Here is a 72,089-nt window from a genome sequence, read left to right as displayed (position 1 = left end):
AGTTCTACAACGCATCATTATATGTGCTAATTTTTGTCCGTTTAGTTTGTTCGCGAATGGGTGCACCCGCACGCCCGATACGGCGATACCGCATGTCCCCGGGGGCCTGTTTTTGCCAGATGGCAGTATGAACGAAGTCAAAAAATCCCACGGAGCCGCGTGGCGTCATTTTTTATGTCATAGTAACTATTCCGTTTGTCAAAACTAGGATATGGCAATTATTTTGAAAAACCCTTCACGAAAAGAGCTATCACGTCCGAAGTTCTATGGATTTCAGGGGAAATGAGGTGGGAAACGGTCTCGGCATGGCATAGTTTGCCGAAACGAGGTCATATTTGGCACGTGTGTGGGCCCTAGGATGGTAAGCAATACCCCGGACACGGATTTCTAATCCGACCCACGAGCGACCATTTTTTCATTTTTGGCGTGTGTGAAAGCCATGAAACCTCGAACATTATAGCTCATTTCTAAGAAAATTATTTAGGTATTTGAAATATTCCATTTTTGATATTTTTCTATGATTGATCTTGGTTTTCTGCAAAATTTAATATATTATACTTATTTTTCTCAGTTAGAATGATTTAGTTATGCTTTTTTGAAGACTGCCGTGGAGAAATAGGAAAAAGCTATGCCGACGGTATAACCGTCGGCACAGGTCTGTAGTGGAAAAAAAAATAAAAAAAATGTTGTGCCGACGGCCAGACTGGTCCTGTGCCGACGGCCAGAACTGTGCCCGTCGGCACCTCCAGCCTGTACCGACGGCCAATTTAACGCCGACGGCCATCCTTGTCGCCGCGCTCCGGAGGCTCCTGTGCCGACGGCCCCGACATTTGGCCGTCGGCACATCGCCTAGCCGTCGGCGTACGGCAATTCTCCCGTAGTGAGACATGATACAAGCTGCCAATAAAGTTATACTGTTTTTACTACTTTTCTATACAATGTAAACAAGTGATTTCTGCATCAAACATGGTGACTTGTGTACTTTTCGAAAATTTCTTACCCAAAAATTGGTGATCACAGCATTCGCACAGGTCCCGAAGCTCTCATCATGAGCATCCTCATAGTCCTCCCACTTAAGGGCTAGCTTCTTGTCCCGGCATGTTTCATCTAGCGGCTTCAACCTGTAGAGGCCCGGCCAATACTTCTTCAGCAAGACTCCAAGCACACCATTTGGAAGGCGGCCCCGTGTACCAACAAATGACCAATTGCTGCACAAGAGTCAGAATATTAGTATGTGCTATATTAGTATTACCAAAATGAAATCATTTGTTCAAATGACCACTTACTCTTTGTTATTCGGCTTAATGAGGGTTTTCTCATCATCATTAGCTGGTACTTTTGAGAGACCCGCTATTCCCCGAGTCCAGATCGACTTCGAGCTCCCCTGTGGCTCGAACTCCTCCTCCTCCTCGTCCTCCGCCTCCGCCTCTGCCTCCTCCTCCTCCTCAATCTCCTCCTGTGGCACCTCACTGTCCAGAGAAACCCTCCGAGGTGCGGCATCCAGAGAAACCCTAATCCGTTGACCGCGCGGTCTACACCATTGACTACACCCCAGCGGCGGTGCCCCGGTGGCATTATGCCTTCATTTGGGCTTGGTTAGATCATAGGGACATTTGGTGTCAAGGATATGGATCCATACTATCTCAAGATTACCTCGGTTCACCCCATCGGGGAGTTCCCCCTATACGTCCTGGAGCTGCCTAAGTGCCGTCAGCGCATGTGCGTGAAGCCGGACAAATCCAGGGGTCCATTATTGGATCCAGCAACATCCCGCCACACTTGTGTACACACCATGTGGACACACACAAGTTTTGGGGGCATTCCCACCCTCCGAGGTGCGGCATCCAGAGAAACCCTAATCCGTTGACCGCGCGGTCTACACCATTGACTACATCCCAGCGGCGGTGCCCCGGTGGCATTATGCCTTCATTTGGGCTTGGTTAGGTCATAGGGACATGTGGTGTCAAGGATATGGATCCATACTATCTCAAGATTACCTCGGTTCACCCCATCGGGGAGTCCCCCCTATACGTCCTAGAACTACCTAAGTGCCGTCAGCGCATGTGCGTGAAGCCGGACAAACCCAGGGGTCCATTATTGGATCCAGCAACATCCCACCACACTTGTGTACACACCATGTGGACACACACAAGTTTTGGGTCATTCCCACCCTCCGAGGTGCGGTATCCAGAGAAACCCTAATCCGTTGACCGCGCGGTCTACACCATTGACTACACCCCAGCGGCGGTGCCCCGGTGGCATTATGCCTTCATTTGAGCTTGGTTAGGTCATAGGGACATGTGGTGTCAAGGATATGGATCCATACTATCTCAAGATTACCTCGGTTCACCCCATCGGGGAGTTCCCCCGATACGTCCTGGAACTGCCTAAGTGCCGTCAGCGCATGTGCGTGAAGCCGGAAAAACCCAGGGGTCCATTATTGGATCCAGCGCATATCTCATATCATTTAATATAAGAATAATAACAAGATTAATCCGCATTCTCACAAATATAAGATGAATATTTAACGTCTATAGGAGTACATGCACTTTACTTTTTTGTTTACTTGTGCATTTAGTAAAATGTCGATAAATAATAATGCTAGATGAGTTACATGTTATAGTACTTGTAGATGATCTTTTTTGTCAATGGAATGTAGCTTTTAAAAACTGGGAAAAGATAAGTGAGATATGCCGACGGCCCTGGCCGTCGGCACAACTAACACCGTCTACGGACCCGTAACGGGGGAAACCACAGCTTCCCATGTTCTGTACCTGTGCCGACGGCTAGTATACACCGACGGCAGCCGTCGGCACCTCTGGATCTACGCCGACGGCCATATTACGCCGACGGTGGCCGTCGACATATCTGTAGCTACGCCGACGGCCTAGCTACACCGACGGTTTCTTCAGTGGGCGCATGGTTCCAGGCTATGTGCCGACGGCCCCGATAAATGGCCGTCGGCGTATCTTTTGGCCGTCGGCACCTAATCGTTTTCCTGTAGTGCATAGAATAAAAATATTTTCCGTCGAGTTATTTATCCACCTTTTGTCGTTTGCACGCCTGTGTAACTCTTGTGGTTAACAGCGGAGGGAGGGTTCTTATTTAAACACGGTGAATAAATATTGCAATATACTGTGTGTCAGGATGCAGAAAAAGTATGCCCGTGAATTTCGTTTTTTACCCCCTACTTTGTCAATTTTAACACTAATTATCCCATTTGAGAATTTTTCATCCTAATTACTCCATTTGATGAAAAAGTTTTGCCAAATTTTATAGGGGACACCGTACAATGTCTTTAGCCGTATGATCGAGGTGGGTCCATGCTGTATTTTTCTGAATTAGAGCATTTTGACAGTTGAATCCGCGCCATCTCATCCTTCATATGGCAAGATTCCTTCTTATGGGGCAGAGGGAATACTAGATGCGACGAGATCCATAAGAGAACTTTGCATGGTTTTCAATCTTGCATTGAAACGAGCTCATTTTAAAGAAACATCTCGAGAACATAATATTTCAAAGTCGTGGTCTGGAATCTAATACCGCTAGTCAAGACTTTATTTTGTCTCGTGTTTATTTTGGCAGCCTGTTTAAATATGCAATACGCTGGTATTGCTTAACTATCTAAGGTTACTAAGGTTTAATTATTCTGATTAAAAAATAGTTAGTCACCGAACTTTATTCATTATTATTTTTTGGGAAAGTAGTCAAATGTCCTCTTATTTTTCAAGGTTGGCCTTAGGTATTTTTACATTTCAATGAAAATAGTTCTTACGAAGCTAATGATCATGTACTTAGTATGGCTATTGAGTAAAATATACATGCACATGATTTCTATCCAATGTTCAAGAAGTGAGCCCAGGTCACTTGGTTAGGGAGGTGGATGAACAACCCAACCACCTAGGTCCATGTCCCCACGTATGCATATTTAGGTGTTGTTCCCAGGAAACGGGGGCACACAGTCCTCCTGGCACCTAAAAAGAACCAGAGAGAAGACCGGGAGCTAGCCACCTCGGGGGTGGCCCGGGGCCCCATGATAGCCTCCCGCGGCCCCGGGGACCACCGAACAATTACACCGGACACGGTCGGCCTTGGGCGAGAAGTCCTTTAGCGGAGACATTCCGGGGGCTTCCCTTGGTGCCCTCGAGACGCGGCTTGGAAAGACCTTGGACAGCTGGCAGCCAATGCATGACCTGATTTTGACTGGAGAGGACATGCCTAACCAGGCTCTGCAACATGTTTGGTCGAGCCACGTAACAAGTTGGCCACATTGAGAGCAAGCACACCGTGCCTCGATAGATGGGACTGGCACCTGTGGTAGCCTTTCACCATTATAAGAGGAGGGCCACGTTGGTCAAAGAGAGGGTAAACCTCATGTCTCTCTGTGTGTTTGTGTTCTTCGTTCACACCAATCGAGCTTGCTTTGCTTCACGCCCTTTGCCAAACTAAAAAGGGGATCTCCTATCCCCGGTGTCGAAATCTTTGACACGACATTAGATTCTTATTATTTCGAAAAAAACCAATGTAGGGGTTTTCCCTACTGCACTCCTTTCAAAAATATTCTATTCAAAATTGAATTGACATTGCATATTTACATTACCATGACCAATATTTCTTGTTTGATTAAGTGATTTGCCATGTAAAATACTTGAAGATAAACAAATTATTTGGAACTAGATGCAAAGTATGCATAAGAGAACTACGTACGGCAAGCTCATCTTAAAGAAACATCTAGAGAACATAATATTTTGAAGTCGAACTTAATTCTGCTAGTCAAGACAAATTCTTTGGATCGAATTAGAAGCTATCTTTGGATGTGTAGATATGGAATTCCTTTATATTTTTAAGCCAACTCCGGTGCTAACATAACGAAGATAAACAAAGAAGAAGCTATCTTTGGTTGTGTAGCTATTGATCGCTTGGCCCTCACATTAAAGATACAAAAAAGTATGGCCCAGCAAACCTTAGCCAGTAAAGGTATTAGGCAAGGTTGACCAAGTCACCTTCACTGAGATTAACGTAAAACCAGTCTTTATTTCTTGCATATCATGCCCATGGGGTTTCTGCTTGAAGGAACACCAATATTGGTCGGGAGTGGACGATAGCGTGCCTACCTTGAACTTCAAATCAAAAAACGAACCGCTCGCTACAGCAACCACATGCCTCTTTAAGCCGCGCGACTCGGTAATGGAACCATCAAAAAGGCTGATTTCGTGATCAACCCCGCTGGTGAAGCATCCAAGAGACAAACTGAATTTGGCACGAACTTCCGCTATGTGAATATCTACGGTCGCCTCAGCCGCAGTGCCAAGACGTAATAAACTTATGTCAATCGCGCCACATTCTCCAGGGGTGTCTAATTTGAATGGCCGATTCCACGTGCCCTCGTGGCTGAGGTATGTTGCACCGTCGAGCAGCTGCAGGTCATCATTCTCTTGCTCGCCTCTCTTGATCCTCATGTCGTATTCGATGAGAGTGTGGTCGAACATCTCTATCCCTCGCTTGGGGCCTGTCATGTTAATGAGTGAAATGCACCCAGTCCTGGAAGTTACTGGCGATGTCCAAAACGGTCCTGGAATTCAGTAAATGCATCAAAACAGTCCTGAAACTTGTTCTTGATGTCTATATACGGTCCAAGATACGTACAGAGGTAACGTGCTAAATAAGTGGACCTAGTGAGGCAGTCCTAGATGGCCCACGGTGGCCGCGAGAGATGCCCCAACCTTCATGTTCAAATTTTATGTTCTCTCTGCTCGACAATTGCCCCACACGTTCTGTGTTGCTCCGCTTCTAGCCGTGTCGCTCACCACGCATGGAGAGCTCCCGTACCCAGCTCGACAATTTCCGTCGGGTGATCGATGCTCGCGTGCCAGTCCCATCTATCCCGCCCACGAGACCGGTTGCCGCGTAATGACTGACTGACGATGGCCATGCTCCGACGTCCATGAGGTATTTGGGTAACGGTCGGACTGGAACACACCGCCACGGACGGGAAAGCTCGTTGACGATATGCCAAGAAAACAGAGAGGAGAGGTTGCCAGGGAGATGAGAGGCGGTGCATTGGAGGGATAGGAGAGGCAGCGTCCGGGAAGATTGTGGAATGGATCGATCAGACGATTTGCATCTGAGGCGGCGGCGCCGGGGTAGGAGAATAGAGAATAGTACGCGCTGGACCTGGGCCTGATTTAAGACTCCTGGTGTCATTCTTGTGCGTCGATCTTGGGCAGTGTCCGTCCCGTGCGTCAGCTACTACTGGACGATGAAGGTGTACCGTATGCTGGGCACGCTAATTCTGGACGCCAGGCATGCGAGAAAGGAAAAAAATGTGCTTTTAGGTGGCCCTCCCAATCAGTCAGTTTAATTAAGGCCTTTTCTGGTTCGCATAATTCATAAACGGCAACATATAGAAACACATAGATTATATTTACTGATATGCTAAATCATAAAAATAATCAAAACAAGCATATAATTAGATAATGACGAATTAGAGAACTTTGTACTCCACAATGGCTTGATTCAACACCATACAAAGCAGGAAATTGCTTGATTGGTTAAGTCATTGCCTTATAAATCGCCAAACATATACAATTTCTTTGGATATAAAAGAAAAATGATGAGTTATATTTTCAAATTTTGAATTCAAACAAGCCCTATCCGGGGAAAAAAATCTAGAGACGACAACTTTTCAAAAAAAGTATGAAGTTTATTTCGATGTCATGTGCTTGAGCTTAATTTTGCTAGTGAAGTTTTTTCTGGTTTTTATTTTACGATTACAAAAAGATGCAATAGGTTTGTTAGCATTGCTTATTTATATACAATTACTAAGGATTGGCTCTTTTATAGGATAAAAGGTAGTGAGATAATAAGCATAGTAATTATATAAAATAGATTACTATTATTCGATAGGTCAGTTAAAAAGAGGTCAATTTTCTTCTTTTTTATGATTGGACTTAAGGTCTTTTACATTCAAACACAAAATAGTTCATATACAAATCGGTTAAGATATATGGCGTACAATTTCTGAATAGCATATTGGTGAACAGTGTGCATGATTTCTATGCAAGGTTAATATTAAATTTCATACGGAACACATATTTTAATATTCGTACATAGCATGGAACATGGTTTTCATTGATTTAATTAATTATTCAAATTTTCAAATACAATTAAGGATATATGGATGAAGATACAAAAAAGCCTTTGTTTCCAGTCATACCTAATCATTTTTACTAAATAAGTCAAAGAAATTCATGAACATAGATGCCTGCGTGTCTCCTAATAACATGATCGAAGGACGACCACGAGGTGAATCCTTATTCCTTACTAGAATTTTTTGGGGACACTACATGTGTGTGAAGCGGGCACACTGCACATGTATAGGTGCTACTCCACCATGCTCATGTTTTGACAAATAGTAACCAAAAGTAACATTGCGAATGTGCAAATAAGGATGTGCATACCCAAAAACAAGACATATTAGTTGAGCTGTTTTTTGCATCTTCCAGAAAAAAGAACTGAACATAAAGTCAGAAACTTGAGCCATGACATTATGTCAATCCTCCCTTCTTGTTTCCCCACTTTTCCCACATATAATCCGTCAAAATATCAATAGAGAAGGCACTCCGCGGATGTCACTGGTAGAAAAAGGGCCAATAGTCACGGTTCGTAAGGGCCATTAATACCGGTTGCGCAACCGGTATTAAATATGCGCGACTAAAGCCCCCCCCCCCCCCCCCTTTAGTCGCGGTTGCTTACGAACCGCGACTAAAGGCCCGTCCACGTGGGCGGCAGGCGAGCCCCAGGGCGGAGGACCTTTAGTCGCGGTTCTCCTGGCCAACCGCGACTAAAGCCCCCCCCTAAATCTGGTTTTCTTTTTAATTTGTATTGTTTTATTTCGTTTATATTTTATTTTGTGTTTTGTTTTAATTTTGAAGAAGTTTCAGTACACATATTCTACGGTACTATATACATGCATATGAATGTACAATATATTTCAAACAAATTTGAAATTAGAACCAAAAAGAATTCAAGAGGAATATACAATATATATTCAATATCGGATGACCATATACAATTTTGAACAAGTTTCCATACATAATTTAGTGCATATGAAGTTCTACGTCCTCTACATAGTGTTCTCCTTTAGGATCGATGACTTCCCTCACGAACCATCCAGCTAGTTCCTCTTGAAGTGGTCGGAAGCGAGCTTCTGGACTAAGCATCTTCCGGAGGTTATTCCTCTTGATATTGTTCTCACACGAAACCCGCTCAGAGGTGTATCTCCGGATCATCTCACAAACATAGTATCCACATAGATTGGTCCCCGGTGGCTGAATATCCCCAGTCCCAGACACTGACCTTTTAAATTGTAGCTCTTTTTTGAATTCACCGACCTTTTCATCTACGAACCGTCTCCAAACCCTATGAGGCAAAGAAAATTAAATGAACAAGAGAGTTATTAATTAGTTACTTGATATTAGGAAATGAACGAAATAGGCCGATCGATATAGAGCGCAAATGAATGAAAATAATTACTTCTGCATCATTTTTCTCATGTCGGCCCAAAGCTTCGATTCCAGATTCAGAGAGTCGTGGACGAGAACTGTGGAGTCGTTAATTTGAATTACTAGCAGAATCCAGTGGAACCTGCGGACACGATACATGCACAGTCATGCATAACTCATCGATTAGCCACATACTATGCATGGAGTAAACAAAAGAGAATGTGCTCAAGACAGAAACACTCACCCAAAATGGTAAGGAAATAGAATATCACTTTTGAGTTCCTGCTTTGAAAGAAACCGCCACAAGTCTTCCTCCACGTCGGCGGGGTGATTTTTTAACACATATCCATTAACGATTTGTGGGTCAATGAACCCAACATCATGGATGTTCCTTATTCTGCATTCCCTAACCTTCATTCTGCATAATAGCGTACACAACAAGATAGTTAGGACAATATAGTGCAGGCAATGAACGAGATGAGGTAGAAATAAATCACTTACAGAACGTAGCAACTGATGATAGATTTGTCGAGCTCGCGTAGATTGAACAGCTGGAACAATTCATTCCGATGAACTGTTACATAGTAATGTTTGAAGTGATACTCATGTCTAACTTCCGCATAAATATAATCTTTGGCGTTTTTATTTTTTATGTAACCCTTGTACCAAATTAGCAGATTTTTCATTTGTGGAGGTAGATCATTTTCCTGCGCAGGCTCGACGAGAGGCCCATTCGGCGCATATGTAATTACTACCTCACTCACTGGCGCCTCATCAAGGCCTAACACTGCACGAAGAGTCATACCCATCTGGGCCGCTTGTTCTCTGGCAGCCGTTACAGTCAATCCCTGTGCTGCCGCAGCTGCTATGATTGTGGGGTCCATTAGTTCAGCATCCGGACCGGCGGCTTTCACTATGAGCGGGGGGATCGATTGTTTACTTTGTTCCCCGAGCTGGGCAACTACTTTCTTCTCCTTCAACATGAGTGCTTGCCTACGAAATTCACGTGCATAGTCCTCAGGCAGATTCTTCGCGGCTTGGGACGTTGTGCTAAAAAATGACTTAGCCCACTTCTTTTGCTCATTAGAAAATACTGGCTTGGGCTCGGGCTCTCTTTTCTTCTTGCAGTCCGCCTTCCATTTCTCATAATCAGCAGTCGCGGCCGCGTCGACTTCCTCGGCACTACGTTCCCAAGGCCTCGTGGGGAGAGGCTTCAGTGATGGCTCCGGTACCTTTGTGGTCTTAGGTACATAAGGGTCCGGGTTAATAGTCCAGGACTGCTTCTGCTTCTTCGCCGGAGGTGGATTGGGGGGCGGCGTCTGCTTACCCGCCCGGGGCGGACTGGGGGGGCGGCGGCTGCTTACCCGCCGGAGGTGAATTGGGGGGTCCACCTTTACCCCACCTCCTGTTAGCTTGAACCATTTGCACCGGAACAAAGGGACCTTAAAGGTGGGTCCATAGTCAAGTTCCCATATCTCCTCTATGTAACCATAATATGTGACCTTTTGCCCATTCTCGGTTGCTGCATCAAAGCGGACACCACTGTTTTGGTTGGTGCTCTTTTTATCTTGGGCGATCGTGTAAAATGTATTCCCATTTATCTCGTACCCTTGGAAAGTCGTTATAGTCGAAGATGGTGTCTTGGCCAACATGTACAGCTGATCTACAACATGATCGTCATTCATTAAATGTTTTCTCAACCAACTGCTGAAAGTCTCCATGTGGGCCTTCGTAATCCAGGATTCAGGCTTCCCCGGGTTGTCCTCGCGTAAAATATTCTTGTGTTTCTCAAAGTACGGAGCCACCAAGCTGGAATTGGTCAGAACTGTGTGGTGTGCTTCAGTCATAGAATGGCCGTCCATACATATCGTTGATTTCCTGCTGATCGTGTCTTTTCCACTTAGTCTCCCCTCATGCCGCGATCGAGGAAGACCAATCGGCTTAAGGTCAGGAACAAAGTCAACACAGAACTCAATTATCTCCTCATTTCCATAGCCCTTGGCAATGCTTCCTTCTGGCCTAGCACGGTTACGAACATATTTCTTTAATACTCCCATGAATCTCTCAAAGGGGAACATATTGTGTAGAAATACCGGACCGAGGATGGAAATCTCTTCGACTAGGTGAACCAGGAGGTGCGTCATAATATTGAAGAAGGATGGCGGGAACACCAACTCGAAACTGACAAGACATTGGACCACATCGTTCTGTAGCCGTGGTAGATCTTCTGGATTGATTACCTTCTGAGAGATTGCATTGAGGAATGCACATAACTTCACAATGGCTACTCGAACATTTTCCGGTAGGAGCCCCCTCAAAGCAATCGGAAGCAATTGCGTCATAATCACGTGGTAGTCGTGAGACTTCAAGTTTTGGAACTTTTTGTCCGCCATGTTTATTATTCCCTTTATATTCGACGAGAATCCAGCCGGGACCTTCGTACTGCTCAGGCATTCCAAAAAGATGACCTTCTCTTCTTTGGTCAGAGCGTAGCTGGCACGACCTTGAAACCATTCCGGATGCCGGTCATTAGGGTCTTTCAAACGTTGCTGGTCCTGCCGTGCTTCCTTTGTATCATTTGTCTTCCCATACACGCCCAAGAAGCTTAGGAGGTTCACGCAAATATTCTTCGTAACATGCATCACGTCGATTGTAGAGCGGACATCTAGAACTTTCCAATATTCCAGCTCCCAGAATATAGATTTCTTCTTCCACATGGGTGCGCGCCCGTCAGCTCCCTGCGGAACTGATTGTCCGCCCGGACCCTTTCCAAAGATGACTTTCAAATCCTTGACCATATCAAATACCTCAGCACCAATACGTTCCGCAGGCTTCGGCCGGTGATCTGCCTTGCCGTTGTAATGCTTGCCTTTCTTTTTTACTGGATGAATTTTTGGAAGAAATCGACGATGCCCAAGGTACATGTTCTTCTTACAATTACCCAAATATTCACTTTCAGTCTCATGTAAGCAGTGCGTGCATGCATTATATCCCTTATTTAACAGTCCGGAAAGGTTACTAAGAGCAGGCCAATCGTTGATGGTTACGAAAAGCAACGCTCGTAGGTCAAATTCCTCTTCTGTGTGCTCATCCCACACACGTACACCAGGTCAGCCCCACAACTGTAAAAGTTCATCAACTAATGGCCTTAGGTACATATCGATGTCGTTGTCGGGTTGTTTCGGACCTTGGATGAGCACTGGCATCATAATGAACTTCCGCTTCATGCACAACCAAGGAGGAAGGTTGTAGATGCATAGAGTCACGGACCAGGTGCTATGGCTGGAGCTCTGCTCGCCAAAAGGATTCATGCCATCTGTACTTAGACCAAATCTTATGTTCCTTGCGTCAGCTGCAAAATCTTTGAACTCTCTGTCGATCTTTCTCCATTGCGTTCCATCTGCGGGGTGTCTCAACTGCCCGTCCGACTTACGGTCCTCTTTGTGCCATCGCAACAACTTGGCATGCTCTTTGTTACTGAACAGACGTTTCAACCGTGGTATTATAGGAGCATACCACATCACCTTGGCGGGAACCCTCTTCCTGGGTTTCTGGCCCTCAACATCGTCACCAGGGTCATCGCCTCTGATCTTATAACGCAATGCAGTGCATACCGGGCATTCATTCAAATTCTCGTATTCACCGCGGTAGAGGATGCAGTCGTTGATGCATGCATGTATCTTCAGAACATCTAAACCTAGAGGGCAGACAACCTTCTTTGCTTCGTACGTACTGGCGGGCAACTCGTTATTTTTGGAAACATATTCTTCAACATTTTCAGCAAATTTTCAAATCTTGAGTCAGCTACACCTTCATGTGCCTTCCATTTCAGCAAATCCAGTGTGCAGCCCAGCTTTTTCAGACCATTATCGCATCCGGGATACAGCGACTTTTTGTGAACTAACCCTTGGTGATATAAATGCTGAAGAGAGAAAACAAATGTGAAACAAGTGCAGCTAGCGCTCTCTGACTATGGAACATCCATGCCTCTAGAACAAATATACTTACAAGTTTGACTATGGCGCATACATGGATCTAGAACGAATATGTAAGTCTGGCTATGGAGCATCCATGACCAAGTCACCTTCACTGAGATAAATGCAAGTATTACAAAGACTTGCTACAGTAATGCGATTACACTCCAAGCTTGTCACAAGTACAGGCTCTAGGCGGCCTCATAAGTTATTAATCTCTTGGCTCTCCCATCACATACGGTGAGGTATGGCAGGAAAAAACTTAGCCAGAAAATATCGCAGGCAAGGTCGACCAGGTCACCTTCACCGAGATTAATCCAAACTCGGTTTTTATTTCTTGAGTAACATGTCCATGGCTTTCTGCATTGAAGGTGCAACAATGTAGGCCGGGACTAGATGATGGTGCACCTACCTTGAACATCATCCCTAGAGAAGAACAACTGGTTACAGCAACCACAAACACCTCTTCAAGCCACGTGGCTCGGCGAGGGTGCCTTCGAATATCCCGATCTCTGTCTTATACCCGCTGGTCAGACATTTGAGGGACATATCGAACATTTCTCGGACTTGTAGTATGTGAACCTCCACTGTCGCCTCGACAGCACAGTTGATACACGCCACGATCATGTCGATCGCACCAGGGTCTGTGGGCATGCGCAACGTGAATGACCGAGCCGACGCGTCCCAGAACTGAAACATCGACGCGCCATCGAGCAGCTGCAGGTCATCCTCTTCGTGCACGCTGTTCTTGATCCTAACGTCGTATTCCAGCAGAGTGGAGTCCAGCATCTCGATCCCTCTCCTGGGACCGGACATGGCGATGAGCGAACCTTTCTCCACAATAACGGGATCATCCCTGCTGATATTGACGACGTAGTTAAGGAGCGGATCCAGATTATCCCGCGCCGCTACGTATCCATACAGCTCAACTACCGAGCCGGGGGCATCCGCGGGGAGTTTGACCACCCGTAAGGAGAAAAACTGGAGCATGCCGGTGGGATAATGCGTCCAGCAATATCCGTCCTTGTGAAAGAGGCAATCTGGTGTGGGATCGGACATCGTCGTCGCCTCCAGCCGAGTCTCGCCACGGTCTGCGATGTGGTAGTCTTCTTTCCAAGGATAGTGATCCATGCCCCTGTAGATAGAACCATCACGGTGCATGCTTTTTCGAAGTCTACTGTAGTCCCTGGTAGCTAATTCCTCGTCGTCCATGGCCTCTTCTTTGGGCTCCCCTTCGTCGTGGGCAATGATCTCGGTCGAATGACCGTCGGCCGCGGTTGCGTCTTCCTCGCGTCCAGTGATCGCGTGCATAATCCAGCTCCATCTATCTGTTTTAGTAGACTTATACTCCTTATAATCGCCTCGTAATGATCGAGTGAGGATTGACATGCCCCAGAGGGAGCTGAGTCGGCTGGTGGCAGATGTGAACTTGGGAGGGGGGCCCGACCAAGTCTCCTGGCACCTGAACAGCTCCGGGCTCTTCTCGGTCAAATCCATGTACACCAAACTGTCGCAAGGGGCGACGGTGGTTTATCACAAAGATCTCTGGTCAGCGACGGTTCCTTTGAAGATTAAGATTTTTTCCTGGCAGCTCGCGTTAGATAAGTTACCCTCCAGCAGTCAGATTGCGATTAGACAAGGACCGTCGGATGGGCTGTGCGCCCTATGCGGTGGCCCCGAGGATGCATCACACATTTTCTTCACCTGCTCGCTTGCTCGTTTTGCCTGGAGCGTGTTAAGACAACTGCTTGGCTGCAACTGGAACCCATCTAACTTCGCGCAGTTTCATCATATTCTTTCTAGCTTGGCAGGGGCCTCGCGCGGCTGCTGTGTTTGGCCCAGTCCTGGGCTTTGTGGCAAATTCGTAATAAATTGACGATTGAGCGAAAATTCATTAATCATCCTTCTGCTATTATCTTTAAGACTATGACTTTCTTGCAGCTGTGGAGTATAAACTCCAAGACTAGGGACCAAACTGAAATTTGCTGGATGATCAACCAATTGCGGGAGATCTATGTCTCGACAAGATGGAACCCATGATGTTTTGTTGGAGATCTTCGGGAGGCGAGCTTTGGAGCGATCTGAGGGATGCTTGCTTCCAGCTGCGCTTTGCCTGGCTTCTTAGTCCTTTTTCTTTGTCTACCGCCTGTTGATGTTAGCTGGATATCATATGTTTTTTCCCTTTTGGCTAAGCTGTATGCCGCAACGTTTGTACTCGTATTGGTGGTTGTGAACTCTCCAGGCTTTATTAATTTAAAGTCGGACATATATATGCCTTTTATCTAAAAACAACTATTAACTATTCTCTTCGCTAAGAACATCTCTATTTTTTCTAAACAATAGTGGTGAACTAGTGATCGATGAGGACCTGTACATGATTACTTGATTTGGTAAGCCACTTATCCGTGCCAACATTACATAGATAGTGCTACGTTCAAAAATCACAACTCGCGGTCATGTCACCATGCGGTGTGCATGGCTCGGCTCCTACTCGCGTCCCACGCAAAGAAAACAGCCGGATATGTGCGAAGAGACGTACGCATGGACCCACTACTCCAATCCAGAGCGTACAATTCACCTTACCTTGCCGCCATCGCGCAAGATCTAGATGCAAACCCTCTGCTCGATCTATTCCACTTCTCTCCCAATGCTCCAACCTCGCCGCCGCTCCAACCCCAATGCGCCGCCTCTCATCTCCGTCGCGACCTCCCCTCCTCTCTTCTTTCATGGCATCCGCTCGACGAGCTTTCCCGCTCCCGGCGGCGTCCCGGGGCATGTCAATCCTCACTCGATCATTACGAGGCGATTATAAGGAGTATAAGTCTACTAAAACAGATAGATGGAGCCGGATTATGCACGCGATCACTAGACGCGAGGAAGACCCAACCGCGGCCGACGGTCATTCGACCGAGATCATTGCCCACGACGAAGGGGAGCCCAAAGAAGAGGCCATGGACGACGAGGAATTAGCTACCAGGGACTACAGTAGACTTCGAAAAAGCATGCACCGTGATGGTTCTATCTACAGGGGCATGGATCACTATCCTTGGAAAGAAGACTACCGCATCGCAGACCGTGGCGAGACTCGGCTGGAGGCGACGACAATGTCCGATCCCACACCAGATTGCCTCTTTCACAAGGACGGATATTGCTGGACGCATTATCCCACCGGCATGCTCCAGTTTTTCTCCTTACGGGTGGTCAAACTCCCCGCGGATGCCCCCGGCTCGGTAGTTGAGCTGTATGGATACGTAGCGGCGCGGGATAATCTGGATCCGCTCCTTAACTACGTCGTCAATATCAGCAGGGATGATCCCGTTATTGTGGAGAAAGGTTCGCTCATCGCCATGTCCGGTCCCAGGAGAGGGATCGAGATGCTGGACTCCAGTCTGCTGGAATACGACGTTAGGATCAAGAACGGCGTGCACGAAGAGGATGACCTGCAGCTGCTCGATGGCGCGTCGATGTTTCAGTTCTGGGACGCGTCGGCTCGGCCATTCACGTTGCGCATGCCCACAGACTCTGGTGCGATCGACATGATCGTGGCATGTATCAACTGTGCTGTCGAGGCGACAGTGGAGGTTCACATACTACAAGTGCGAGAAATGTTCGATATGTCCCTCAAATGTCTGACAAGCGGGTATAAGACGGAAATCAGGATATTCGAAGGCACAATCTCCAAGTCACGTGGTTTAAAGAGGTTTGTGGTTGCTGTAACCAGTTGTTCTTCTCTAGGTATGAAGTTCAAGGTAGGTGCACCGTCATCTTGTCCCGAACAACATTGTTGCACCTTCAATGCAGAGGGCCATGGACATGTTACTCAAGAGATAAAGACCGAGTGTGCATTAATCTCAGTGAAGGTGACTTGGTCGACCCTGCCTGCAATCTTTTCTGGATAATAAAGGTTTTCCTGCCATGCCTCGCCGTATGTGATGCCAGGGCCAAGGCTAAGATATTAACAACTTATTAGGCCGCCTAGAGCCGTGAACTTGTGACAACACTACGGGAGAATTGCCGTACGCCGACGGCCAGGCGATGTGCCGACGGCCAAATGTCGGGGCCGTCGGCACAGTAGCCTCCGGAGCGCGGTGACGAGGATGACCGTCGGCGTTAAATTGGCCGTCGGTACAGGCTGGAGGTGCCGACGGTCACCGTCGGCACAACTCTAGCCGTCGGCACAGGACCAGTCTGGCCGTCGGCACAACTTTTTTTTCTTTTTTTTTCCACTACAGAACTGTGCCGACGGTTAAACCGTCGGCATAGCTTTTTCCTATTTCTCAACGGCAGTCTTCAAAAAAGCATAACTAAATCATTCTAACTGAGAAAAATAAGTATAATATATCAAATTTTGCAGAAAAACAAGATCTATCATAGAAAAATATCAAAAATGGAATATTTCAAATACCTAAATAAATTTTCTTAGAAATGAGCTATAATGTTCGAGGTTTCATGGCTTTCACACACGCCAAAAATGAAAAAATGGTCGCTCGTGAGTCGGATTAGAAATCCGCGTCCAGGGTATTGCTTACCATCCTAGGGCCCACACACGTGCCAAATATGATTTCGTTTCGGAAAATTATGCCATGTCGAGGCTGTTTCCCACTCATTTCCCCTGAAATCCATAGAACTCCGGACGTGATAGCTCTTTTCGTGAAGGGTTTTCCAAAATAATTGCCACATCCCAGTTTTGACAAACGGAATAGTTACTATGACATATAAAATGACGCCACGGGGCTCCGTGAGATTTTTTGACTTCGTTCAAATTGCCATCTGGCCAAAACAGCCCCCCCGGAAATGCGGTATCGCCGTACCGGGCGTGCGGGTGCACCCATTCGCGAAAAAACTAAATGGACAAAAATTAGCACATATAATGATGCGTCGTAGAACTAAAAACATTTTTTCCGGAATTTCTGGAGCGACGGATAGTTGAGCCCTAGTTCAAATCCGGTCAGTTTCCAGCGGAATCCGCGGGACACCGCCGGAAGCTGCATGAGTTCTCAAATAGCTAACGCGTGTATATGCCATGTGATAGGTGGTGCGTAGGTGGTCTACTATCACCGCACGGAGGTTTCACGTCATACTAAAATGCGCCCCATGTAGCTGCTTCACAAATAAAAACCGTTTGGGCACGCTAAAAATGAAAAGATGGTCGCCCGTGGGTCGGATTAGAAATCCACACCCGGGGTCTCGCTTTCCATCCTAGGGCCCACACACGTGCCAAATATGACCTTGTTTCGGGAAACTATGCCATGCCGAGGCCGTTTCGCACCCCATTTCCCCTGAAATCCATAGAACTCCGGATGTGATAGCTCTTTTCGTGTAGGGTTTTCCAAAATAATTGCCACATCCTAGTTTTGACAAACGAAATAGTTACCATGACATATGAAATGACGCCACGCGGCTCCGTGGGATTTTCAAATTGCCATCTGGCCAAAACAGGGACCGCGGGACATGCGGTATCGCCGTACCGGGCGTGCGGGTGCACCCATTCGCGAACAAACTAAACGGATAAAAATTAGCACATATAATGATGCATCGTAGAACTAAAAACATTTTTTCCGGAATTTCTGGAGTGACGGATAGTTGAGCCCTAGTTCAAATCCGGTCAGTTTCCAGCGGAATCCGCGGGACACCGCCGGAAGCTGCATGAGTTCTCAAATAGCTAACGCGTGTATATGCCATGTGATAGGTGGTGCGTAGGTGGTCTACTATCATCGCACGGAGGTTTCACGTCATACTAAAATGCGCCCCATGTAGCTGCTTCACAAATAAAAACCGTTTGGGCACGCTAAAAATGAAAATATGGTCGCCCGTGGGTCGGATTAAAAATCCGCATCCGGGGTCTTACTTCCCATCCTAGGACCCACACACGTGCCAAATATGACCTCATTTCGGCAAACTATGCCATGCCGAGGCCGTTTCCCACCTCATTTTCGATAAAGTCAACCAGATTTAAACTAGAGGTACTTGATCTATTGCTCCTGATTTTTGGGTAAATTAAATTGTAGGTTCAAAATATGATATGGATGTCATATTTGTATTCCTCTTATTTTTCTGATCAATTTAGATATATTATTTGCCAAATTCGTATTTACTGATATTAATTATTCCATATTAAATAAAAAGACAAAAATTAAATCATTTAATTGTTTTTCAAATTCTATATTATTATTATTTATATATATTCATTGTTGTTTACTTAAGTAATTATTTAGAATTCAAAAATATAGAGATGTGGCAGCACGGTCAAAGGGTTAATATGATTGATATGGTAGTATTAATAACAAGGGCGTCATTTCTTTCATGGAAGCTCATCCGAAGAGAACCAAGAAGTTAAGCGTGCTGGGGCAGAAGTAGTGTGAGGATGGGTGACCAACTGGGAAGTTTGAATACAAGTGCAATTTGACCTAAGATTAGATGTACTAAGTGTAAGTGTGATTGTGAAAGATTAACAAGTAAAAAAGAATAAGAAGAAAATTGAAAAAAAATATTTTTTCAAAAAAATATTTTTAATCTTTTTTCAAAAAAAAAATTGAAAATTTTGAAATACTATGCCGACGGTTATACCGTCGGCACAACAATCTGTGCCGACGGCCAGTCTGTGCCGACGGTGATCGGGCAGTCCCCGACCGGAACTATGCCGACGAAGCTACGCCGACGGTCACCGTCGGCACAGCCTGTGCCGACGGCCTTCTTTGCTATGCCGACGGCTGGCGGCCGTCGGCATACTGGAGCTCTCCCGTAGTGCAAGATTGGAGTGTAATCGTATTAATGTAGCAAGTGTTTGTAGTAGTACTTGCATTTATCTCAGTGAAGGTGACTTGGTCATGGATGCGCCATAGCCAGACTTGTATATTCGTTCTAGAGCCATGGATGCGCCATAGTCAAGCTTGTATATATATTTGTTCTAGAGGCATGGATGTGGAGGTGGCGTTTTGGCTCATAGGAGCAAATGCTCCTATTATACAAAACTAGTTGAATGCCCGTGCTTCGCCACGGCTTAAAAATTTATTTAATTGGTAAAATTCATATCTATGGTACTAAAAGACGTAATTCTAAAACACAATATTTATACTACGTTGAAAATCAATTATTATTGTGCTTAATGCATAGCTTTATGTGGCGGCTCATCGAAAATGAAAACGCAGGCATGTTATAGCCCGACGATGAAAATGAAGATGCCCAATAGTTTATATGACCTGCTGTAACACGACAGTTCATATAAAAGAGGAAAACGGCAGTTCATTTAACTACTAAAAATAGCCCAACAGTTTATATAAGATATGAAAACATAGGCTTCTTATAGCCCGACAAGAGCGTCAATATGGAGGAGGGCTCCATGGAGCCTGTTTTTCAAAAAAAAAAATTGAAATCAATATTTTAAAGTTGTAAAAAATTCTGAAAATAAATCTTAGATATACATAATGATAATTTCTACATGTGTGCAAATACCAATGCGGATTATTAAGTATTCAGGGCGGCGTAAAAAATGATAAATTTCCTATGTAATGAACAGTGTAAAATTCAAAAACTCCTAGATCTGCAAGTATTTTGTCATTTTTGTGTAGAATGAAATACAAACTATTTCGCCTTACGATTTGGCAAAACCATAGAATACATCATTATAAACATCCAGAATTTCTCTTTGGATTTTTTTTGAAACTTAAAAAGTCAATTTCAATAAAAATAAAAAGGGTTCCATGGATCCCGTCATCTCTATGCATTTTTCACATAGTTCGTATGTTGCTACGACGAAAATGAAATCGCAGGTCTAGTTAAATGCCCATGTCACTACGGTCCATCAAGTGACATTTTTTCCACACATCTAAATATTATATAAATGATTGATAGCCACATAGTATTGTAGAAACATTGAGATTCAACTGTCCAACAAGTGTACTTTGATAAAAGATATAAGTGGACGCCATAGGCAAAAGTATTGATCTCTTATTAACTAAGATCTACTCGCTGCATGCGCGCATTTGATATTTTAATAATATTAGTTGAATGCTCGCGCATGGCTATAAAGAAAATAGATCCCTTCATCCAGGCTCACGGCTGCATAAAAACCATCTAAACTTGAGTAGATAATATATATGTCAATTAATTGACACAAAGTACTACAGAAATTGGAATACTGCCAAAATATATTCAGGTACAGTGAACTTGACAATATCATTTAATGGACCCGATATATAGGTGGACTTGAACTGATCACATGATACCCAATTTACATCGCTTCAGTGTAGTTAAACTATGAAAACTCGGGTAGTGAGATTTAACACATTTAACTGATATACAATGAACTACAAATTCTAACAACCCATCTGGTTTGAGAATAGATTTAAACCTACGTGAAGGCCTGTACCATTCATTTAAAACCAACTTAAAACTGAAACACTGAGTAGTTGCTCATACACTAAGATTTGATAAACTACAACATATGATGAAATAATACATCTTTGTGAACATGTCCAAGAAGAGAAATTTTATGTCACTTCAGAGCCATCCCTTAATCAAAAAATCGAACAAAAAGGGTGCTCAATTCTGAAAGAGATTTACATCGCAGATTTTCCTTGGAACTTCCCAAGACGCTTTAGGAGCAACGCCTAGTACATCACCTTGCTCCACAATAGTCCAACGCTCACCCAACTTTCAAAAAGAATGAATCAATGGCCGGGTAATAGGTTTAACTATGAACATATCTTAATATACAGCTTGAAGCAGATTGCGCATAGTGATTCGGCGGCCAGCTTGTGGATGAATGCAGCAAACTTTTCGAGGTCCAAGATGTCGAACGCCTGCACGTTTTGAGAAATAAATCAAAGTTGTAAGTTTCTTCTACTGCCAACGATATGCAAAATAGTGCAAAATTCCTGAGACATAGGTGACGACTTCAAAGTTACAAACAATACTAACTACTAACGTAAATGACACAACATTGACAATATTACATAAGAAGGTGGAATTTCTTGGCATAAAAATAGTATTTAGAGGTATCTGTTTCTTTTAACAAGAGTACCTGGTTTGATGAGTTCAGAGTTGCTAACACTACTCCCGGTAACACATAGAACAACACACCAAAGAAACACAATGCACATGAACAGTTAATTCATCTGAATTACTTACTCAAACAAAACATATGTATGACAATACAATGAGCAAAAAACTGAAACCACCCCTTCATATTCCACTTACGGAAACAAAAGGGTGAGAGTGCGCCGAGCTACCATTTCGCCTGCGGGAAACCCCTCGCGTGCAGGGGAACTTTCTCGCGCCCTCCCACTCGCTCGTAGAGTTTGCCATGGACGCAGCTCGTTGAGCCTGCTATGGGCAGAGCCAGCTAGGAAGACATCGAAGCACCATTCACACCCCTGGCCATAAAAGCAACTTCTTTGTGGATAATATATGTACTCCTAATATACTAATATACTGGCTAATACTTCAACCTCATCGTACTTTCGTTAACTATCCAGACCGAACATATCACCAACATCTGGCAATGCACATGCATGCTTACCTTTCAAAATCACATAAAGGTCATAGCTTTTGATTGGTGAAATTTATCATTTCAGTACCACCAATTTCAGGTGAATACCTCTGTATGTTGCATGCAACAACATCATTAGTTTCCAGGCTGATCTTGTAAATGAACAAAAAATCTGTCATTGTTTTTTTAAAGGAGGTGGAAACCCCGTTCTCTGTGTCGAAGGGATGAATACAATCTTCTGTTCCTGAATTCTTGCAAAGAGGTGAAAACTTCCTCTAAGAGTATGTAAAAGCCTACATGTGTTATCAGAACTTCATAGGTGTAAATAAACAATCACACACTTCTGTTCTTGAATTCTTGCAACAAGGGGCTTCCCGTGGGACAGGTTCTAGTCGATACTTACCAGCTAAAAATCATCTCATCTGCTAGCCCAGTCCCTAAACAGAGGGAATCAGTTACTCTGGTTGCCATTTTCTCTAGGTAATATGATCATTGGCAAGCCATTCTATAGAATCTCAGCAGTCAGCATCTGTTGTGTATAAGTTAAAAAAGACCAAAAATATGGCCGAGAGATCTTGGTATAGTAGCCATAGTCATAAAAAATATGAGTGAAAGAGAGAAAAATTAGCATAGTGTAACATGAAATTTACCTGCTTGTGGTCATTGACAAAATAACAATGTACAACAGGAACAAGCATTTCAGAGCATATCCATGTAGATAGAGAGCTGGAGAAACGAATGTGAAATTGTTAAACAACAAGAAAATTTTAATTTAGTGCACTTACATCTGTACCTCTGTTCGCTCGTCACCCGCAAGCTGGTCGCCGCCAAGCTTTTTCAGAAGTATATAAGTGGACATGAGGCTTCGAGTGCCTAATCCTTCAGCAGAGGATCTGACGGGCAGGCAAGACATCTCTCCCCACTCTCCAGTAAAACCATGAGCACACATTTTTTTTTTCACTATTTAGGATGAGGCGAAGAGCGAAGTTCTAAAAAAGAAGATGCAGAAAAATCAGATTGGAAGAAAACAAAATGAAGGTTCACTCGTGTCTCACTATTGACACCAACAGTCTTTCTCTCAACCTTCCTCCATTGTGGCCAATCAGGCAAGGTGATTCGCCTCGGGGTGTGGTCGATGAGGTGTGGCACCATCTTCTCTGCCCACCACCATCTTCTTTGGCCTCCACCATGAGCTCCCGCTGCCGTACCATTCCTCCATGAACCCCAACCCGCTAATTCCAGAAACGAAGCTGCGCAGCGGCTTCCCTTGGGAATTGACATTGAAGCGGCCAGCGGCGGGACAGTCAGTAGAGAGACTCTATGAGAAAAAAGATAGCCAGGACCGGCGAGGATGGCGCTGCTCGTCATTGGCTTTGACCTTTGATGGCCTGATGCTCTGCCGCGCGCTTCCAGTTCTCCCGATTTTATTCCACCGGCCACCGGCCCCATCGCCTCCATGAGGATTTACCTAACTTCATCTCCAGAAAAGGGAAACAATAACCCCGTGAGTGATGGCGCTAGTACAGGGAGGAAGATAGCGCCTCTATTAAGATTGATCACGTTGATATACTCGGAGGTCGATGGGAAGAAGTGCCGACTCTGTTGGATATGCCAAGTTTGTTAGCCAATTCGTTGGTCAGGGAGGAAAGGGCGCATATGGTTAGATCGTTTGTTGTATATGAAATAAAAACAAAGGGCGTGCAAGGTTAGAGCGTTTTTAGGATTATGGTATGCGGTTGGGATTACAACGAGGTGAGAGCGTTTTTAGGAGAGGATTGGAGGGAGTGCGGGGTGGCATGTCGTTTGTAATTTTTGGACGTGGGGGGTATTATTGTCCATCCTGAAAATGTGACACCAGGCATTCACCAGTTTGCTCTTAATAGTAGAGATAATTAAAAAATAATTTTAAAAATGTCAAAAAATTCTGACATAATTTTTTTATTGTACATCGTGACATTCTATGTTAGTGCACAAGTTTTCATGGAGAAACAACATTTTATGTGACGTGTACAAAAAAGATAAAAAAATGTCCTGTACGTAGTCGTGTTATAGCATCAAAATTTGTCTTTTTTACTGGAGCCACAAATTTTTATAGTTTTTTTTGAAAACTTGTGTACGAACATAAAATGTGTAGATGTACATGAAAATTTTTAGTTTAGAATTTTTTGACACTTCGAAATGTAGATTCACACAATGGGAGCAAATGCTCCTATGAGCCAAAGTGAATATTCCCATGGATGTTCAATAGTCAGAGCGTTAGCTGCACTTGTTTCACATTTCTTTCCTCTCTTCAGCATTTTAGCACCGAGGGTTAGTTTAAAAATATGAAAGAATTTCCATGCTACACATCCTCGTAGTGGCTTCTCTGTTGATCTTTTGACGGATGATAACTGGGGAAACGAGAAGGGAGGATAGACATAATGTCATGGCTCAAGTTTCGGACTTTATGTTCAGTTCTTTTTCCCGGAAGATGGAAAAACAGTTCAACTAACATGTCTTGTTTTTGGGTATGGACATCCTTATTTGCCCATTCGCAATGATACTTTTGGTTACTATTTGTCAAAACATGAGCATGGTGGAGTAGCACCGATACATGTGCGGTGTCCCCGCTTCACACACATGCTAGTGTCCTCATAAAATTCTAGTAAGGAATACAGATTCACCCCGTGGTCGTCCTTCGAGCATGTTATTAGGAGACACGCAAGCATCTATGTTCATGAATTTCTTTAACTTATTTAGTAAAAGTGATTAGGTATGACGGGAAACAAAGGCTTTATTGTATCTTCATCCATATATCCTTAATTGTATTTGAGAATTTGAATACCTAATTAAATCAATGAAAACCATGTTCCCTGCTATGTACGGATATTAAAATATGTGTTTCATGTGAAATTTAATATTACATTTGCATAGAAATCACGCACAATGTTCGCCAATATGCTATTCAGAAATTGTACGCCATATATATCTTAAAAGATTCGTATATGAACTATTGTTTGTTTGAATGTAACCTAAGTCCAATCATAAAAAAGAAGACAATTGACCTCTTTTCAACCGACCTAACGAATAATAGTAATCTAATGATACGTATTATACTCCTTATAATCGCCTCGTAATGATCGAGTGAGGATTGACATCCCTCCACTGTCTAGTGATCGATACTACATCATGTACATCGAACAATACGTATACTTTTAATCAAAAGTCAACAATATCAATCTTATACATAAAAATTAAACATCTGCAATATTGAACAAGTACACACTAAAAATATTTCATATAGTGGTTCTATTGATATAGATTTGGTTTTGAGGATGTTTAATTTTTTGTCTACAAAATTAATCGAACTTACACGATGTTGACTTTTAACATATGACTTGATTTATGGAACGAAGAGAGTAAGATCATGTCTAACACATGATTTATTTGCTCTATATTTGTATAAATTTGAGAACCACAGAGGCCCCAACATCAAACCCCAGGTCTAAGGAAGCACCATTTGAGCCTGAGAAAATAATTATGGAGATGCATTTAAAACAGAAATTTTAGGCATGAAAATGTTGGACTCCGAGAAAGCCTATTTGCCTGAGATGGAGAGCGGTGGTTTTGCGGGCTTTGTCTTCTTCCTTGGATATGCCAACAGGAATGGTGCGTCACGGCTGAATTGTTTCGTTGCAGGCAGCCAACTTACAACAGTGTAGTCCGAGCGATGGAGTTGGCGGTGAGGTTTAGGGGATGGATCCTTGAATCTGCTAGATTTCATTGCTGGCATGTGCGCGAAGTGAGCAAAGAGCGGGTTCCACTCCATTAAGACATGTTTTTGATGATTATTAAGCAAACAATAACGGTGTTAATGCTATAAAAAAAAGAACACCTTGCAGGTTAAGCCATTGTTGTATGCTGCAAGGTTGACCAAGTCACCTTCACTGAGATTAAGGCAAACTCGGTCTTTATGTGTTGAGTAACATGTCCATGGATTTCTGCCTTGAAGGAGCAACAATGTTGGTCCGGAGTCGATGGCTGTCCGGCTACATTGAACTTCAAATCCATGTAAGAATGGCTCGCTACAGCAACTACGGACCTCTTTAAGCCACGGGACTCAGCAATTGCTCCATCAAAGAGCATGATTTGCTCATCCTTAAACCCACTACTCAAACATACGAGAGCCAAATTGAAGCTGGTTTGTACCTGGAGTATGACGACCTCCACGGTGGCCTCAACCGCAGACCGGACACGCGATAAAGTTATGTCGATCGTGCCAAAGTCTCCCGGGGTGTCCAATTTGAACGGCCAACCCCATGAGCCTTGGTTGCCCAACATGGATGCGCCGTCGAGTATCTGTAGGTCATCCTTTTCGTGCTGGCCTACTTTGATCCTCATGTCGTATTCGACCAGAGTAATTTCCATACAGTCTATCCCCACCTCTATCCCCCGCTTTGGGCCAGTCATCGGGACGAGAGAACCCCTGCTCCACGATGACGGGATCATCCCTGCTAATATTGACAATGTAATTAAGGAGTGGATCCAGATTATCGCGCGTGGCTACGTATCCATAGAGCTCTACCGAGCCAGCGTTGGCTGGAAGTTTAGCCACCTGTATCGAGAAAATCTGCAGCATGCCGGTAGGTCTATGTCTCCAACAATCTCCAATGTAGCGGCCGCAATCTGGCGTGGGATCCGTGAACATCATCGGCTCCAGCCGAGTCTCGCCACGGTCGGCGACGTGGAGGTATTTTTTCCAGTAGAAGTAACCCAGGCCCGTGTAGATGGAACCATCACGGTGGCTGCTGCTCTCCTCTATGCTGTTCGTAGCATACTCGTCGTCTCTGTGTGTGTCTTCTTCGTCGTCCTCGACGGCAACGATTTCAGTCGGGCGATCAGGGATCACGTACCGGTTCCAAATGCGCCTCCATCTACCACGTTTACGAGGAGACTCGTCTCCTCGTAACGAGCGGCTGAGGACGGCCATGTCCCGGCGACATTGGTGAGGAGATCGGGGAACAGGCGGATTGGACGACGCCGCCAGGAACGGGAGAGCTCGTCTAGGATATGCCATGGAAGAAGATAGTTGAGGCCTCGAGGCAATTGAGAGGCGGCGCATGGGGGCAATAGGAGGAGGCGGCGACGTTAGGGTGCGGAGGGAGACGGGGAATGTATCGAGGGAGGATTTGAGTCTGAGGCGGCGCCGGGCAGGGGAATGGGCCTAATCCACGGCTCCTGGTGGTGCATGTCAACTGTCGTGTTACTTTGGTACGTCGATCTTGGGATGACATCGGGACTTTTTGACCCGATCAGAGAGCAATCGTGCTGAATTCTGGTGGCATCTTGGGATGACATCAAGAGCTTGGACCGGCCATGATGAGGTAAAGATCAGCCCGTAACTCTAGCATTACGTCGACATCTTGCCGGCCGGCGCCCAAAACAAACAAACTAGTGCAGTATTATAGGCCAGGCCAGGACGCGAGAAAAGAAAAAAAAAATGTACACGTATGTGGCCATCCTCCGAGGTCCAGGCATGAAAACGAACAAACTAGTACAAGCTATACTTTTGTGATTACAAGATATAATAGGTTTGTTAGCATTACTTAACTATTATCTATATTTACTTGGCAAATTTTGTAGCTCATAAAAATTGCTAAGGTAGCTAGGGGATCAGCTGAGCAAGTGTAGAGCTCTATGGATACATTGTTGCACGGGATGAACTCGATCCGCTCCTTAATTACGTCGTCAACATTAGCAGGGATGATCCCATCGCCGTGGAGCAAGGTTCTCTCATCTCCATGATTGGACCTAAGCGAGGGATAGAGGTAGGGACTGTATGGACATTACTCTCATCGAATATGACACGAGGATCAAAATAGGCCAACAAGAAAAAGATAACCTACAAATACTCCATGGCGCATCCACGTTAGGCGGGTACTTCTCATCGGGTCGGACATTCAAATTGGACACCCCTGGAGACTTTGGAACGTATGGCATAACTTTCTCGCGTATTCAGCATGTAGTTGAGGCAACCATAGAGGTTTTCATACTGGAAGTCCAAAGTAGTTTCAATTTGTCTCTCATTTGTTTGAATGGTGGGTTTATTGAGGAAATGATACTCTTTGATGGAGCCACTGCTGAGTCACGTGGCTTAAAGAGGTCCGTGGTTGCTGTAGCGAGCCATTCTTATTTGGATTTGAAGTTTAATTTAGGCGCACTTCCGTCTAGCTCCAATCAACATTGTTGCTCCTTCAAGGCGGAAATCCATGGACATGTTACTCAAAATATAAAGACCGAGTTTGCGTTAATCTCATTGAAGGTGACATGGTCGACTTTGCCTTTCGGCTAAGGTTTGGTCTATGTTAGTGATGTGCGGGCCAAGAGATCTATAACTTAGGCAATCTAGTTTCCTGGTCTTGTGTTGTTTTACATTTGTTTCTTCTGTTCCTAATGTTACCATTACAAGTGAGTTAAAAATATGAAGGAATTCCTTAGCTACACATCCACATACGGCTTCTCTGTTTGTTTTCAATGGACTAGAAGTACGAAAAGGATGAAGGGTGCACATTCGAGCGACGAAAATTCCATCCACAATTGCCATTGATTATCTACTTTATGACTCGTGCTTGATGAATAACGGAAATATTAGTTGTATTGATTTGAGCCTCATGGGGCTGTTTAAATAGGGGTACAAGGCTTGGTCTCCAAGAAACCTAGAGATAGATCCAGATTACAATCTTAAACTACATAATATGACTAAACCATAATATACTCTAACACCACCCCGCAGTCGGATCGGTAGTGACGAGAACGGTCCAACTAGAGAAGAAGCCGAACACGTGGTGTATCCCTTGATGCCGATGTCGATGTAGCTGTTGTTGCCATGGTCGATGGTGCTATGTTTGATGTAGTCGCCTTGGAGAACATAGTTGAGGTAGATGGTGTTTTGATCGTTGCGTCGTTGAGCCTGGGAAGATGCTCGGAAGGAGGAAGACGTAGTTTTAATTTGTGGTAGAAGTAGTATGCGACACGCTGCTAAGCTTGCCGGACTTGGGATCATGCCAGGAACGACGGCACGCATCGGAGGTGCGAAGACAGGGACCACCATGAGCCATGTGTGCCAAAGTTGGATGGAGAAGCAGAGAAGGCCTCCGTGAACAGCCGATGCGTAGAAGTTTCCGCCGAAATGTTGGAGTAGATGAAGTAGCTTCAAGAGAAAAAAAATTAAGCATGAGCATGCAAACAAAAATAGACTGCAACTCTGGCGACGAGGCCGTGGTGGACAAAGACGGCGATGTAGTTGCTGAAGTAGATTCCAGGGATTAAACCCGGTTTCTGCGTGCATTATTGCGGTGTCGAAGAACAACTCCATTGGTGTTGACGAAGACCACGAGTGTTGGCGACGATGCTGTTGTCGGCGATGATGACCACGGACAATGAAGATGATGACGGCGTGGAGTAGATCAGCTTGGTGTCGAACTGCCGATTCAACGTGCAGTGCGATGCAGCTCGGGCTGATGCACCCTGGCTTGGAAATGAACCGATCCATCAATGTCCCATAGGCATCTGCATGCTGTTAGATGTATATATCTGTCTATTGTAATTTCCCCATATGTTAGGGGGTTTTCCGCATATGTGCACCTGTACATGTACTATATATTGTGGCCTTTGGCCCCCTGGTAATACAACAAGCATATTGCCTTAACATGGTATCGGAGCAAAATTGATCCTCTATTCTGGGCCGACGTTGCTTGTCCATCGCCCGTCCCCTCAGTACTTCTCCCCGCTCGATCTCTGCCTGCTCCGCTCGCCCCGGCCGACGGCCGATTCTCCTCCAGCCTAGCAGATTCGCTCGCCCCTCTCCGGCCAGATCGGCCCGTGTGCCGCCCGTCGCTCCCGATCGGCGCCTGCCCCTGCTCTTCCGTGCGCCGGCCCCTGCTCTCCCGCGCCTGGATCCCGTCGTGCCGCCTGCTCTACCGCGCCGGCCGCTCCTCCCAATCCGTTTTCTGTCCCCGCGCACTCTCTCCGCCTCGCGCCAGGACTCTCCCCGCTGCCCGCTCGATCTCCTCGCGCCAGGCTCCCAGCTTGATCCGGTGTTTCTGGCCGTTCGGCCCGCTCGTGCTGAGATCAGTTCGATCTCCTTGCGTGGCTGCGTCGCCAGATTTGAGCGCCAGGCTCCCGTGCCGCCGGACCGTTCTCCCCCAGTTGACTTCGATCCGAGGATTAAAAAAAAAATCAAAAAAAAAAAATTTGGTCGTCGGCTGTTGTTATACGATGTCTTCTTCCGCTGATCCCGCCTTATCTTTGGGCCTTCCTTCGGTCCTTGGTATTTGTCCGCTGCCTCCGTGTATGATGCCTAGCCATTCTTCGTCGCCGTTTGCGGCCTCTTCACGCGGCTCTGCCCGCGCTTCACCGACTCCGTCTACGTCGGCTCGGCGCTCTATACCGACTTTCGCGGCCTCTTCCCGCGGCTCTGGCCGCGCTTCGCCGATCTTGTCTCCCTCGGTCTGCCGCTCTACTTCGACTTTTGCGGCCTTTTCATGCGGCTCTGCTCGCGCTTCGCCGACTTCGTCTACGTCGGCCCGCTGCTCTACATCGACTTTTGCGGCCTCTTCCCGCGGTTATGGCCGCGCTACGTCGACTCCGTCTATGTCGGTCTGCCGCTATATATCGACTTTCGCGGCCTCTTCACGTGGTTATGACCGCGCTTTGCCGACTCTGTCTTCATCGGCGTGTTCCTCTCCGTCGTCCCCTTTGGTGGCCTCTGTGCGTGTGGGTGATAGCTCCTCGTCGGCACCTGCTTGTCCGTCGACCTCTCCAGTCGCGCCCCTCTCTGCGCATGAGATAGCGCAGCTTCACTGCCTGCTTGATGCTTGGGATCCCAGTTTACGTCAGCAGTTCCAGGATCGTCAGCAGGTTGGCTCTTCAGGATCTTCTGCAGTTGCACCCTCTGATCAGGACATTCTCAGGGGTCTTCGTGGTCTGCTCGCTACTACAGACTCTTCCTCGCCGGGCGCTGCTGGTTCTGTGACTGGCTCTTCTGGCACTGCGCGACCACCACTTTCTACACAGTCAGGTACGTCCCCGTGGTATCTGGATTCTGGAGCTTCCTTTCATATGACCTCCGAGTCTTCTATTCTGTCTGCTCTTCGGTCTCTTATTTCTCCTGTCCATGTTGTCACGGCTGATGGTACCTCTATTCCTGTTTCTAGTAGAGGCACCCTTTCTACTCCCTCTTTCTCTGTCTCTGATGTTTCTCATGTTCCTCGCCTTCAGATGAACCTTTTCTCTGCTAGCCAGCTCACCGATTCTGGTTGTCGCGTCATTCTTGACGCTGAGTCTTGTGCGGTTCAGGATCGTCGCACACAGGCCCTGGTTGGAGCTGGCCCTCGTAGCCGTAAGTCTCCGGGGCTTTGGGAGTTAGACTGGCTTCGTGTTCCTTCCGCTGCCCTTTCATCTGCCAGTTCTCCTCCGGTTGTTGCCTCTGTCACCGGCTCTTTTCAGCAGTGGTATCATCGTCTTGGTAACCTTTGTGACTCTCGCCTGTCGTCTTTGGTTCATCGTGGCCTTCTGGGGTCTGTCTCTGGAGATGGGTCGTTACACTGTCAGGGTTGTAGGTTAGGCAAACAGATTCAGCTTCCCTATCCTACTAGTGTGTCTGTCTCTCAGCGACCGTTCGATTTAGTCCATTCAGATGTTTGGGGTCTGGCTCCCTTCGCTTCGAAAGGGGGCCATCGATACTATATCTTATTCATTGATGATTTTTCACGGTACACCTGGGTGGTTTTCATGCGCTCTCGCAGTGAGGTGCTCTCTATTTATCAGCGTTTTGCGGCCATGGTCCGCACTCAGTATTCCTCACCCATTCACATGTTCCGTGCTAATTCTGCTGGTGAGTATATCTCCCAGCACCTTCGTGGTGTCCTTGCTGAGGAGGGCACCCTCGCTCAGTTTTCTTGTCCTGGCGCGCATGCTCAAAATGGCGTCGCCGAGCGTAAGCATCGTCATCTTCTTGAGACCACTTGTGCTATGATGATTGCTTCTTCTCTTCCGCCACATTTCTGGGCTGAGGCTGTCGCTACGTCGGCCCACCTCATTAACATTCAGCCTTCCGCTGCTCTACAGGGTGGCATTCCTCTCGAGCGTCTCTCTGGTGTTTCTCCAGACTACTCGACTCTCCGTTCATTTGGTTGCGTCTGCTATGTCCTTCTGCCTCCTCGCGAACGCACCAAACTGACCGCTCAGTCTGTTGAGTGTGTTTTTCTCGGATACAGTGATGAGCATAAGGGCTATCGCTGTTGGGACCCCGTTGGTCGTCGGATGCGCATCTCTCGTGACGTCACGTTTGATGAGACGCGTCCCTTCTATCCTCGCCCCACCTCGGGTACTTACCCGGTGGATGATATCTCTTTTCTTCTTTTTCCGGATGCTCCCCCTGTTGTCCCTCCTCCCCTCCCTCCTACTTCTGATGCGCCCCCTTCGGCGCCATCCTCTCATTCGTCTAGTCCACCTAGTACTCCTCGTTCTCCGGCTTCGGCTCCTTCTGATGCTGTCCCTTCTTCCTCTTCTTCTGATGACTTGTCTTCTGCAGATGAGCTTCCCCCTTCACGGCCTGTTCGTCAGCGTCGTGCTCCAGTTTGTTACTCTCCTAGTCAGTATGGTCTCTCTGTTGTTTCTGAGCCGACTTCTTATCGGGATGCCGAGCGTCATGCTGAATGGCAGCTTGCCATGGCTGAGGAGATCGCTGCGCTTGAGCGCACTGGCACTTGGGATCTTGTTTCTCCCCCTTCTGGTGTTCGTCCCATCACATGTAAGTGGGTCTATAAAATTAAGACTCGCTCTGATGGCTCTCTTGAGCGCTATAAAGCGCGTCTTGTGGCTCGTGGTTTTCAGCAGGAGCACGGCCGTGACTATGATGAGACTTTTGCCCCTGTGGCTCATATGACTACTGTGCGTACCCTTCTTGCTATTGCTTCTGTTCGCCGCTGGTCTGTGTCCCAGCTTGATGTTCAGAATGCTTTTCTTAATGGCGAGTTGAGTGAGGAGGTTTACATGCAGCCTCCTCCTGGGTATTCTGTTCCCGATGGGATGGTTTGTCGTCTTCGACGTTCTCTCTATGGTCTCAAACAGGGCCCTCGTGCCTGGTTTGAGCGCTTCGCCTCTGTGGTGACTGCTGCTGGTTTCTCTCCTAGTCTTCATGATCCAACACTTTTCGTTCACACTTCTCCTCGTGGACGTACTCTTCTTCTTCTCTATGTTGATGATATGATCATTACTGGTGATGATCCTGAGTATATTGCCTTCGTCAAGGCTCGTCTTCGTGATCAGTTTCTTATGACTGATCTTGGTCCTCTTCGCTATTTTCTTGGCATTGAGGTTTCCTCCACTTCTGATGGCTTTTCTATCTCTCAGGAAAAGTACATTCTGGATCTTCTTGCTCGTGCTGCTCTTGGGGATGAGCGCACAGTCGATACTCCTATGGAGCTTAATGTTAAGATTCGTCCTACTGATGGTGATCCTCTTCCTGATCCCACCCGTTATCGCAATCTTGTTGGGAGTCTTGTTTATCTTGCTGTCACTCGTCCTGATATTTTTTATCCTGTTCATATTCTGAGTCAGTTTGTCTCAGCTCCTACCACTGTTCACTATAGTCATCTCCTTCGTGTTCTTCGTTATCTTCGTGGCACGATCACTCGTCGCCTTTTCTTTCCCCGTTCCAGCTCTCTCCAGCTCTAGTGCTATTCGGATGCTACATGGGCGAGTGATCCTACGGATCGTCGTTCGCTTTCTGCTTACTGTGTGTTTCTTGGTGGTTCGCTTGTTGCTTGGAAGACGAAGAAACAGGTCGCAGTTTCCCGTTCGAGTGTTGAGGCTGCGTTGCGGGCTATGGCTTTGTTGATTGCTGAGGTGACTTGGTTACAGTGGTTGCTTGCAGATTTTGGGGTCTCTGTTACGACACCCACTCCACTTTTGTCTGACAGTACAGGTGCTATCAGTATTGCATGTGATCCGGTCAAGCATGAGCTGACCAAGCATATCGGTGTTGATGCTTTTTACACACGTGCACAGGTACATGATGATGTTGTTGCGGTTCATTATGTGCCTTCAGATTTGCAGTTGGCGGATTTCTTTACGAAGGCACAGACTAGAGCGCAGCATGATTTCTTACTCTCCAAACTCAGTGTTGTGGATCCACCATGAGTTTGCGGGGGGGGGGGGGGGGGGGGGGGGGGGGTGTTAGATGTATATATCTGTCTATTGTAGTTTCCCCATATGTTAGGGGGCTTTCTGCATATGTGCACTTGTACATGTACTATATAATGTGGCCTTTGGCCCCTGGTAATACAACAAGCATATTGCCTTAACACATGCGACATAGGCCATGCAGAGTACATGGTGCATGTTGAAGTTGCCTGATGTCGAGCGCGTGCACGCCTGGAGGCAGTCCTTGGTGCAGCTCGAGTTGATGAAGGCTGGTAATCCGTGGAGCAGATGGAGTCGATGATGGCCAGCCTGGTTCTAGGCATGTAGGCATGCAGCGTGCACATGGACTGCCGAGTCGCCGAGAATCGATGTGCTAGATTATTGCACGAGCAGAGAAGGCTAATCGGATATTGGTGGCTAAAGAAAAGAGACAGATCTAATGAAAAAAACAAAAAATTTGCTAAAACTCAATCTAAATTAGAAAAACTAGCTACGAGATCGGATGCCCCTGGCGGAGATCATGGATACTGATCTCCCCGGAGGCGGCAGAAGCGGTTGGGTGGCTAAACCCCAGAATCATGTATGTTTGTGTGTCCTTTTGTTCTTCGGCGGGTCGGCGACTTTTAGCCTAGGGGAAGGGGATTGGTTTTCCCTCCACTAATCACATGCTGAAAACACTATGTTGGAATGGATCCTTTAATCTCATGATAGTACTATATTTTTATGAAGATACTAGGATGTGAGTTAAATGAGCAAATGAGATTGGTGTCACTTCACCAAACACTCTTCTTTTCAAAAAGATTAGCTAATACTTATGGTGTGAATGGTAAAAACAATGACGTGTTGGTTGAGCCGTCCTTGCATTGGAACTGAACACTCACTCAGAGAGACAATATGTGTATCTTCCTCTCTCATTTTCCCAATTTTAATCCATTGAAGATAACCAACACTCTATGGATGTGTAGCTGCGCAAGTCGTTCTTTTTTTGGTTAACATAACCCCCATGGTGATACAGCAAGATAGAAAAGAAACAATATGTGAAACAATTGCACAACACGACAATGGAATATCGTTAGCCTCTAGACCGAATATGAAAGTAGAGAGTACATGTGTTAATTTAGTTATGGATATCTTTGCCTACACAGAACCCGCCGGACACATGAGTATGGCTGGACAAACCTTAATTGTATTACCCAAAGAAACTAATCGCTAGGCAAGGTCGACCAAGTCACCCTCACTGAGATTAGCGCGAACTCAGTCTCTATTTTTTGTGTAACATGTCCATGGACTTCTGCCTTGAAGGAACACCAATGTTGGCCGATATTGGATGGTGGTTTGCCTATTTTGAATTCCAAATCTAGGAAAGAACGGCTTGCCACAGCAACCACATACCTCTTCAAGCCACGCGGCTCGGCGATGGCACCATCGAAGAGCCTGATTTCATGATCAACCCCGCTGGTAAAACATGTAAGAGACATATTGAAATTGGCTTGCACCTCTAGTAAGAGAACCTCTACGGTCGCCTCAACTGCCCAATAAACACTCGCTAAAGTTACGCCGACCGCGCCACATTCTCCAGGGATGTCTAAGACTAGTCACAATGAGAAGTATCATAGACTAGTATCATGCATATGATACTAGTTTATGATACAACACCTACAATGCATAGTATCATGAATTAGTATCATAGTTCTATCATATTTAATGTTTTGTAAAATCTCAATGCAAATATGTGTACATGATGTGTTTGCCACTAAAATTTCTAATTTTACGTGCTATGATACTGTATCTACCTATGATACTACTTTCACCTCTCTCCTCATTAATTGATGTGCCACATCAGATTTTTTGCTTACATGGCATGCATGATACTACCTATGACACTCCCATTGTGGCTAGTCTAATGTGAATGGACGACGTGATGTACTGTAGAACTCTAGGACCAATGCGCCATCGATTAGCTGTAGGTCGTCCTTTTCTTGCGCCGAGTTCTTGATCCTCATGTCGTATTCGACTACGGTGCAGTCATCCATCTCTATCCCTCGCTTCGGGCCAGCCATGTCGATGAGAGATCATTGCTTTACGACGATGGGATCATCCCTGCTGATATTGACAACGTAGTTAAGGGACGGATCAAGATCATCCCGCGTCGCTACGTATCCATACAACTCTACCGAGCCAGCAGCATTGGGAGGTAGTTTAGCCACCTCGAAGGAGAAAAACTGTAGCATGCCTTTAGTAGGATGATGTCTCCAACAAGTTCCATCGTCCCGATGAAAGGTGCAATTCGGAGTGGGATCTGACCGCATCGTGGCCTCCAACCGAGTCTCGCTTCGGTCTCCGATACGGAAGTCTCTTCTCCAGGCACAGCGAGCCATGCCCCTATAGATAGAACCATCCCGGTGCATGCTCTCTTCAAACGTAATGTATCCCTCGTCTTCTTTGTTCTCCTCTTCATCCCGAATAACGATTTCAGTCGTGGCCCTTGGCGGCGCTGCCTGGTTCGTCCTCACAGCCGGTGAGCAGGTTTTCTCAATAATCCGGCCCCAGCTATCACATTTAACATCGTCGGTTCGTAATGACCGACTGAGGATGGCCATGTTCCGATGGACATGAGGCAATCGGGAGACATGTGGATTGGGAGGAATTTTTGACGAAAAAGACCACTTGCACCAACGAATTGCCAGAAAAGACCACCTACAAAAAAAATTGCTAAAAAAGACCACCTTTCTGTGACGGCAAGGCGTGCCAAGTGACACGTGGCACCTGCCGCCGTTGAAGATGGCGGCAAGGCCTGCCGCCTCTGTCCCTGGCGGCACGTTAGGAAGTTGGCCAGCTCCGTTAGCAGGCGTTGAGGCAGTGGGCCATGCAGCCATCGGGCGTTGGCGGCAGGACTGCATGGTGCCATGGCCGGCCTGAGCGGTCGTGTTTTTAATCCATCCATCACCTTGCATTTAAAGCGGACGGAACGGAGCTAGCCAGGGTACTAAGTGCAAACACTAATCGATTCATTCATCAGTACTATATTAAATCTGCCTCTTTTTCTACATACTCCTCATATCATTCTACATACTCCTCATATCAGGATATCTCCAACGGGACGACACAAATTAGACGTCTGAAATATCCGCGCGCCTTCGTTTTGCGTTAGCTAAAATGGTCGAAATCGATCGCGCGTCCGTTTTCGTTGGGTGGCTCCAGCGGCACGACACATTTTTTTCGATTTTTTCAGAAAAAACATAATTTACATAGTAAATAAAGGGAAATAAAAATATAAAAACTAACGCCTGCGTCTACTCGTCGTCATTGTCGTCGATCACGATGAAATCCGACACCGGCCTCGGTTACTCGTAGTCGCGCAGCCTACTACTGGCCGCCGGAGGGGCCGACGCCGTCGTCGAAGCGCTAGCGCTTCGCGCACTCCGCACGCCGGGCATGCCACAGATTGGTCACCCCGTCCCGCCTGCGGCGTTCGAGGGCCTCGGCCAGAGACGAGTCCCACAGGACTGTCCTGGCCATAGCCGCCGCCTCCTCCGCCGCCTGGGCCACCGCCCCCTCCGCCGCCGCATGGGCCGCCGCCGCCTCGTCGTTCGCCTGGGTCGCCGCCTGCAACCCCGTCAGCTGGGCGAGGAAGCGGGCCCTGTCCCTAGCCGCCTCCGGCACCGCTTCGTCCCTGGCGGAGATGTCGCCCGCCAGCTCCCGGTTCTCCTGCTCGACCCGCGCGGGAGAAGGGGCCCTTCGCTGGAGCGAGTCCAGGTCGGAGCACAGTAACCCCCGAGCCATGTCGATCGCATAGCTATTGGCCTCCTCCTCCGCCAACCAAGCCTAACGGCGCAGGGCGTCCCCAGCCAGGGTGTCGAAGGACGCGACCAGAACGAACTGGTCGCCGAAGCACTCGAAGCGGCGGGGCACGGGGGCGTCGTCGTCCGCTGGTGGGGCCGCCATCACCGCCCGCGCCTCCGCGAGCTCCGCCCTGGCATCGGCGAGCTCGTCCATGGCGTTGGCGATCTCCGCCCTGGTCGCCACGAGGCGCCCTTCCGCGCGCTCTGCCGCCTCCGCCTCCGCAACCTCCGCCTCCGCCGCCGCTGCCTCCAAGTCCAGCTACTCGGCCTGAAACTTGCCAATGTATTGGGCACGCGCGGGAACGACCGTCGTCGCGCGGGAACAGTTAATCGCCGGCGGCAGTCCTCGACGGGACGTAAAACGCCATTAACAAGCTTGACGCTGTCTCCGCTAAAAATATGCGTCCGCACCGCTGGAGGTACCCCCGACGCAAACGGTCGCCCTAGGCCGCATGACGTCCGTGGGCCGACGCTGTTGGAGATATGCCCAAGAGGCAATAATAAAAGTAGTTATTATATATCTTTATGTTTATGATAAATGTTTATATATCATGCTATAATTGTATTAACCGAAACATTAGTACATGTGTGATATGTAGATAAACAAGAAGTCCCTAGTATGCCTCTTAAACTAGCTTGTTGATTAATGGATGATTAGTTTCATAATCATGAACATTGGATGTTATTAATAACAAGGTTATATCATTATATGAATGATTTAATGGACACACCCAATTAAGCGTAGCATAAGATCTCGTCATTAAGTTATTTGCTATAAGCTTTCGATACATAGTTACCTAGTCCTTATGACCATGAGATCATGTAAATCACTTATACCGGAAAGGTACTTTGATTACACCAAACACCACTGCGTAAATGGGTGGCTATAAAGGTGGGATTAAGTATCCGGAAAGTATGAGTTGAGGCATATGAATCAACAGTGGGATTTGTCCATCCCAATGACGGATAGATATACTCTGGGCCCTCTCGGTGGAATGTCGTCTAATGTCTTGCAAGCATATGAATGAGTTCATAAGAGACCACATACCACGGTACGAGTAAAGAGTACTTGTCAGGAGATGAGGTTGAACAAGGTATAGAGTGATACCGAAGATCAAACCTCGGACAAGTAAAATATCGCGAGACAAAGGGAATTGGTATCGTATGTGAATGGTTCATTCGATCACTAAAGTCATCGTTGAATATGTGGGAGCCATTATGGATCTCCAGATCCCGCTATTAGTTATTGGTCGGAGTGAGTACTCAACCATGTCCGCATAGTTCACGAACCGTAGGGTGACACACTTAAAGTTGGATGTTGAAATGGTAGAACTTGAATATGGAATGGAGTTCGAATATTTGTTCGGAGTCCCGGATGAGATCCCGGACATCACGAGGAGTTCCGGAATGGTTCGGAGAATAAGATTCATATATAGGATGTCATTTTATATGAATTAAAATGTCGCGGAAGGTTCTATGGAAGGTTTTCTAGAATGTTCTAGAAAAGTCCGGAAGAAACCACCAAGGAAGGTGGAGTCCACATGGGACTCCACCTCCATGGCCGGCCAACCCTAGTGGGGGAGGAGTCCCAAGTGGACTCCCCCTTAGGGGGCCGGCCACCCCCCCATATGGGAGGTGGAAATCCCACCTCTAGTGGGAGTCCTAACTTGGGTAGGTTTCCCCACCATATGGAAGGTTTTTGGTTCGGGTCTTATTCGAAGACTTGGAGACCAACACTTGGGGTTCCACCTATATAATGAGGGGCCAAGGGGAGGGGGCCGGCCACCCAAGAACCACCAAGGTGGCCGCACCCCTTAGTGGCCGGCGCCCCCTCTCCCCAAACCCTAGCGGCCTCTCTCCTCCACCACATCCCGCACGCTTAGCGAAGCTCCACCGGATTTCTCCACCACCACCGACACCACGCCGTCGTGCTGTCGGATTCAAGAGGAGCTACTACTTCCGCTGCCCGCTGGAACGGGGAGGTGGACGTCGTCTTCATCAACAACCGAACGTGTGACCGAGTACGGAGGTGCTGCCCGTTCGTGGCGCCGGAACCGATCGTGATCAAGATCTTCTACACGCTTTTGCAAGCGGCAAGTGAACGTCTACCGCAGCAACAAGAGCCTCCTCTTGTAGGCTTTGGAATCTCTTCAAGGGTGAGACTCGATACCCCCCTCGTTGCTACCGTCTTCTAGATTGCATCTTGGCTTGGATTGCGTGTTCGCGGTAGGAAATTTTTTGTTTTCTATGCAACGTTATCCTACAGTGGTATCAGAGCCGTGTCTATGCATAGATGGTTGCACGAGTAGAACACAATGGTTTGTGGGCGTTGATGCTTTTGTTATCTTTAGTTGAGTACTTTGCATCTTTGTGGCATAGTGGGATGAAGCAGCTCGGGCTAACTTTACATGACCGCGTTCATGAGATTTGCTCCACGCTCGACATGCAACTTGTATTGCATAAGTGGCTTTGCGGGTGTCTGTCTCTCCTACTATAGTGAAGATTCAATTTACTCTTCTATTGACAACACTAGTATCACCGTTGTAGTTCATGTTCGTAGGTAGATTGGATCTTACTCGAAAACCCTAAACCACGTAAAATATGCATACCAAATTAGAGAACGTCTAACTTGTTTTTGCAGGGTTTGGTGATGTGATATGGCCATAATGTGATGATGACTATGTATGAGATGATCATTATTGTATTGTGGCAACCGGCAGGAGCCTTATGGTTGTCTTTAAATTTCATGTTGAGTAGTATTTCAAAGTAGTTGTAATAGATGCTACATGGAGGACAATCATGAAGACGGCGCCATTGACCTTGGTGCTTCGCCGACGATGATGGAGATCATGCCCGTTGATGATGGAGATCATGTCCGTGCTTTGGAGATGAAGATCAAAGGCGCAAAGACAAAAGGGCCATATCATATCACATATGAACTGCATGTGATGTTAATCCTTTTATGCATCTTATTTTGCTTAGATCTTGACGGTAGCATTATAAGATGATCCCTCTCACTAAAATCTCAAGATAATAAAGTGTTCATCCTTAGTAGCACCGTTGCCAAGACTTGTCGTTTCGAAGCATCTCGTGATGATCGGGTGTGATAGAATCAACAAGTGCATACAACGGGTGCAAGCCAGTTTTGCACATGCGGATACTAAGGTGGCCTTGACGAGCCTAGCATGTACAGACATGGTCTCGGAACACGTGATACCGAAAGGTAGAGCATGAATCATATGATTGATATGATGAACACTTTGAGTGTTCGCCATTGAAGTTACATCTTGTCTCGTGATGATCGGACTTGGTGTGGTGGATTTGGTTCGTGTAATCACTAAGACAATACGAGGGATATTGTTTTGAGTGGGAGTTCACCTAGTTTTTAATTATATTGAATTAAAATTTGAACTCAATTTGTCATAAACATTAGTCTAAACTATTGCAAATATGTTGTAGATATGGCGTCCTCAATCAATTTTAACCAGTTCCTAGAGAAAGAAAAGCTTAAGAGCAACGGTAGCAACTTCACCGACTGGTTCCGTCATGTGAGGATTTTCCTCGCTGGCGGAAATCTGCAATATGTGCTTGATGCACCGCTAGGTGACCCTCCTGCAGAAACTGAAACCGATGAAGTAAAAGCTGTTTACGCAACTCGGAAAACTCGGTACTCTCAAGTTCAGTGTGCCATCTTATGCAGTCTGGAAGCCGATCTTCAAAAACGTTTTGAGCACCACGATCCACATGAGTTAATCAATGAGTTGAAGACTATATTTGAGACTCATGCGGCCGTGGAATGCTATGAAGCATCGAAACACTTCTTCAGTTGCATGATGGAAGAAGGTAGCTCCGTGAGTGAGCACATGCTCGTTATGACCGGGCATGCGAAGAAACTCAGTGACTTGGAAATAGTTATTCCTAACAGACTGGGGATTAATCGTATCCTTCAATCACTGCCACCTAGTTACAAGAACTTTGTGATGAACTACAATATGCAGAACATGAACAAAGAGTTACCTGAACTCTTCTCCATGCTTAAAGCTGCTGAGATTGAGATCAAGAAAGAGCACCAAGTGTTGATGGTCAACAAAACCACCAGTTTCAATAAACAGGGCAAGTCTAAAGGCAAATTCAAGAAGGGTAGCAAGAAAGCTGCTACGCCTCCTGTGAAACCTAAGACTGGCCCTAAACCTGATGCTGAGTGCTATTACTGCAAGGAGAAGGGACACTGGAAGCGTAATTGCTCCAAGTATTTGGCGGATCTGAAGAGCGGCCTTGTCAAGAAGAAGAAAGAAGGTATATCTGATATACATGTTATAGATGTTTATCTTACTGGTTCTTGTACTAGTACCTGGGTATTTGATACTGGTTTGGTTGCTCATATTTGTAACTCGAAACAGGAACTAAAGAATAAACGAAGACTACTAAAGGATGAAGTGACCATGCGCGTTGGAAATGGATCCAAAGTCGATGTGATCGCTGTCGGCACACTTCCTCTACATCTACCTTCGGGATTAGTTTTAAGCCTCAATAATTATTATTTTGTACCCGCGTTGAGCATGAACATTATATCTGGATCTTGTTTAATGCAAGACGGTTATTCATTCAAGTCTGAGAATAATGGTTGTTCTATTTTTATGAATAATATCTTTTATGGTCGAGCACCACAAAAAAATGGCTTATTTCTGTTAGATCTCGATAGTAGTGATACACATATACATAACATTGATGCTAAGCGAATTAAATTGAATGATAATTCTACTTATATGTGGCACTGTCATCTTAGTCATATTGTAGTGAAACGCATGAAGAAATTCCATACTGATGGATTACTTGAATCATTGACTTTGAGTCACTTGATAGATGCGAAGCATGTCTGATGGGAAAAATGACTAAGACTCCATTTTCTGGTATGATGGAGCGAGCTACTGACTTATTGGAAATCATACATACCGATGTGTGCGGACCAATGAGTGTAGCATCGCGCAGTGGTTATCGTTATGTTCTAACCTTCACAGATGATCTGAGTAGATATGGGTATATCTATTTCATGAAACATAAATCCGAGACTTTTGAGAAGTTTAAGGAATTCCAAAGTGAAGTAGAAAATCAACGTAATAAGAAGATTAAATTTCTACGATCTGATCGCGGAGGTGAATATCTGAGTTATGAGTTTGGCATGCATTTAAAGAAATGCGGAATACTTTCACAATTGACACCGCCGGGAACACCACAACGAAACGGTGTGTCCGAACGTCGTAATCGAACTCTCTTAGATATGGTTCGTTCTATGATGTCTCTTACTGATTTGCCGTTATCATTTTGGAGTTATGCATTAGAGACAGCCGCATTCACTTTAAATAGAGCACCATCAAAATCCGTTGAAACGACACCGTATGAATTATGGTTTAATAAGAAACCTAAGCTGTCGTTCCTAAAAGTTTGGGGTTGCGAAGTCTATGTAAAAAAGTTACAACCGGACAAGCTAGAACCCAAAGCGGAGAAATGCGTCTTCATAGGATACCCTAAGGAAACTATAGGGTACACTTTCTATCACAGATCCGAAGGCAAGATCTTTGTTGCTAAGAACGGAACCTTTCTTGAGAAAGAATTTCTCACTAAAGAAGTGACTAGAAGAAAAGTAGAACTCGATGAGATTGAAGAATCTCTGCTCGTTGATCAGAGTAGCACAGTACCGGAAGATGTTCCTGTGCCGCCTACACCGGCAACAGTGGAAGCTAATGATAATGATCATGAAACTTCAAACGAGATAGCTACTGAACCTCGCAGATCGACAAGGGAACGTGCCACTCCAGACTGGTATGATCCTTGTCTAAATGTCATGATTGTGGACAACAATGATGAAGACCCTGCGACATATGAAGAAGCGATGATGAGCCCAGGTTCCAACAAATGGCAAGAAGCCATGAAATCCGAAATGGGATCCATGTATGATAACAAAGTATGGACTTTGGTAGACTTACCTGATAGCCGCAAGGCTGTCGAGAATAAATGGATCTTCAAGAGAAAAACAGATGCTGATGGTAATATTACTGTCTATAAAGCTCGACTTGTCGCAAAGGGTTTCCGACAAATTCAAGGAGTTGACTACGATGAGACTTTCTCACCTGTAGCGAAGCTAAAATCTGTAAGGATTTTGTTAGCAATAGCTGCATTTTTCGATTATGAGATTTGGTAGATGGATGTCAAAACGGTGTTCCTTAATGGAGACACTGAGGAAGAGTTGTATATGGTACAACCCAAAGGTTTTGTCGATCCTAAAAATGCTGACAAAGTATGCAAACTTCAGCGTTCAATTTATGGACTGAAGCAAGCATCAAGAAGTTGGAACCGACGCTTTGATAAGGTGATCAAAGACTTCGGGTTTATACAGTGTCATGGAGAGGCCTGTATTTACAAGAAAGTGAGTGGGAGCTCTGTAGCATTCCTAATATTATATGTAGATGGCATATTATTGATTGGGAATGATATAGAACTATTTAGCAGTGTAAAAGGTTATTTGAATAACAGTTTTTCAATGAAAGACCTTGGTGAAGCATCGTATATATTAGGCATCAAGATTTATAGAGATAGATCAAGACGTATAATAGGGCTATCACAGAGTACATACCTGGACAAGATTCTAAAAAAGTTTAGAATGGACGAAAGTAAGAAAGGATTCTTACCTATGTTACCAGGCAAGGTCTTGAGTAAGACTCAAGGTCCAGCAACGGCAGAAGAAAGAGAAAGGATGAGTCAGATCCCCTATGCCTCGGCAGTAGGCTCTATCATGTATGCCATGCTATGTACAAGACCAGATATAGCACATGCTGTTAGTTTGACTAGCAGATATCAAAGTGATCCAGGAATAGAACACTGGACAGCGGTCAAGAATATCCTGAAGTACTTGAAAAGAACTAAGGATATGTTTCTTTGTTATGGAGGTGACCAAAAACTCGTTGTAACAAGTTACACCGATGCAAGTTGGAACACTGATCCTGGTGACTCTAACTCACAATCTGGGTACGTGTTTATATTGAATGGTGCTGCAATAAGCTGGGCAAGCTCGAAGCAGTGCACGGTGGCGAAATCCTCAACAGAATCGGAGTACATAGCGGCTTCAGAGGCTTCGTCAGAAACGGTATGGATGAAGAGGTTCATTGTAGAGCTCGGTGTGGTTCCTAGTGCATTGGACCCACTAGTCATCTATTGTGACAACATGGGTGCCATCGCCAATGCGCAAGAACCAAGGTCACACAAGAGGCTGAAGCATATCAAGCTACGTTATCATTCGATTCGCGAGTACATCGAAGATGGAGAAGTAAAGATTTGCAAAGTACACACTGATCTGAATGTAGCAGATCCGTTGACTAAAGCTCTCCCTAGGGCAAAGCATGACCAACACCAGAATGCCATGGGTGTTAGGTACCTTACAATGTAATCTAGATTATTGACTCTAGTGCAAGTGGGAGACTGTTGGAGATATGCCCAAGAGGCAATAATAAAAGTAGTTATTATATATCTTTATGTTTATGATAAATGTTTATATATCATGCTATAATTGTATTAACCGAAACATTAGTACATGTGTGATATGTAGATAAACAAGAAGTCCCTAGTATGCCTCTTAAACTAGCTTGTTGATTAATGGATGATTAGTTTCATAATCATGAACATTGGATGTTATTAATAACAAGGTTATATCATTATATGAATGATGTAATGGACACACCCAATTAAGCGTAGCATAAGATCTCGTCATTAAGTTATTTGCTATAAGCTTTCGATACATAGTTACCTAGTCCTTATGACCATGAGATCATGTAAATCACTTATACCAGAAAGGTACTTTGATTACACCAAACACCACTGCGTAAATGGGTGGCTATAAAGGTGGGATTAAGTATCCAGAAAGTATGAGTTGAGGCATATGGATCAACAGTGGGATTTGTCCATCCCAATGACGGATAGATATACTCTGGGCCCTCTCGGTGGAATGTCGTCTAATGTCTTGCAAGCATATGAATGAGTTCATAAGAGACCACATACCACGGTACGAGTAAAGAGTACTTGTCAGGAGATGAGGTTGAACAAGGTATAGAGTGATACCGAAGATCAAACCTCGGACAAGTAAAATATCGCGAGACAAAGGGAATTGGTATCGTATGTGAATGGTTCATTCGATCACTAAAGTCATCGTTGAATATGTGGGAGCCATTATGGATCTCCAGATCCCGCTATTGGTTATTGGTCGGAGTGAGTACTCAACCATGTCCGCATAGTTCACGAACCGTAGGGTGACACACTTAAAGTTGGATGTTGAAATGGTAGAACTTGAATATGGAATGGAGTTCGAATATTTGTTCGGAGTCCCGGATGAGATCCCGGACATCACGAGGAGTTCCGGAATGGTCCGGAGAATAAGATTCATATATAGGATGTCATTTTATGTGAATTAAAATGTCGCGGAAGGTTCTATGGAAGGTTCTAGAAGGTTCTAGAAAAGTCCGGAAGAAACCACCAAGGAAGGTGGAGTCCACATGGGACTCCACCTCCATGGCCGGCCAACCCTAGTGGGGGAGGAGTCCCAAGTGGACTCCCCCTTAGGGGGCCGGCCACCCCCCATATGGGAGGTGGAAATCCCACCTCTAGTGGGAGTCCTAACTTCGGTAGGTTTCCCCACCATATGGAAGGTTTTTGGTTCGGGTCTTATTCGAAGACTTGGAGACCAACACTTGGGGTTCCACCTATATAATGAGGGGCCAAGGGGAGGGGGCCGGCCACCCAAGAACCACCAAGGTGGCCGCACCCCTTAGTGGCCGGCGCCCTCTCCCCAAACCCTAGCGGCCTCTCTCCTCCACCACATCCCGCACGCTTAGCGAAACTCCGCCGGATTTCTCCACCACCACCGACACCACGCCGTCGTGCTGTCGGATTCAAGAGGAGCTACTACTTCCGCTGCCCGCTGGAACGGGGAGGTGGACGTCGTCTTCATCAACAACCGAACGTGTGACCGAGTACGGAGGTGCTGCCCGTTCGTGGCGCCGGAACCGATCGTGATCAAGATCTTCTACGCGCTTTTGCAAGCAGCAAGTGAACGTCTACCGCAGCAACAAGAGCCTCCTCTTGTATGCTTTGGAATCTCTTCAAGGGTGAGACTCGATACCCCCCTCGTTGCTACCGTCTTCTAGATTGCATCTTGGCTTGGATTGCGTGTTCGCGGTAGGAAATTTTTTGTTTTCTATGCAACGTTATCCTACAGACGCAAACGGACATTTCGGACGTCCGAAATGCGTCGGCCCGTTGGAGATGCCCGGCGCGACGCAAACGGACGCTGAGCGACCGTTTGCGTCCGCCAGGCCGAAAAATGCGGCTGGCACCACCTCCAGCGGCGCGACGCAAAGTGACCTAGCCGTCCGCAGCGACGCAAACCTGGCCCAAATATGCGTCTCTGCCGACGCTGCGCGGACGCGCAAAGTGTTCGCTCGTGTCTGGCGGACGTTTTGTCGGGCCTGCCTGGCAGCGACCCTGCGTCGATGCGTCTTCTCAAACGCGCCAGCGATTGTCGCCGCTGCGTCGCTTCGGCAGTCTGCGCCACGTAAATGGCGATGTCTCGGCTGCCGAGCGGCCGCCGCCCACCTCCGCCAACGAAGTTAATGGCGACGCCACGCGTCCCGCGCCATGTTAATGTTTAAATGGAGAAGAGGAAAAAGAACAAGTAAAAAAAAATGTGTCGCCCCGCTGGAGCCAATCCCAGACGTAAACGGACGCGAGGACAAAAACGGATATTTTAGCGTCCGCATCGCGACGCAAACGGACACTCGCGGACAATAAAATGCGTCGCGCCGCTGGTGATGCTCTATGAAAATATGTGGAGAAAGAGCAGATTTAATACAGTACTGATGGATGTATCGATAATATTTGCACTCACGTGCCTGGTTAGCTAGTGCTGCTCCGTTTTGTCCGCTTTAAATGTAAAGAGATGGCTGGATTAAAAACACGCCGCGCCAACTAACAGAAGACCTGCAATGGCGCCATGCAGTCTTGCCGCCAGCGCCGGCGGCGGCGGCGGCATGGTCCACTGCCTCAACGCATGCTAACAGAGATGGCCGGCCTCCTAACGTGCCGCCAGGGCAGGCCCTGCCGCCAACATCACCGGCGGCAGGTGCCACGTGTCGCTTGGCACGTCCTGCCGCCATAGTAAGATGGTCTTTTTTGATATTTTTTTTTGCAGGTGGTCTTTTCCGGCAATTCATTGGAGCAAGTGGTCCTTTTCGTCAAAAATTCCGCACGAGCGGCGCCAGAGCACCGGGAGCAGATGCCATGAAAGAACAGAGAACGGGTCGCGAGGGAGATGAGAGATGGTGTATAGGCATAGTAGAAAATATCGAGCGGAGGATTTGCATCTCAGCACGGCGGCGGCGGCTGCAGGCCGGTACGGGAAGAGTACGTGCTGGAAGATAGACTGGAGCGGTGGGTCCGTGGACAATTGCAAATATCGTGTATGGTCATTGGCCCGAGATATATAAAAAAGAACAGGTAAGAATTCCATATCCCTAAAAAAACAGCTAAAGAACGCATGCCATGTGCATGTTACATCTCGAACAAAAACGACAATCTCATTTGCGTACTCCTTCTCCATTAAAAAAGAGCGGAAATTCAATTCGGCTCTTTTTTAAGAAACTGAACAAATCTTAAACTTTGATCGACTTTACAAAAAATATATAACTATTTACAAAATGGAATAACTATATGATGAAAATGTATTTCATCATCTAAAGATACTAATTTGGTGGCATATATGTTGGTGTTTTTTTTATATGCATGGTCCAACTTAAATTTTGTTGACTATCCAAAAATGTTCGAAATGCAATTTTCTGTCGACGGAAAAGTATGAACATCGCGTAAGGTGACATGTGTGTGAGTTGGGTACCACACTGTACACGGCGTTGGATATGACTCACCAAATCAATAAATCATGTACACTCATCATGGATCACTAGTTCACGAAACAAAGTTGTTATTTTCCTCGGTAAACGGAATATATCAGTACCAAAATGATTTAAATATCACAATAATTCCGTCTGTAAACTCAAAAAGTAACTCGGCGTTGCTTCCCGGACTTTTTCTTATTTGTCGAGATCAAACCAAAAAGATATTTGATGAAAATTTGATTGTATGCAGAATCATAAGTTCTTTTAACATGTTTTTAGATTTAGTTATGAATATTTTGATTTTATTTTAAACGAGTTACATCCATCTTGGGAAATAAAATAAATTTTTGTGGTACACAAGCCCTAATGAAAATGAGGGTTTCATGGGAGTTCACGATTACTTACATAAACTTTTCTTGGAACTTCACAGAGAAAAAGTTAAGTCATTTTCAGACCCCTAGAGTTAAAGGACTTAGACAAAAGACATAATTCCTGGTTTCGCTAAACGTTGACACATTCAGCAGTTACATAGATGAAGAATGAGGAGAAAATTAGATTAGAGAATGACTGACAAATAATGGTTTTGTGCATCAAGTGATGTGAAGAACAGGTTTTCTCAGTTACTTACAAGTAAATCAGACAAAATGCACTAGCTCTCTAAAATAGTAAGGCATGAGTACTTATTGAGAATTATATGGATGTCGGCGCACAAGAATGCATATTCCGATTTTGATAACCCACAACCTTCAAAAGATATTCTTATTAGAAAATAATCTATACATTCAAATCATGCGCAAGGTCCTACATTTGGAAAATCCTCAGTTTACCAAGACTTGGTGATAACTAAAGAGGTTTGGACTTAGACAGAAATTGTATAAAACTGTCCATTGACCTTTTAGCTTTGTTTTTCCTCAACAGTTAGTAGTAGCTTTCCTTCACGGGACGAGTTATATCGCGTGAAACTAGGGTGGAATAGCAAGAATATCTTAAGACAACTTGACCATTTTCGAACAAGAACATGGCATCGTGTACACTCAGTGTCGAGTGTGATATAGAAAAAATATTGAGGGAGTCTCGAGATTAGCACGATACAAAACTTCTAATAACACAAAATCCAAGTCACCAAGGAGGAACCCAGTTCGGGCTTGTGGTGGCTATGGGCTGACCAAGGTCAATTGGCTCGCCTGCAAGTCGTCGTGGATCGATGCTATTAAAACAAAAGAACAATAAGCTTGCTCTGAGGGGCTTTCGAAAAAGCATGATTTTTATTGGTGAAATTGGAACTAGGCTTGTGCCACTTTGGTTCTTGGTGTGGGTTTGGGGATTCGAGTGGCAAGGCAGAGGAAACTTGGCAACGAGTAAGTCATTAGTAGTGGAATTTATCATCTTGTGCATGTGTTCTTGTACAAGCGTTCATTGATCATGTGGCATTGATGTACGAGTGATAGTTGTGCTCTTTTTTCTCCAATTTTCTTGTGGAAGCATGCTTACGGATTTGTTTCCGACATATGTCCGCCGATTTGAACTTTCAACTCATTATCTTCTTCCTTTGAGTATTTGTTACCTCCGCTCCTGTATAAAACAAAGTCCTCAGTGGAACTTTTAAAGTTCAAACATGATAAAATAAACAACATAGCAGCATGTATATGTTTGCAATCCCATTCATGAATAGACAAAGATAAAAAAAACCTTGTTGACAAATGGAAAATGGGAGGGGACGCTGCCGCCAATTCTATCCTGATGCCTTCAGCAGATAGTGGTGTTCGCCTGGCCAACCAAATGGCCTTGTGCATATCTATATCCATGGAGCGTCGGAACCTATCGGCAGCAAAGAACAGAGCTGCCCCGGGAGGTGGCGGCGGCAAGACAAGGCAAAGAGGTGCGGTGGCTTTGGCCGGGCCGATATGATATGATAGCAGCAATGCTTGCGACATCTAGGTCTCAAAAGGGGACAACATCACGACGTGGGATCATTTATTTGTTATTCCCTATGTGGGACTCATGAAACATCGGGGGCTGGCACATGAATCCATGCTACTAGTTCCACTGCTAATGCTAGCGTACAAGGATGGTACACACCGCTAGTGAAGCATACCGGGTTGGGGCACTGGCCCCACCCCCGTTTTTTTGTACAAGTAGTAGTCATTAGTAGTGGCATTCCAATATATTGCATGCTACTGTTTGTTTTACTAGTGGCGTTTAATATGATGGTGTGTCCACCAATACACGGTCTCTGATGAACATATCTCTATTAGCGAGTGACGCTTGTGTTGTTGGTGATGCTTGGATGATTTCCATCTCCTTATTTGAGATTAGTCCTCTTTTCCATCTGGCTCACTCCACTCCACCAGATTTGGTCGCATGTGGTTCTCGGCTGTAGAATCTTGTGATCACTAGGGTGATGGTGGTGTGACTTCGCACCATGCAACTCATAGTTGACTAGTCCGACCATGGTGGTGCTGACACCTTTCGTGTATCACTATCCTCCATGAATTCCTAGACGCACCGTAAAGGCCTCTCATTCCCACTGGACGCCCATTCCTCCGCAAAAGAAATAATTTTCCCTGGGATACGGCGGCAACAATAGGGTCACTGGCATGTTGTGTCATTGTTGGTGAATAGCTTTTAAAAGTGTCGCACAAGTGGTAGCGTTGACTATGCGGTTTGGCAGGTCCATCGAGCTTCTCTACTTCTTCTCTCTTGGGTACACTCGGCCTATTGTTTGGTATTTTCTTCACCGATGATATGTTCCTCTACCGTAATCAACGGACGACAACAGGTGGATGGAATCTTTAATATTACTAGAATTTTATGAAGAAATATCATGTGTGTGTGAAGTGAGCACATGGACGGGTGACATTTCACCAAGACTCGTGTTTTGACAAAGATTAACCAACAATTGCAATGACAATGATAAAACAATGAATGGTGGTAGAAAATAGAGACTTACCATGCTAGTTACACCACAAGTTTGTCACAAGGCAGCCGCTCCAAGTTACTGATCTATTGGCCCACACCAACACAAACGTATGGGCGGACAATCTTAGCCATCAAAGTAAGGAGGCAAGGTCGACCAAGACACGTTGACTAAGATTAATGCAAAACAGGTCCTTATCTTTTGTATAATATGCCCATGCCATTCAGCCTTGAAGGAACAACAATGTTGGTCGGGACAAGATGACGGTGCGCCTATATTGAACTTCAAATCTACAAAAGATCGGCTCCTAACAGCAACCAGAGACCTTTTCAAGTCGTGTGACTCGGAAATGATGTCATCAAAGAGCACGATTTGCTCATCAATCCCGCTGGTTAAACATATGAGTGACAACCTGAAACTGCTTTGTACTTCTAGTATGTGAACCTTAACCGTCGCCTCAACAGCCCACCGAATAGGTGATAAAATGATGTCAATCGTGCCATAGTCTCCCGGGGTGTCTAACTTGAATGGGTAATTCCATGGACCAATGAAGCTTAAAATTGATGCACCGTCTAGCATCTGCAGGTCATCCTGTTCTTGTTCGCCTGTTTTGATCCTCATGTCATATTCGATCAGAGTATTGTCCATTAACTGTATCCCCTGCTTAGGGCCAGCCATGTCGACGAGAGAACCTTCCTCCACAACGATGGGATCATCCCTGCTAATGTTGACGACATAGTTACGGAATGGATCCCGTTGATCTCGAGCTGCTATGTACCCATACAGCTCTACGGACCCAGCATCAGCAGGAAGGCTGCCCACTTTTACCGAGAAAATCTGCACCATGCCAATATCATAATGTTTCCAACAGCTTCCATCGTCGCCAAACATGCAGTCTGGTCCAGGATCTGAGAACCTCATGGCCTCGACCCGAGTCTCGCTACGGTCCGCGACATTTTTCGATAAAAAGTATATATTAATATCATGAAGATGTCAATTACACCCAGCCTCTGCAACAACGCATTACCCTAGCGGCACTACGGATGGACACAGCCAAAAAAGAAAGAAGAATTACAAAAAAAAGAAAAGCCCCGCTACAGTGATTCATTCATTGAAACAACAGTACTAACACCACCAAAACAACACCTGAAGTCCAACTTCTTCAAAAGCGACGCCTCCAAGAAGGAAACAGTGCACAAGCACCATCATCACCCGATCATAGATCTTAGGTTTTCACCCTGAAGAAAGTCCTCGCTCTCAAAACAATGCCTCCAACAAGGCCATTGCCAGGCACAACCAACTAAGGCCAGACATTGGGTTTTCACCCGGAGTGGTAGGACTATGACCTTCGCTTGTGCAGTCGCCCCCGCTTGCATGTCGTTGTTCCAAATCACAAATCACCAAGCCAATTCCTCATAACCACCAAGACTCGAGCCGCCATTGCTAGACCCCAGACCTCGGCTTCCATGTCATTCTTCGCTAGCATCACGAAACGAGAACATGCTCCATGATATTAACAGCCAGCAAAGCTTCGAGACGCTCCCTCTGAAACCAAACGGTCAGAGTAAAACACGGGTGCGCACGACCGAATTCCACCCGATCCGGCAAACTCCAGGCATAGAACGCCTCGTGGAGCGCCAGCGGAGCCTTCCGGAACACGCCACTTCCGCCAGATCGATGGAGACAAGCAGCAGATCATCAACTTGGCAATAGGAGAAATCCTAAGACCACCGCCATTATCCGCGAGACTAGCAGACCCCCACGCCGCCAATCCCTCCATGCCGGAGTGACAAGAGAGCAAGGAGGCAGACCTAGCGCAAGGCTGCACGTACTGGCGATCCAAGGAACCACCATCACCCTCCGCCCCGGCCGTGGCTGGCCATCTGGCCAGATCGGCGTCATCCCAGATCATGGCCCGACGACCTAGCTCGCTGCCATGAACGCCGACGTGCTGAGGGCGCACCGCCATCTTCTCACTGCCACCCCGCCGGAGGGCCTCAGGCCCCGGCCCGAACAGCCGCGCCGCCCTGCGCTTCCGCCGACGTTCCCCCAACTCCCGGAGAAAACCAGCAGCAGCACACCGCCATCCCTGCCGCCGTCTTCGACGTGGAGGGGGCCGCTACCGCCACCGGGGATTGAAATTATAATAAGTGAACCAATAAATTTTCGAAAGAAAGTGCATCAATCAATGAACTGGACATGGACGTGCGTCATGCACACTTCCAGACGATCAAGCACAATTTTCCGATCGAAGCAACGACAAGTCAAAAACGGCATGACGAGTACATACCATGCGTGCATAGACGGGCAATTGGATTCAAGCACACTCCACTTGGAACCGATCGAATCAGGATGATGCCATGCAACCATTTACTGAGTAGTCAATCAAGGATGATGCCATGCCATTACTAAAGTACGAGTACTTGCTGCGAAGACACGCGGGATTGATGGGCGAAGCCGGCAATGAAATCCGTAAAACTCGACGGGGATCGAGCGGTGGCGACAGCGACGGTGTTCCGGTGGTCTGAAGGAGGACGAAGACCAGTGTCACAGTAATATTAGGTCACCCGTCGGCGTCTTGACATGGATAGGCAACCAAATAGCGTATCGTTCGAGACGCCGCCGTCCACGATCGCGAGCGTATTTACAGGGCATGGACAGAGACGCCGACGTCCGGGAATAGATGGGTGGACGGATGCGCCGCGGCAGTATTTTGCGGTTAACTTCGCCGTCGTGTTCGTCATTATGCACACCTCCAGTGCAGGTGCCAGTGCCGGTGCGTGTTTCTGCTACTTGCTTAGATTGCGTGCTAAAACGGGGACGACGATCGTGACCGCGAACAGCGATGTTTCGTTTTCATTTCATGGGCTTGTGAGCTTCTTCACTTCTTGTCCGGGTGCAGAGCACCGTCGTCGTCGCATGCACCGACTTCTCCCGTCTTGATACCATATGATGCGCTCGACATGAGCCTTGAAACCCGTGTAATCATGCCTGATTGTCGTACGAGTTCCGGTGGCCATCCTCACCGGCCTCGGAAACTTGCCGGCGAAGCGAGCAAGCTACTCATGAGCATGGGCCGACGTGAAACAACAGTTTCAAGAAAACGCACACGTACTGGCCGGCCGCTTTGCTCCTTCCAAGAGCTGAAGTCCTCGCCTCCTCTCCAAGAGATGTACAGCTAGCTACACCGTGCCAAGAAGAAAACGTACATCCACTAGTAGAAAACCTCTCATCCATCTAAGACTTTAATACCGGTTCTCTTACGAACCGGTATTAAAGGTGGCATTTGTACCGGTTCGGACGCTCAGGCATTCGTACCGGTTCGTTACGAGCTTTCGTACCGGTTCGTGTTAGGAACCGGTACGAAAGGTCTTCGGCCAGAATGGCAGGTGAGGGTGGGGCCAAGGTTGGACCTTTGGTACCGGTTTGTGTTAGCAACCGGTACTAAAGGGTGCCTCATATGCTCACTGCCCCTCCCCCGCCCCCGATCCATTCTCATTTTCATCTCTCTCACATTTCTAAAACTTTTGCACCTCTCACACTCCAACAAATTTTCATTCTTTCTCCACCATTTTAACAAGATTAACGACCTCCATCTATCCAAGGGTTAGCAATATCATCCTTTCTTCCGGCGTTCCTAATTTAGCTCATTTCTTTGGTAGTTTAACTCGTACTATTTTTCTAGTGCTAGCAAGGTGTTTGATGAAATGCCTAAGTTAGGGATTTTACTTTTTTTATAATCAATTTGAGCTGAAATTATGGTATATTTTGTAGGTTTTAATTAGTATCATCCCCGTCCTCACCGCCGTCGATCGCTAGCGTCGTCCCCTAGCCGGCACCGTACAACCTCGGTGAGCCTCTTCTTTTTTATAAAAAAACTTAGTTTTATGTGATGAACTTGAATATTAATTAAGTTGGTCACTCATATATCCATGATGTTGTGTACTTAATGATTTTTGATATACATATAAAATGCAGATGAGTCGACAATGGATGTACGGTGACCGGTGCCATCCCGAGTTCATTACTGGCATGCATTATTTTCTCAACGTGGCTGAGGCAAACAGGCGGTCGAATGGTTTCATGTATTGTCCATGTAGTTCCTGTAAGAATATGAAGGATTACTCTACCTCGAAGACCCTTCACGTCCACCTGCTGGAGAATGGTTTCATGCCCAGCTATAATTGTTGGACCAAGCACGGAGAAAGAGGGGTTATATTGGAAGACAACGAAGAAGAAGAGGATAGTGACAACTATCCCTTATTCACTGAAGACGGTGGTAGTAGAATGGGGGAAGACGAAGCTGAAGAAGAGCTCATTTTCGATGAGCCGATTTTTGATGACCCGGATGACGATTTGGGTCGGGCCATTCTTGATGCGAAGATGAACTGCGGAAATGAAAAGGAGAGGTTGAAGTTGGAGAAAATGTTAGAGGATCACAACAAACTGTTGTACCCAAATTGCGAAAATGGTCAGAAAAAGCTGGGTACCACGCTGGAATTGCTGCAATGGAAGGCAGAGAATGGTACTTCTGACAAGGGATTTGAAAAGTTGCTGAAAATAATAAAGAAGATGCTTCCAGGGGAGAACGTGTTGCCCTCTAGCACGTACGAAGCAAAGAAGGTTGTCTGCCCTCTAGGATTAGAGGTGCAGAAGATACATGCATGCATCAATGACTGCATCCTCTACCGCGGGGAGTACGAGAATTTGAATGCATGCCCGGTATGTAGTGCATTGAGGTATAAGATCAGGCGAGATGACCCTGGCGATGTTGAGGGTGAGTCCACCCCCAGGAAGAGGGTTCCTGCGAAGGTGATGTGGTATGCTCCTATAATACCACGGTTGAAACGTTTGTTCCAGAACAAAGAGCATGCCAAGTTGTTGCGATGGCACAAAGAGGACCGTAAGAAAGATGTGATGCTGAGACACCCCGCTGCCGGGTCGCGGTGGAGAAAATTCGACAGAGAGTTCAAGTCATTTTCAGATGACGCAAGGAACTTAAGATTTGGTCTAAGTACAGATGGCTTTAATCCTTTCGGGAGCAGAGCTCCAGTCCATAGCACCTGGCCGGTGACTCTATGTATCTATAACCTTCCTCCTTGGTTGTGCATGAAGCGGAAGTTCATTATGATGCCGGTGCTCATCCAGGGGACCGAAGCAACCCGGCAACGACATTGATGTGTACACGAGGCCATTGGTTGAAGAACTTTTAGAGTTGTGGCGTGACGGAGGTGTACCTGTGTGGGATGAGCACGAACAAAAGGAATTTAACCTACGAGCGTTGTTATTTGTAACCATCAATGATTGGCCTGCTCTTGGTAACATTTCAGGGCAGTCAAACAAGGGATACAATGCATGCACACACTGTTTAGGTGAGACTGATAGTAATTATTTGGGAAACAAGAATGTGTACCTGGGGCATCGTCGATTTCTTCCAAAACAACATCACGTAAGAAAGAGAGGAAAGCATTTCGGAGGTGAGGCAGATAACCGAACGAAGCCTACCCGCCCTAATGGGGAAGTTATATATGATATGGTCAAGGATTTAAAAGTGATCTTTGGAAAGGGTCCCGGCGGACAATCTGTTCCGCATGATGTTGACGGACACGTACCCATGTGGAAGAAGAAGTCGATATTTTGGGAGCTACCCTACTGGAAATTCTTAGAGGTTCACTCTGCAATCGACGTGATGCACGTGACGAAAAATCTTTGCGTGAACCTGCTAAACTTCTTGGGCGTGTATGGGAAGACAAAAGATACACCGGATGCACGGCAGGACCAGCAAAGTATCCACGAAGGAAACAACCTGAATCCAGAGAAGTATCAAGGTCCTGCCAGCTATGCTCTTACCAAAGAGGAGAAGGAGATCTTTTTGAAGTCCTGAGTAGCATCAAGGTCCCGTCTGGCTTCTCGTCGAATATAAAGGGAATAATAAACATGTCAGAGAAAAGTTTCAAAACCTAAAGTCTCATGACTGCCACGTGATTATGACACAATTACTTCCGGTTGCATTGAGGGGCTTCGCAGGAAAATGTTCGAGTACCCATTGTGAAGCTATGTGCGTTCCTCAATGCAATTTCTCAGAAGGTGATCAATCTACTTACTCTACAAAATTTACAGAAGGATGTGGTCCAATGTCTAGTCAGCTTCGAGTTGGTGTTCCCACCATCCCTCTTCAATATTATGACACATCTCCTAGTTCACCTGGTCGAAGAGATTGGCGTTCTCGGTCCTGTATTTCTACACAACATGTTCCCCTTTGAGAGATTCATGGGAGTCTTAAAGAAGTACGTTCATAACCGTGCTAGGCCAGAAGGAAGCATCTCCAAGGGCTATGGAACAGAGGAGGTCATTGAGTTTTGTGTTGACTTTATTCCTGACCTTAAGCCGATCGGTGTTCCTGAATCGCGCTATGAGGGGAGACTGCGTGGAAAAGGCACGCTAGGAAAGAAATCAGCAACGTGTATGGACGGACATTCTTTCACTCAAGCACACTACACAGTTCTACATAATTCCATCTTGGTGGCTCCGTACAAAGAGGAACACAAGGAGATCTTACGCTCTAAATACCCGGAGCAACGTGAAGATTGGATTGATGGAGAACACATGAAGACTTTCGGCGGTTGGTTGCAAACACGTCTCATGAATGTCACCGATGACGAGCAGCTGTACTTGTTGGCCAAGCAACCATCTTCTACTATATCGACTTTTCAAGGGTACGAGATTAATGGGAACACATTTTACACTTTCGCCCAAGACAAAAAGAGCACCAACCAAAACAGTGGTGTCCGCTTTGATGCAGAAGATGGCAATGGGAACAAGGTCACATATTATGGGTACATAGAGGAGATATGGGAACTTGACTATGGACCTAATTTCAAGGTCCCTTTGTTCCGGTGTAAATGGTTCAACCTGAAAGACGGGGTACAGGTAGACCCGCAGTACGGAATGACTACAGTGGATTTCAAGAATCTTGGGTACGACACCGAACCATTCGTCCTAGCTAGTGAAGTGGCTCAGGTTTTTTATGTGAAGGATATGTCTAGCAAACCGAAAAAAAGAAAAGAAAGGCAAGAGGACACATCATACGATGAGCCAAAGCGGCACATAGTTCTTTCAGGAAAAAGAAACATCGTGGGAGTAGAGGACAAGACAGACATGTCAGAAGATTATCCTGCCGACAGCTTTAGTACCGGTTGCAGACACGAACCGGTACTAAAGGTTACCCACGCGTCCTTATCCCACCGACAGGGCGTCGTGCGCTACATACTTTATCTCATCGAGCAGGGCGTCCTTATCCTGCCGACAGCTTTAGTACCGGTTGCAGACACGAACCGGTACTAAAGGTTACCCACGCGTCCTTATCCCACCGACAGGGCGTCGTGCGCTACATACTTTATCTCATCGAGCAGGGCGTCCTTATCCTGCCGACAGCTTTAGTACCGGTTGCACCCACCAACCGGTACTAAAGGTTACCCACGCGTCCTTATCCCACCGACAGGGCGTCGTGCGCTACATACTTTATCTCATCGAGCAGGGCGTCCTTATCCTGCCGACAGCTTTAGTACCGGTTGCACCCACCAACCGGTACTAAAGGTTTGCCTCTGTCTTCCCGCCTATTTTCTTCCCACGCTTTCCACCGGTTCCCGCCTTTGTCTTCCCGCCATTTTTTCACTATATATATGTATGCTTGGCCACCATTTACATATCACATCTAGACTCATATCTGCAAACCTCATCATTCTCTCCCATGGCTTCCATCGCATCTCTAACCCCCCGGGAGGCGGAGGCGCTTTGCGCCTCGAACTACCCCTGCCCGCCGGGCTACCGCGTCCCGACCGGCTGGTTGCTAAGCGTCGGAGGCGTACCGGTCCCTCCAGTCCCTCTAGGTGTGGCGCGCGAGATGGCCATCACGAACCACTACTACTTCGAGCTCACGCCAGAGCAGCGGAGGAATCCCCAGTGGCATCCCGACTACAGCCCGACTTGGGAAAGCTTCTTCATCAATCGGCGTGAGAGGGCGCTTTCCAGGCATGAGGAGGGCGGTCCGCCTCCTTCGAACTTCAACGAGGCCGGCCGTCGGCTGTGGTGGCGCGGCCGGACTCTCCAGGGCGTCATGGCCTACCGTGGCCCCCGCCTGCGCTACCCTCAGTCCCAGCCCACGCGTGCTCACCCGCCGACCGGAGAGTACCGCGACCCCGATGCCAGCGACGATGATGACGGCGACTACGACGACTACAGTGGCGACTACTACAGGGCTAGGCACGAGTATGACTGAATGACTCCAACAGTAGAATTTGGCCATGTATCTTTAATTTTCAGTTAAGCTATGTATTTTAATTCGAGTTCAATCGTAATAAAATTTTATTCCCGCCCTTTCTTTCCCGCCTTTTTCCGTCGTACGTGGTGGGAAAGTTTCCCGCGCGGACGGCGTCGTGGCAAGAGTAAAGAATAGAAATAGATAATATATAGAAAAGAATTAGAAAATATATAGAAAAGAAATATAAAAAAGGATATAGAAAAGAAATAGAAAAGAAAACAAACGGAAATAGAAAAAGAAATAGAAAAGAAATAGAGAAGAAAAGAAACAGAAAATAAAAAGAAAAGAAAAGGAACACAAAAGAAAAGAAAAAAAACAGAAAAGAAAAGAAAGAAGAAACAGAAAACAAAATAAATAGAAAAGAAATATAAAAGAAAAGAAACACAAAAGAAAGGGGAACGAAAATGAAAAGAAAAGAAATAGAAAATGAAAAGAAATAGAAAATGAAAAGAAAAGAAATAGAAAATGAAAAGAAATAGAAAATGAAAAGAAAAGAAAAGAAACACAAAATAAAAGGAAAAAGAAACAGAAAAGAAAGAAGAAAACAGTAAAAGAAAAAAGAAACAGCAAAAGAAAAGAAAACAGTAAAAGAAAAAGGAAAACAAAAAAAATACATTTGGTACCGGTTGGTAGCACCAACCGGTACGAAAGGTCTTTCGTACCGGTTGGTGGCACGAACCGGTACCAAAGGTCGATCCCCCTGTTTAGGACTTAGCCGGCGACCGAAAATCCCCAAATCCCCTCATTCTCTCCCTTAGCCGCGCGACGAAGCAGAGACGCCGACGCCGCCGACGCACCCACGCCGCCGCCAACGCAGCCGCCGCCGCCGACGCAGCCGCCACCGCCGACGCAGCCGCCGCCGCCCGCAGGTAACCTCCCCGGCCCTCTCCTCCTTCTTTCCCTCCCTAGCTACCGCCGTGCCCACTGCCCGCAAGGTGTTCGACGACGAGACGCCGCTCCGCCCGTCCGCCAACGAGAACTCTGGCTCGCCACCATGGGAACGCCCGCCGCCATGGACTCCAGCACCGAGCTCCACCCGCAGTGGGTCGGGCACGAGCGCGGTGCCGCCGTCGCAGCGGATGGCGAGCAGCGTGGTGTACTTGGCGTCCTCGTCGGGGCCACCGAGGCTGATGGCCTCGAACGGGAACGCGCGGGGGACGCGCTCGTTCTGGAGGCAGTGGGCGAAGAAGGCCGTGGCGGCGGCGCTGCACGTGCTGAAGTGCACGGCCGGCACCCCGCGCGCGGCGGCCTCGAGCGGCGCCCACGGCTGGATGAAGTCGTAGAGGAGGACGTCCGGCGCGGGCGGAGGCCGTCGAGCAGCGCGCCGAAGCGGGGCGCGGCGAGGTCGCAGGCGCGCTTGAGGGCCGGCATGAGGCGGGCCGGGAGGCGCTTGGTGGTGTGCAGCGCGGGCGGGAGGTCCGGGAGCGAGGGGAGGTGGAGCGAGACGAGGTTGATCCTGTCCGTCTGGTGGCAAGCGACGGGCGCGAGGTTGGCCGGCGTGGAGACGAGGTGGACGACGACGTCGAGGTGGGAGGTGACGGCGGTGAGGCGCCTGGCTAGCTCGAGGTACGGGTTGATGTGGCCGTGCGCCAGCCACGGGAACATTACCACGCTCATGCGCTCGCGCTCCGCCTGCGCCATGGCCGGCGATCGATTTGTCAGTCGGATCAATACAGTGTAGCTAGCCGTATATAATATATGTAGTAAGTCAACTTATTTTGCAATTGTGCTAAAAAAATAAATCTATCATACTATTTATATGTGTATTCCTTTGAGGGGAGAATATCGAGTTTATGTTCAAAGGTAAAGTGATTACGAGATATCCGCCGCAACGCGCGGGCACTTAATTAGCTCACCAGCGTGGACGACGCACTCTTGCGGAACGACGGCTCCTTCATTGTCGTCGTCGCCTCGGTGCTGCACCGGCTCCTTCATTGTCGTCGTCGCCTCGGTGGGTTAATTACCGGAGGGCACACTGCCGGTGTTAGGGTTAGGGTCCGTAGCGGTGCCGAGTCCGTGGCGGTGCCGCCGCGACATAGAGAGAAGAGCGAGAGGAGGAGCGCCGAGTGTTAGGGTTAGGGTCTGTAGCGGTGCCGAGTCCGTGGCGGTGCCGCCGCGACATAGAGAGAAGAGCGAGAGGAGGAGGGGGAACACCGTGTCCGTGGTCGTGGCGGTCCGTTAGGGTTTTTTTGCTTTCTTCATTTCAATTGTTATCCATCTAGCAATCTGTTAATTTTGCTTTCTTAATTTTGTAGTGACATTGAGGTATGGAGGACGGCACCTTCGTCCGAGATGAGGAGGGGGAAGAAGCGGTGCAGCAATTGATCTATGAGAGTGCCCGTGGTCCGGAACCCGACGATGGAGATGACAACGATTTCCAAGACTTTCTGAATGATTTCGGCGAGGGACTTGAGTCTGAACAAATTAGAAGAGACAACGAAGTGTCCATCACAAACTCCGGCGAGGTGTATATCTATGTATCAATTAGTCTATATGTTCATCCCTAGATGCATTCATTTATTTGTATTGCACTTATTAACGAATAATTTTTTCTTTTAGCCTTCTGGATCATCGAGCAAGTCTGTTAGATCAAAACGAGGCCCGACGCGGGTGCTAAAGGGCGAGGGCAGGTTAGCCCTCATGGCATTCAAGGATAATGGTGAACCAGTGCAGCCCAAGGAGTTTTGCCGCAAATTTACAAGTCAATCCGGAGTTATTGTTAGGGACCATGTACCGATCAGCATTCAAGAGTGGCATAAGCCGAAGAACCCGGAGAGTGGTGCTAGTTATGTCAACGACAAGATGAAAAAATTTCTTTGGGACACGCTAATGACAAAGTTCAGCCTACCGGAAGACATGACGGAAGGCCAGAAGAATAAAGTTAAGGAATGGACATGGAAGAAGATGGCCATACAATTCCAGACCTTCAAGAAAAATTTATGGGACAAATATAAGAATGAAGATCCAGTATTCGATGATAATCTAGTGAAGATAAAAGATCACTGGGCCGCATTTAAGGATTATAAGAAATCGTCTACTTTTGTGTCCCGATCGAAGAAAAATACCGAAAATGCTGCAAAGAAGAAACTTTCGCATCATTTGGGGTCAGGTGGCTACAAGAGTGCCATTCCGAAGTGGACAGCGTTTGAGAATAAACTGATTGATCATGGAATCACTCCACAGACATGGGACTGGCCCGAACGGTCCAAGTTCTGGTTGTTCGCTCATGGGGCAGGGTTGGACCCAAAGACAGGGTTGATCGTTGCGAAGGGAAAATGGAAGGAAAAAATTGAGGCAATTGTACCGAAGCTTGTAGATGCAATTGAAAAGGTCAGAAAGGGAGAGTACATTCCCGATCGAGAGAATGACGAGCTGACACTCGCTCTGGGGAACCCTGAACATGTTGGACGGGTACGAGCTCGCCCAGGTCTCACCATGAAGGAAGCGTGGCCGGACAGCGCTGACACTTATAGAAGCCGTTCGCGAAAGAAGAAGAAGGACGCCGACATTGTAACGGAATTGTTAACTAGGGTGGAGGCTCTTGAGAGAAATCAGAGGGCACCTGATCAGCCGCTGTTTCTACAGGATCCACAAGCCGATGCTGCCCCATCTCAGCGAAGAAGCAGTGTCGGTTCCTCGCATCTTGACGGATGTGGAGGAAGCTACCCCGTGGATTATGTCACGGAGAAGACAGATTGCGAGCTACATATGTTAATCAGGACCGCGTCTGTTAAGGTGGCGGTCGGCTATGTGTACCCAAGTGAAGATGGAGCAATGCACCATCATATGCCCATTCCACCTGGTTGTGTTCGTGTCGGGGTGGATGAAGTTGTTTCGGGTTTTGAAAAAGTGGAGCTTGATATTCCTAGAGGTGAAGATGAGAGGACACTGGCCGATGTCAAGCACGGTTTCGCCCTATGGCCGAAGAAGTACGTCGTCCTTTTGCAAAGGCCACCGACTCCTACACATGAGCAGCAAATGCCATCGACTCCTCCTGGTGGCAGTCCTGGTGAGCAGCCAAGTCCACACCTACCTGAGAGGGACCCCAGCGTGAGTCCACCATCTCGAGATCCTCCGCGTAAGACAGCGTCCGTTAAGCGGAACGGTACGCCGCCTAGGAAGAAAGCTAGAAAGGAGAAACAACTGCCGCCTACTGAGAAGTTACCTTGGGAAAAAACTCCAGAGGAAAACGCGGAGGCCGTTCAGGCCGAGGTGAAGAAATTTTTTGCACCGAAAGTGCCAGAGATACCTTTCGAGAAGACACTAGATCGGGTGAAAGTTGTGCGTACCGTTGACAATCTATATGACCCTGTACCATCGCCGCCATCTGACTATGCGCGTTCTATTGAAAGGTCATATGACAAGATGATCGAGGCGACAAAACCCGTTCAATCGGGTATCAGGGAGATAAAAGGGATACACAGTGTCTACCAGCTCGGACAACAACCCGTTCAATCGGTCGCCCCTCTCAAGGTGTTTGACGGGAAGACCGTTCAAAGTTCTCGACAAGACGCAACTGATTACGCCTTCACTGAACGAGCATATCAGTTTGTTCAAGGGAAAGATTTGGTCGAGAATCTCAGGAAGGTACCAACATGTATGCGTAACTTGCATTCGTGGTACCTTAAGGCCTCAAAGGAAGGGATCGAGACTATCATGGTGCGAGTTAGGGAAGAGCACTACTTCCAGGAGTACTGTGTGAACGTTGACTTCGCCGAACTCTTTCAGTTATACAATCTCCGGGCCCTCGACAAATCAATCATCAGTTGCTATTGTCTGTAAGTGATTTATTTATTTAATTTGAGAAGTCGTTCATTGTCTGCAGATTATAATCTTTTGTGCGCTATATTATGCAGATCGAAGATGCTCGAATGCAAAAGGGACGATATCACAGACATTGGGTTCATTGACCCGCACACAATGCATGTTAAAACCATAGAGAATCCCCTCTATAACAAGGATACACCGCAGACTTTGCTAAGGTTTTTGAAGCGACAACGTGACAAAAAGCTAATACTTTGGCCTTACAACTTCGAGTGAGTCTTACTGTCTTATAACACATTATATTTTGCTCACCGTATGTCAAAATTTTAACTAATGACTTATATATATGACACTACATATTGAAACGTGCGTAGGTTTCACTTTATTCTTCTCGTCATCAATTTGGAAATTGGAGAAGTTGAAGTCTTGGACTCACTAAGCAAAAAAAAGGATCTATACGTGTCTTGTTTTTTAATGCTCAGAAGGTAATTTAATTCTTATCGGTTTGTTTCGTTAATTTCCTGCTTTGAACTAATTGATGACTCTTTTATGCATTTTCTTTTGTCGAGCAGCGTATGGCAAACTTTCATCAAGGAAGATACGTCCCGTGAATGGACACCGAAGCTGCGATGGCGTGCGAAAGTAAGTAGTACTACCTAGGTCCACACACCTTTTAATTATCATACTTGACTATTGTTTGATTGAATTATATTCTTGTAAAGAAATGCCCGCAACAACCTCCGGGGACCGATCTCTGTGGATTCTTCGTTTGCGAGTACATCCGCAGAATTGTCAACGAGAGAACGAATAATGAAAGAAATAAAGAGGTACAAAAACAATCTTCACAAATTTGTTTTGTTATCATAAGTTGTGCTGAGTTTCAGTAATAGTTGTTTCATGTATTCATTTGTATCTTATTCTTTTATAGTTGGCAAGAAAACGGAACAAGCTCCCACTCGATGACCGCTTCATAGCAATAGGCGAGGAATTGGCGGGATTTTTCCTTCGGGACGTCATACCACCACTCGCAGAGTACCACTATGAATGAAGATGTACATGTTACATATATAGTTGACTCGAAGAGTACCACTATGCTACATGTAATAGACATATATAGAGTACGCCTCGGAGAGCACCACTATGCATGAAGATCGATCTTCATGCATAGTGCTACTTAATTTGCGATCTTATGCAATAACATGTGTGTTATATTATATGCACCAACTTGCTATGCATCATCTTGATCTTCATGTACTACCTAAACCCAAACGCGTTTCTGGTGCATCGACGCGATATGAAACAAACCGATATCCCTAAACCCCTCCAAAAACCCTAAAAAGCCAATTCTGCCGCTGGCGAAGATTTGGGCTAATTCGCTGCCGCGGGGGGAACCTTTGGTACCGGTTCGTATTACCAACCGGTACCAAAGATCCTTAGCCCTGAGCTCTCCTGGTGGCCCACGTGGAGGCCCCTTTTATACCGGTTTGTAAGCAACCGGTACGAAAGGGGGGGGGGGGGGGGCTTTAGTGCCGGAAGTTTTATACCGGTTGCAAAACCGGTACGAATGCCCCTCTGGAACCGGTACGAATGGACGTTTTTCTACTAGTGATCGTTGCCGACTCAAAACCAAGAATCTATTCGGAACACATGACATGTGTGCATTATTTTTCGGCGACAGAGACGGCTGTTTCATTGGCGCTCGACACGCGAGTATGAAGTAGGCACGTCGCATAGTGCGACCCATGAGCATGAGTTAGGAAGTAAAGCTAGTCCAACTAGCAAGTTCGCTATAACCGAGTAGATAAAATAAATTTTTTTTGGCTCACTCACGAACTCGCGAGTAGCTTTCTGAGAACTATCAACAAGCAACATGTATGAATGTATGATGCCTTCTTAGAATCTATGGTTGTCTCTTGTAGATGACTCCGAAACAAACTTTGACTAAATTTTATTGTTATTGTCTCTTTTGAAACTCTCGAAAAACTCTCAGCAGCGCTAGCATCAGTTCCGTACTTGAAGACCTCTGAAACATTTTTTTTTTCTTTTTACCGAGTTAATTGAGCGAAACGAGTTATCAGTAGACTTTGCTCTTTTAACTCGAACTCGTTCAATGAAAAACTTTAAACTCGCATCTCCATGTTATATGACGAGTTCGTGTCGAGTTGAATTGACTAGTGTGTTACTCGTTTAATTAGAGAGTTTCAAGCCCTACCGATGGAGTAGGTCTTAAGACAACGTCATTTAAGAGGAAACAATATAAGTACCAAACAAGTTTACAACCATTAAATATCTTATCATGAATTTAGTAGTTTAATTTATAATTTGTACAAAACTATTATACTTCTTTAATATGTACAAATGTATACCAATGTTGTTAAATATTAGTTCCATTTTTCTATTGCATATGCTTGTAATGTATTGCTTGAAAATATTTTGATGACTGCATAACCTATATAGTGTATGTATTTATGAGTGCAGCATTTTATAGGACGAGCTACATGTAGCTCGATTTTTTAGAAAATTATAAAATCATATTTTGAAGCTTCAAAAAAATTGAAAATAAATCTGCATGTAGTTGGTGATATATATCACAAGTCTGTAAAATTTCAGTACGGAATTCGTTTTGATCTGGTCTATACAAAAATGACAAAAATGTAGACCTAGGAATAGTGAACAGTACACATTTTCCAAATCTTCAAAACTGTCAGAATTTGTTATTTTTGTGTAGCCCAGATTACGATGATTTTTGGATTGAAACTTTGCACGATTGTGGAATACATGATTAGCTACAGACAGATTTTTTTCCACAATTTTTTGAAAATTGGAAATACCGATTTTGATTTTGTTTGTAAAACGTCCTATGTATAGCCCGAGCTACAAAGTGAGAGTTTTCAATGTATTTATGGCTTATATATATCACAGCAAATACCTTAATAGTGATTTCTAGTGTAAGATTATTTAAGCATATTTATATAACATTATAGAATGTGTGACATGAGATTTAGTTTTTTTGGGATCAGATGTGTCTTGCAAGGGATTCAAATGTAAGTTCACAACATGTGCATATGTACAATAACCACAACAGCCGATGAATATTAATGACTTCGATTCTGGTATGGTTGTATCTATCAAATTTGATTAATTAATATGTTTGTATGCAATGTGCTTGCTATCAGCACGTGTATTTGATATTCAAGATATTCAAGAGTCTTCTGGATGCAATGGATAATACTATCTATATACTTATATAATTAAATCTTTCAGACCCTACTTCTGTTATAGACAAATTTGCATTGTATTAATATTGGCATGAACTATAGCACGTGTGGCCTTTGGATTTGCATAACTATATATGAAATCTCTATTGCAACACTTAGTACGTACGTAATGTAATTATGTGTTCCATCTCAAAAGAAAATTGTACTACGTTCAAACAAGCCATCATATTTTTCATAGTGATTAACGTTTGTTTCACTAGTGCAGAACAGATCTTTCGTCCCAAGCCCCTGGGAGCAACAGCCCCGGTTTTGAACCAAACCGGATCCAATGAGGGGTATTGCTCCCGGTTCATCGTGGAAACTCTTTGGCCCCGGTCCGTTTGGGGGGCAAACTTTACTCCCGGTTCGTATTACCAACCGGGACTAAAGGATTTTGGGGTTTTTTGGCTCCCCAGGCACCTTCACACACACCACCACCACCCCCCCTGTGGATCGCCTTTTTTAACACTGTAAAATAGAAAAAAAAATGATAGAAAATTCAAAAAATAAAATGTTTTCAAATTCTTGTATGTTATGCAACCTACTATTAGGGAAAATTAACAAATTTGAATTTACAATTTTTTTGCTAAAAAGGTTTGAAAAATGGTAAAACCGCATTAACTTTTGCATACGACATCGAAAAAAAACGTATAATATATCAAAATGATCGTGGGAAAAAGTTACATCCGAATTCACCCGGGTTTATCCGGTTAGCCAATTTTTAGATTCTCAAAATTCCAAATGAAAATATGAAAGCAGGAAGATTTTAGTTTTTGCCAGAAATTCAGGATTTTATATTTTTATATTTTATAAATTAATAATGTCATCAACCATAAAGATTACTATTACTTAACCATAAAGTTAGCCAATTTTTTAGATTTTCAAAGTTTGGCAAAAAAATTATTAAAAAAATTAATATTAAATTAAAAAATTAATATTCATAAAAAAATAAAATGATAATATAATTATGACAACATGTTATTACGTCATTAGTTTTTTTATTAAAATAATTATTTGGAATTCGAACAATAAATAAGTGTGACATCGACCAACATGTTAATAGGATTGATATGATACTATTATCACAACATGCGCGCGAAGCACACTTGGAAGAGGGATGGGAAAGGAACTTGGAAGTTAAGCGTGTTAGTGCTGGAGTACTGGGAGGATAGGTGACCGAGCGGGAAGTTGGACTACGGGTAAGTAATTTGATTAGAGATTATGAGCGTAGTTAGAGATTAAGTGTAGTTAGAGACTAAACTAGTTAAATAACTGAAATACTAGAAATTCTGAAAAAAAATAGAAAAAAAGGAGGAGCGAAAAATAATTGGGCATAACAAAATGGATTTAAAAAATTAACAAATTTCTTTAGTCCCGGTTGGTGTTACAAACCGGGACTAAAGGTCATTTTCTCGACGCGCGCCAGCAGCCCACGTGGCGAGACCTTTAGTCCCGGTTTGTTTTACAACCGGGACTAAAGGGGAGGGCCTTTAGAGCATCTCCAGTCGCGTCCCCCAAAGCGTCCCCCAAAGGGATTTGGGGCGCGCCGGACAAAAAAAGCGTTCCAGCCGCGTCCCCCAAAGCCCATTTTTGTCCGGCGCGGCCCGATACGGTGTCCGGCGCCCCGAGCCCGTCCCCGTCCCACAGGGGACGCTCGGGGGACGCGGACACACAGCAACGAGGCGGGCTCCCACATGTCGGCGACTATTTGCATAAACCGTTGGTTCGCGCCTCTTTTCTCGTCGCTCCTTCCTTCCCGTGCCTCCCACCCCACCGCCGCCGCTGGATTTCCCGGCAGTTTGGGCGTCTGATCTCTGCTGAGAGTCGGCACCGTTGTCGCGGCTGGGGCTCCCGCCGGTCGTGCCGCCGCCGCCGCGTCGCCAGCGCGTCCCAGAACGCGCCGTCAAATCCGGCCCACCTCCGCGCACAGAAGGTGCTCGACGACTTGCCAGGTAGGCGCGATTGGTCGCTGTTTGTTGCGTCGTCTGCCTCGGCGCAAATTTAACCATTGATTTTGCTTTAGCCATGGACAGCGACGATGAGATGGTTGCCCTGCTGCTGGAGGACGAGCAAGCGTTCGACGACGACCTGCGGGAGCATTTGCTGATCATCGCGTCCCTCCAGGACATGCTTGACGCTGAGGCGGAGAAGAGGAAGAGGCCGCGCCGCGGAGGATCAAGGCCGGGAAGAAGGAAGTCGAAGCCCCGGCAGAGGATGGAGGGGCATGGCATGCTGCACAACGACTACTTCGCCGACGGGGCAACACATGCCGACAATTTTCGGCGCCAGTACAGGATGAGCAAGGGCCTGTTCATGAATATCCTCCACGGCGTTCGAGAGTTCGACCCCTACTTCAAGCTCAAGGTCGACGTTGTAGGCGTTCTCGGGTTCTCGTCCATTCAGAAGTGCACCGCCGCCATGAGGATGCTTGCATACGGAGCACCTGCCGATACACAGGACGACTACCTTCGCATGAGTGAGTCTACTGCCATTGAGTGCATGTACAAGTTTTGCCGAGCTGTGGTGGGAAAGTTTGGCAAATACTACTTGAGAGTGCCAAGCGAGGAAGAGGCGCAAGGATCATGGCACAAAATGCTGCCGGAGGATTTCTGGAATGCTTGGAAGCATCGATTGCATGCACTGGGCATGGAAGAACTGCCCGTTTGCTTGGCAAGGTATATACAAAGGGCGTCATGGATATTGCAGTGTGGTGCTTGAAGCTGTGGCAGATTATGACCTGTGGATTTGGCATTCTTTCTTTGGCATGGCGGGATCACACAATGACATCAACGTGTTGCAGCGGTCTCCGGTGTTCAGCAGACTAGTGGAAGGGCATGCTCCACCATGCAACTATGAGATCAATGGCCACCAATATACCAAAGGCTATTATCTAGCCGATGGTATATATCCAAAATGGGCCACTTTCGTCAAAACAATCTCGAATCCATCAGGTCTGAAGAATTCTCACTTTGCTACACGACAGGAGGCTTGCAGGAAGGATGTCGAGCGGGCATTTGGTGTGCTTCAAGCACAATTTGCCATTGTCCGGTACCCTGCTCTAAGCTGGTCTCACGACCAAATGTGGGAGGTGATGCAGGCTTGTGTGATCATGCACAACATGATCATCGAGGATGACCGCAAGAATCATGTTAGGTCACATGTTGGTCCCTATGAGTGTCAAGGCCCTCTCACGGAGGTTGATCATGAGTTGCCTGCAGATTTTGCTGATTTTCTCGCCATGCACGCAGAGATCCGTGACAGTAATGTGCATGAGCAACTTCAAGCTGATCTCGTTGAGCATTTGTGGAGGATCAAAGGAAATACCGTGGCACCTTGATGTATCATCTAGCCCTATTTATTATATTTGATTACTTGTTTTATTGTTTGTTGTAATTTAATTTGAAAACAATCCTCGCAAACATTTTTTTTCATATGCTACATTTGATATAAATGGTTTATGTGTTAAAAAAATTATTTTAAATATTTGGGGGCGGCGTTTGGGGGACGCGGCTGGGGAGCGACGTCCCCCAAACGCGGCACGAACAAAACACGTCCCCCAAACGCTCAATCCGGCGCGGTTTGGGGGACGCTTTGGGGGACGCGGCTGGAGATGCTCTTAGTCCCGGATGGTTGGTCCTTGTTCCAAACCGGGATTATAGGCCATTTTTCTACTAGTGTTTGATCCGTTCCTGACAATGATAATAATACCGGAGTGATGTCCTGGCTGAAAGACATTACTTCTAAGGCCTTCGCCAATGCATCAATTTCGTCTCATGCATGAACGTGACTTGGCTTTTTTTTTTTTTTTTTTTTTGCCTATGACCGCGTCCAAGAGTTCTATGATATAAAGTACTCTCTTTCATTATTAACTATGTATCGACATCAGTATTTCGTCTATGAT

The 72,089-nt window shown here is 46.1% G+C and overlaps 3 protein-coding genes, 1 long non-coding RNA gene and 3 pseudogenes across 4 annotated transcripts; 2 read left to right on the top strand and 5 right to left on the bottom strand.

Annotated features, from left to right (window-relative positions):
- Positions 1-4,964: 4,964 nt before the first annotated feature.
- LOC127315019 (uncharacterized) lies at positions 4,965-13,975 on the bottom strand. The gene is made up of 2 exons (XM_051345562.1): positions 13,288-13,975; positions 4,965-5,509 (listed from the first exon to the last, which is right to left on the bottom strand). Exons 1-2 carry the CDS (start codon positions 13,973-13,975, stop codon positions 4,965-4,967), a joined length of 1,233 nt encoding a protein of 410 aa, XP_051201522.1.
- A 1,454-nt stretch (positions 13,976-15,429) lies between these two features.
- On the top strand, positions 15,430-28,299 carry LOC127315020 (uncharacterized). The gene is made up of 2 exons (XM_051345563.1): positions 15,430-16,059; positions 27,991-28,299. The coding sequence occupies exons 1-2, from the start codon at positions 15,430-15,432 to the stop codon at positions 28,297-28,299; spliced, it is 939 nt and encodes a 312-aa protein (XP_051201523.1).
- On the bottom strand, positions 25,851-26,745 carry LOC139833091 (uncharacterized; annotated as a pseudogene).
- A 7,057-nt stretch (positions 28,300-35,356) lies between the features above and the next one.
- LOC127315021 (uncharacterized) lies at positions 35,357-36,385 on the bottom strand (annotated as a pseudogene).
- Positions 36,386-51,973: 15,588 nt separating this feature from the next.
- LOC127315022 (uncharacterized) lies at positions 51,974-52,804 on the bottom strand (the record flags this gene model as incomplete). The annotated part of the gene is made up of 1 exon (XM_051345564.1): positions 51,974-52,804. A coding segment is annotated over one exon (831 nt), but the record flags the coding sequence as incomplete, so codon positions are not given.
- A 71-nt stretch (positions 52,805-52,875) lies between these two features.
- LOC127315023 (UDP-glucosyltransferase 29-like) lies at positions 52,876-61,850 on the bottom strand (annotated as a pseudogene).
- A 2,905-nt stretch (positions 61,851-64,755) lies between these two features.
- LOC139834206 (uncharacterized) lies at positions 64,756-65,416 on the top strand. Its single transcript, XR_011749731.1, has 3 exons — positions 64,756-64,945; positions 65,024-65,203; positions 65,306-65,416. It is a non-coding gene; the product is annotated as an uncharacterized lncRNA (long non-coding RNA).
- The last annotated feature ends 6,673 nt before the right edge of the window (positions 65,417-72,089 follow it).

The sequence above is a fragment of the Lolium perenne genome, chromosome 7 (assembly GCF_019359855.2).
Source record: "Lolium perenne isolate Kyuss_39 chromosome 7, Kyuss_2.0, whole genome shotgun sequence".
Classification (NCBI taxonomy): domain Eukaryota; kingdom Viridiplantae; phylum Streptophyta; class Magnoliopsida; order Poales; family Poaceae; genus Lolium; species Lolium perenne.
This window is presented reverse-complemented; position numbering and strand designations above follow the sequence as displayed.

Excerpts from the sequence above, each read along its gene's own strand:
- LOC127315019 (XM_051345562.1), bottom strand. The coding sequence starts at position 13,975 with ATGGATTTGACCGAGAAGAGCCCGGAGCTGTTCAGGTGCCAGGAGACT. Across the intron at positions 5,510-13,287 it reads TTCGCTCATCGCCATGTCCG|GCCCCAAGCGAGGGATAGAG; the intron begins GTCCCAGGAGAG and ends TTAACATGACAG.
- LOC127315020 (XM_051345563.1), top strand. The coding sequence starts at position 15,430 with ATGGACGACGAGGAATTAGCTACCAGGGACTACAGTAGACTTCGAAAA. Across the intron at positions 16,060-27,990 it reads CTGTCGAGGCGACAGTGGAG|GTTTTCATACTGGAAGTCCA; the intron begins GTTCACATACTA and ends GCAACCATAGAG.